This window comes from Chenopodium album, chromosome 2 (assembly GCF_948465745.1).
Source record: "Chenopodium album chromosome 2, dcCheAlbu1.1, whole genome shotgun sequence".
NCBI lineage: Eukaryota > Viridiplantae > Streptophyta > Magnoliopsida > Caryophyllales > Amaranthaceae > Chenopodium > Chenopodium album.
In genome coordinates, this window is record NC_137835.1 from 73,759,564 (window position 1) to 73,831,652 (window position 72,089).

The 72,089-nt window shown below is 34.9% G+C and overlaps 4 protein-coding genes and 1 non-coding gene across 8 annotated transcripts; all 5 read left to right on the top strand.

The window, feature by feature from the left end:
* Positions 1-11,336: 11,336 nt before the first annotated feature.
* Positions 11,337-11,443, top strand: LOC145607632 (small nucleolar RNA R71). Its single transcript, XR_014105595.1, has one exon. It is a non-coding gene; the product is annotated as a small nucleolar RNA R71 (small nucleolar RNA).
* A 6,269-nt stretch (positions 11,444-17,712) lies between these two features.
* Positions 17,713-21,776, top strand: LOC145600576 (APO protein 3, mitochondrial-like). 4 transcript variants are annotated; one of them, XM_081656478.1, is made up of 5 exons: positions 17,770-17,833; positions 17,969-17,987; positions 18,226-18,650; positions 19,731-20,961; positions 21,264-21,776. In XM_081656478.1, exons 3-4 carry the CDS (start codon positions 18,247-18,249, stop codon positions 20,620-20,622), a joined length of 1,296 nt encoding a protein of 431 aa, XP_081512604.1. In that variant the 5' UTR covers positions 17,770-17,833; positions 17,969-17,987; positions 18,226-18,246; the 3' UTR covers positions 20,623-20,961; positions 21,264-21,776. The 4 variants fall into 4 exon arrangements, with proteins under 4 accessions (XP_081512588.1, XP_081512595.1, XP_081512604.1 ...); XM_081656462.1 differs by lacking the exon at positions 17,969-17,987 and having other exon boundaries at positions 17,713-17,833; positions 21,264-21,775; XM_081656469.1 differs by having other exon boundaries at positions 17,765-17,833; positions 17,969-18,650.
* Positions 21,777-30,988: 9,212 nt separating this feature from the next.
* On the top strand, positions 30,989-37,920 carry LOC145587403 (uncharacterized). Its single transcript, XM_081644145.1, has 7 exons — positions 30,989-31,371; positions 32,586-33,057; positions 33,171-33,327; positions 34,015-34,059; positions 35,280-35,442; positions 35,557-35,927; positions 37,278-37,920. The coding sequence occupies exons 1-7, from the start codon at positions 31,102-31,104 to the stop codon at positions 37,591-37,593; spliced, it is 1,794 nt and encodes a 597-aa protein (XP_081500271.1). The 5' UTR covers positions 30,989-31,101; the 3' UTR covers positions 37,594-37,920.
* A 6,229-nt stretch (positions 37,921-44,149) lies between these two features.
* LOC145587412 (protein BONZAI 1-like) lies at positions 44,150-57,015 on the top strand. The gene is made up of 16 exons (XM_081644155.1): positions 44,150-44,527; positions 48,237-48,284; positions 49,025-49,173; positions 49,267-49,315; positions 50,600-50,656; positions 51,115-51,303; positions 51,395-51,529; positions 51,739-51,800; positions 51,880-51,982; positions 52,069-52,183; positions 54,442-54,518; positions 54,599-54,736; positions 54,855-55,019; positions 56,316-56,429; positions 56,671-56,767; positions 56,841-57,015. The coding sequence occupies exons 1-16, from the start codon at positions 44,360-44,362 to the stop codon at positions 56,942-56,944; spliced, it is 1,770 nt and encodes a 589-aa protein (XP_081500281.1). The 5' UTR covers positions 44,150-44,359; the 3' UTR covers positions 56,945-57,015.
* A 7,537-nt stretch (positions 57,016-64,552) lies between these two features.
* Positions 64,553-67,190, top strand: LOC145575487 (uncharacterized). The gene is made up of 2 exons (XM_081633356.1): positions 64,553-64,859; positions 66,536-67,190. The coding sequence occupies exons 1-2, from the start codon at positions 64,553-64,555 to the stop codon at positions 67,150-67,152; spliced, it is 924 nt and encodes a 307-aa protein (XP_081489482.1). The 3' UTR covers positions 67,153-67,190.
* Positions 67,191-72,089: the final 4,899 nt, after the last annotated feature.

Consider the following 72,089-nt stretch of genomic DNA (forward strand, 5'->3'; position numbering starts at 1 on the left):
AAGGTATTCATCACTAGGTTTGGTTTTGGGGAGACACATTTAGGTGCCTACACAGATTCATGGAAGCAAAACAAGAAAGGCGTTGAACAACCTTATCACTAGTAGAAAAATACAAAAAGGCAACCCCCAAATGGCACCGGTTCAGGCCAAATCGATGGCAAAAACCTCCCTAAAAATGGGCGAGATTTTAGACCAATAGCAATGGCACCGGTTCAGTTCAAACCGGTGCCAAAAATACAAAGGGCACCGGTTTGAACCGGTGCCACTGAACCGGTGCAGCATTAAAAAAAAAACTGATTCATTTATACCCTAAACCCCTAATAACTTGCTTCTCTCTCCGCCTCCATTCCCCATTTCCTCTGATTTCCTTGTCTCTCCTCTTCCTTCTCTCTCCTCTCTCTCTCTCCTCTCTCTCTCTTCGTTCTTCTTTCATCTCCCTTCGATCTCCTCTCTCTCTCTCTTCGTTCTTCTTTCATCTCCCTTCGATCTCCTCTCTCTCTCTCTTCGTTCTTCTTTCATATCCCTTCGATCTCCTCTCCCCTTAGATCTGCAGCAACCAAAGCCTCCACCGCAACAACAGCCGCCACCACCACCACAAAGTTCGAGCACCGCCGCAATTCCCACCGGCATCAACATCAACAACAATTTCTGGGTATAATTTATACGAGGTTAGGGTTTAATTTATGGATTTAATTCGATTTTAATCGATTTTATTAGATTTAATTTAGGGTTTAAGTAATCGATTTTGGATTTTATCGATTTTCTGGGTTTATTTAATCAATTTTTGGATTTTAATTCGATTTTTGTGGGTATAATTATTCGAATTTAATGGGTTTTGTATTTTAATTCGATTTTTCTCGTTTTTTCTGGGTTTAACATGCATTTGTATTTTTTTTATTTTGAGTTTACTGGGTAATTTTTTTTTTATTTTTTTCGGGGATTTTGTCTTTTTTTCAATTTTTTTATAATTTTGTGTTTTCTGGGTATAATTATCTGAATTTAATCAGTTTTGTTTTTTTTTTCAATTTTCAATTCATGAGTCATCGTCGGAGGAGAAAATTGATGGGCGATACTCTGCTTCTGCAATTCAGCTACTGAGCTCGTCGAATCCATTTGTTAATTTTTTTTTTTGGCAAGTGTAAAACTACTGAATTACTGATTATGAATTCCAATTATATTATGTATTAACATTTTGGTGATTATCAGATTATGAATTTCAATTAAATTTGGTGTAGCATTTGGTGTGTTATTAATGATTATGAATTATTGGTGTTGTATCAGTTTTCTACTAATTTTTAAGTGAACAAAGACACAAAGAACAAAAAAAATATACATATATTTTTTTGGACATTTTTGGCACCGGTTAACTGGTGCCAAAAGGAGGGATAATATTTTTTGGGGTATTTTTGGCACCAGTTCAAACCGGTGCCTTAAGCCGGGTTTGAATCAGTGCCCTTTGCTATTTTTCTACTAGTGTATCCAGTAGGAACTGAAAGGCTTTACATTTACTGCGACCTAAATCAACAGGAAGTCCTAAATAATCTCCAATAGACGACCGCGCTTCCATTCTGAGGGTAGAAGACAAGTAATCACGGTAATCACTAGGAGTATTAGCACTGAATCTCACAAAGGACTTCTGTAAATTTATTATTTGACCAGAAACTAAACAAAACTCATTCGTAACCGAAAGGATCTGGTCACAAGCTGACGGAGAAACACGGAAGAAACCTGTGCATGGTTTGACAATAACAATATCACCTTTTGATTATTACAAGGCAATCTCACCTTTATATGAGATCTTCTTTTGATAGATCTTGACCTGTTGGTGACCGAGTTTAGTAGGTTGTACGCCACGTGTCAAATCTTATTTAGAAATGAGAAAAAAAAAACCTAGCCACCAACCCTTTCCAGCCACCTTGAAACCCTTACCAACTAGCAACCTTGACCATGGCCACCACCAAAAATCGGTCGTCCGCCATCCTTAATCTCCAAAAATGGTCGGCTGGCACCCACCAAGAGGTGGTGTGTTTTTAGGGTGTTTAAGGGGGGTTTTCAAGAGGCTGGGATCCTAGCGGTTTTCGAAAGCTAAAGGGGTTTGTTAATTGAGGTTGGGATGGAGGTTTTCGGCCGTTTTATTGCGAAGGTTAAAAGGATTAATCGCGGTTAGGATGGAGGTTTTTAGTGGTTTTCGAAGGTTATAGGGGTTTTTCAAAGCTGGCTTATGATTAAGGGTGGTGGTTACGATGGTTTTGAGGGTAGGATTTGGGTCAGGGGGTGATTTTGAAGGTGGACTAAGATCAGCGGAGTGGTTGTTGGTATTGGGGGGGTTTAGAGAGGCGACCAGCCTTTTAGGTGGGCCTAGGGTACGGGTTAAGGTTTCACGGTGGCTTGGGGGGTGGCTGGTGGCTGGTGGTGTTTTCTTTTTACATATTTTTGTTTTAAACTTTTTTTATTTGGACCAATTATTGAGCGAAACGTGGCTTCAAAAAAATAAAAAAAAAACAAAATATTTTAACTTGTTTAACACATTGTAAGTAAAAAGGTTCATTAAAAGAAGATGGCATACAAAGGTGGGATTGCTTCGTAAAAATCAAAAGGTGGGATTGCTATTGTTAGACCACGCAAAGGTGGGATTATTTATTTCCATTTTCCTATAAAATTTCAGGCAATCACACATTACACCATTTAGTTAAGCTTATCTATATTACGGAGTACTATACTAAAGAGTAAATAATAAACCTATTTTTCCCTAGAAAAATGAAAATTAATAATCACACCTTTAGTGGGTCTTCCAAAAACAATCTCATCTTTTAAATTACAGAAACAATCTCACCTTTAATGTTGATCTTCCACTAACAGTCCCTGATCGGTTGGATGGTTTTGGTACATGTAGACATCTACTTTTGGCCTCCTGTCTAGATAGGAAGTGCTATGACAATAAATAAAACCATCTTTGTGTTGGATCAATGTGAAGAATGCTTATGGACAATTGATTGAGTCATAAGAATGAAAAATGACTAGCCTAACCCAAAACAAAATGAATTAAGGTCCAAATTAATTAAGCCCGATCATAATTAGGCTTAAGCTTGAGGTTAAAACCTAATTTTGACGGATTTAGAGGCGCCTAGGTTAAAAATCAATGCTGCTACAAAAAATCCGCGCGCATCTCAATGAGTCGCGCTGGTCTGGTGCGCGCGACACCCAGCGCAAGCTCAAGTGATGCGCTCGCGGAAGATTCAGAATTTCATAAAAAATATATAATCGAATCTTTACCATAGTACCGCGCGCAAGACATTCGGTTGCGCTGCCCTTAGCAGCGCATCTAAATCACTTGCGCTGGGCAGTCGCGCGCAACCCATTCAGATGCGCACGACACCTGCTGCGGCAGAACACTCGAAACCCTAAACGCACCTATTCCCTATAAATAGAGGATTAATACGAGGCTTAAACATACAGAAATTAACCCGAAACTCTGGCAGAAACTTTGTGAACTTGTGTACTCTAAACCATCTTGTCCTAAACACTCACCCCTTTATTACTTTTTACTACGGTGGAGGTTCCCAAACAAGAAGGAGTCCATAAGTGTTCTAAACGAAGATCTAGTAAGGAGAAGTGGTAAATTCCTGAGCACTTAGATCAATCATCTTTTCTTTTTTTTTACACAAACCTTTAATTGATTAATTAGTGTTGTTTGTCCACTTTAAACAAACTTTTATTTAATTAATTTCACATAGTATATTGCATTAAATAAATAATAGAATTGAATAATTAATTATTGTTTGATTACTTAAGACAAGACAAATATTGTTTAATTATTCGAATATTGATTAAATAAGAATAACGACTTTTACAATGTAATTCCTACGTGATTAATGTTTGTAAATAAAATCAACTTAGTTTCTAGGTATCTCCTTTCATATATTTTTTGGTGATGAAATTGTGAAAAAAGGAAGAGCTAGTTGAGGCCGCACTAGGGCTAGGATAGAGATTACCCCCTAAAGAGAACGTTATTTTAGTACCCTCGCTCCCGAACTCATTTCTGATACACGTAGACCAATTTGGGCCTGGGTAAACTTACAATTCGTGCTAAATATCCCTTGAACTCTACTTGGGAGAAAGGCATGAACGAGGTTTATGAGTTTTCCTATAACTCATTGGCGACTCCTTACTTGTTTCTTATAAAAAAAAAAAGCGTAATGATAAGATTAACTCTAATTCAAGGTCCCCCAAGCAGTCAGGAATTCAAATTCTAATACACCATAACAAGTGTAAAATCCTAAGCTTTTAAAGGGCCATGGGCACTGTAGGGAATATTTCAAGCATCCAACACTTGAGCCCCACTGTGATCATACACTTAAGCATCGTGGCGTCCAAAGGGAAGGAAGCTAGAGCAAATGAGTCGCCAACAAGTTTTAGGAACTTGTAAACCGTTCATAGGGTGAAGGTTACACCCCTTCCCGATCCATGAGATCGCTAACTCCATAGTGGTCTGGAACCATGACTGGATATTCGGGGATGAAGGTACAAATCCAACCTAAAAGAGATTGAACATGCCCTAATAATATGCATCTACTTTTAGTGTTAAAAATCAATCCTAATAACTTGAGGAATATTAATGAATGGACCCTCCACTATATCATTGGGCCATAATAAAACCATTTCAGGCCCAACTTAGTATTTTGACCATAACATCTTCATCGGAATTGGGCTTATAATATATCGTTGGAAAGATCCTTTCGAGCCCAACCCAACTACACTATTATAGGACCCTTATTATAGACCAAACTAAATTGGACTGGACATTTTATAAATAGAGTACACTTTTAAAACAGAAAGAAAGAATTATTTTATTAAAACAACCTTGACTTTAACTTTCTTGGGAAAAGTTTAAGTCTAGAGTTGAACAACAAAACCTTGTCACCCTCTTTGAACTCTCTCGGAAGGATCATCTTGTCGTTCCATCTCTTGGTCTTCTCCTTGAAGACACGTGCAATATCATAGGCTGTCAACCTAAACTCATCTAGTTGATTAAGTTGAAGTAGCCTCTTTTCTCCCGCTATCTTAGCGTTCAAATTGAGCTCCTTAATAGCTCAATAGGCCTTGTACTCCAATTCCACCGAGAGGTGACATGCTTTACCATACACCAGCCTATAGGGAGTAGTACCAATCGGGGTCTTAAATTCAGTTCTGTACGCCTAAAGGGTGCCATCCAACTTATCACTCCAATCTTTCCTTGATTTTGCTACCACCCTCTCTAGAATGACCTTGATCTCACGGCTAGAAACTTCAACTTGGCCACTCGTTTGGGGATGGTAAGCTAGACCTGTCCTATGGTATACACCATACTTTTTGAGGAGGGTGACTAACTTTTTCTCATGAAAGTGAGATCCTCCATCACTGATTATAGCTCTAAGCACTTCAAATCATGGAAACATGGTTTTCTTGAAGAGTTTATGGACCACCTTAGCATCATTGGTAGGAGTGACAATGGCTTCAACACACTTAGATACATAATCAACGACGACAAGTATATAACGATTCCCTCTTGAAGAAGGAAACGGTCCCATGTAATCAACACCCCAAACATCAAGAATTTCAACTTCCAATATTCCAGTTTAAGGCATCTCATGCTGACGCGAGATGTTACTAGTCCTTTGGCAAGAATCACAAGCCTGCACAAAAGTGTTAGCATCCTCAAACATAGTGGGCCAATAAAAACCTGACTCATTGATCTTGGCCACCGTTTTGGTGGGACCATGATGTCCTCCATAAGGTGAGTTGTGGCAACTAATGAGAATGTCGTTAACTTCCCATTCGGGAACACACCTGCAAAATAATCCATCTGCACACTCACGAAACAAAAAAGGATCATCCCAAAAATAATGTTTAACATCATAAAGGAACTTCTTCTTCTGTTGGTAGACAAGTCAGGAGGTGGAGTACCACCCACCAAATAATTAGCATAATCGGCATACCAAGGGTGTTGCTCTACAACTGCATACAAGTGGTCATCAGGTAAAGAATCATTTATAGGAAGAGAATCCTTACCTTCATCATACCTGATACCTGACAAGTGGTCTACCACAACGTTTTCTGCACCTTTCTTGTCCTTAATCTCCACATCAAAGTCTTGGAGCAAGAGAACCGAACGGAGGAGCCTTGGCTATCAAGTACTTCAAAGCTGCATGGTCACTTGGTCAGTAAAAACAATAACTTTAGAACCAACTAGATATGATCTATAATTTTCTAAAGCATAAATCACAGCAAGAAAATCCTCCGTAGTGGCGTAATTGACTTGGGCTTCATCCAAAGTTTTACTTGCATAATAAATAGCATGAAAAACTTTGTTTTTTTTTGTCCTAACACGGCTCCCAATGCAAAATCACTTGCATCCCAAATGATCTCGAAAGGAAGATTCTAATCGGGTGCACATATGATGGGTGTCGATATCAAAGCCTACTTAATCCTGTTAAAAGCCTTAAGACACTCGTCAGTAAAATCAAATGGGGCATCCTTGAATAAAAGCTGAGTTAGTGGTTTAACAGTTTTAGAAAAATCTTTAATAAAGCGACGATAAAACCCCGCATGACCTAAGAAACTTCTAACCCCCTTAACATTAACTGGAGGAGGCAACTGCTCAATCACAGAAATCTTAGCCTTATCTACCTGTATACCCTTATCAGATACAATATGACCAAGAGCTACTCTCTCTGTCACCATAAAGTAACACTTCTTCCAATTTAAAACCAAGTTGCATTTTTCACATCTTTTCAAAATTTTAGCGATATTTACAAGGCATGCATCAAATGAAGACCCATACACACTAAAATCATCCATAAAGACTTCCATGATAGACCCTATGAAATAAAAAAAAATACTCATCATGCAACGTTGAAAGGTAGCGGGGGCATTACATAAACCAAAGGGCATTATACGATATGTAAAAGTACCATAAGGACATGTAAATGTAGTCTTTTCCTAATCTTAAGGGTGAATTAGATTTTGGAAAAATCCCGAATACCCATTGTAGGGAATATTTCAAGCGTTAATCCCTAGCTTGAACCCCACTGTGATCGTACACTAAAGTACGGTGGCGTCCAAAGGGAAAGAAGATAGAGCAAAAAAGTCGCCAACAAGTTTTTTAGGAACTTGTAAACCGTTCACGAGGTGAAGGTTACACCCCTTAACGATCCAAGAGATCGTCAACTCCATAAGGTCTTGAACCAAATAGGGTTCGGGGATGAAGGTACAAATCCAACCTAAAAGAGATTGAACCTGCCCTAATAATAGGCCTCTACTTTATTCTGATCGTATTCATGTGCGCTTTCTGACTAACATACAATCAATAGGATTAACCCTAAACCTGTTTATCTATGTTGGTTGAATTTTAATGCACAAATAAATCTATGATTGGCGATCACTTGAATTATAATCATAATTAACCCTAAACAATATTATTAATTATCTTATTAAGCGTGATTACAAGTACCAATTCCCTCTAAACATGCAATAAAAGGTGTGATCAAGCAATAACAATAATATAAATCCAGCAACATAATAAATAATCAAAATAATAATAAAAATAATCATGAATCATGTAAAAGCATAATATAAATAGCAAGATCCTAGGCATGATACTAACAAGATTAATAACAAACCCTAGCATGTCACTAAACAATAAAAATCAAAGCTTTAACCCTAACATGATACTAACACGAATATTAGGAAGAGTAGGAAGCATCGCAGGAATCATAATAAGCATATTTGATATTATAACCTTTTCCCTAAACATGATACTAAGAATCATTGTTGTCATTCAAAACATCAAATTAAGAAAAACATCCTAACATGATAGTAGGAATCAAAATAACAACCTAGACATGATTTCTATATCATAATAACAATAAGTCAATTAAAGTACTTACTTGGATGCTTTGTACCTCTTTCTAATAACAAAATACACACGTTAGTAACTTCAAGGAAAATAATAAATCAAACAATTAAATTAAATAATTGAAATAGAGATTTGGGACCAAACCCTCAGAAATTAAACCTTTCACATCTAGGGCGAAGGCAACTTCGAATTATGCTAGGTGTTTCTAAATCTAATGAATGCGGAAATTTTATATTTGTGAGAAGGCTAGTTTAGAAAAGAGAGAGAGAGTAATCAAGAAAATCTTGATGAGAGTTGGTGAGAATTGGTCAAAACTGATGAATGAAAACGGGGTTTTTAAGAAGCTATTTATAAAGAAAATCAGCCAAAAAGATAGAAAATCAAAACGGAGTTCTGACGTGAATAAAACTTGATTAGCGCCAACGCTGGCAATTAGCGCCAGGCGCCAAGCGTAGCGTCAGACGCTAATGCTTGCGTTTGGCGCTGACTAAGATTTTGACGCGTTTTCTAAAATCAGATAAAAATTGTCGTACAGAAGGATTAAATCGTATTTTCCTCAAAAATGTTCTTTTATTCTGATTAAAACTCTAAAAAGTCAACAAAAGTCAATTTATCAATGCTAATTGAATTAGGAATGAAAAGAACCTTCTAGAAGAATCTAGAAGACTAAAACCATTCCTAAATGCATTAGGAATGATAAATCTATATTAGGCCCTCCTCTAGATCATTGGGCCGCATATGAGGCTCAAACCGGGCCCAGTTCAGTAATTTGGCCATAACTTCCTCAATATTCATCGGAATTGGGCTTATAATATATCGTTGGAAAGGTCTATTCAAGCCCTATCCAACTACACTATTATTGGACCCATATCATGGACCAACCAAACTGGATTGGCTGTTTTCTTAAAATAGGTTTTTAAAAACAAAGAGAAGAGAAAAGAAATTAAAACTATCCGCAACACTAAACTTTCCACACTTTCACTTCATTCAATTATGATTCGACGTGAAAAGTACTCATCACTGGGTTTGGTTTTGGGGAGACACGAATGGGTGTCTACACCCATCCAAATAGCAAAAAAACTTATGATTAGCTAACCTCTCAAGCATTTGACCAATAAAAGGGAAGGGAAGTGGTCCTTTTTAGTGGCGATATTTAATCTATGATAGTCAATGCACATACGCCACCCTGTAACAGTTCTAGTGGGAATCAATTCATTTTATCATTTTTAATCACAGTCATCCCGCCCTTTTTAGGAACCACCTGAACAGGCTTACCCACTTTGAGTCAGAAATAGGATAGATAATACCTTTTTTCAAGTAATTTCATAACCTCTTTCTTAACTACTTCCTGCATATTAGGATTCAACCTCCTCTGGGGTTGAATACATGGCTTGTAATTGTCCTCTAGATGTATCATGTGCATACAAAAATCAAGGCTAATACCCTTGATATCATCAATATTGTACCCTATTGCCCTTTTATGGGTTCGAAGAACCTCCAGGAGTGGGGAAGTTTGTGGGTCATCAAGTGCAGTACTAATGATCACAGGCTAGGGTATAGTTCCTGCTCATCAAGAAAAACATATTTTAAATGAGAAATGAGGGGTTTTAGTTCAGGTTTCTTAATCTCTGCAGGTTTTGATTCCTGAACTAATTTAACTACCTTCATACTCTCTTTGGGATCAAGTTCTTCTATGGCAAGAGCTTTTTCTATAGCATCCACCTCGTTTCTCCAAATACTTGCATCACCTGCAATCAAATCTCCACAAAGAACTTCCTCCAAGGGATCCCTTGAAAGAACCTGTGGTAAGCTTTCATCACAAATATCATCCATTATATCAATAACACCGATCAAACAACAATTTTCCTCTAGCATAGGTCCTTTCAAACTTTTCCCTAAATTAAAAGTGATATTATCATCTCCAACAGAAAGGGTTAGTTTTCTATTTTTCACATCAATTATGGCTCCTGGAGTGTGGAGAAAAGGCATACCTAATATAATGAGAATTTTTGTATCCTCATCCATGTCTAAAACAACAAAATCTACAGGGATAAAAAATTTACCAACACTGACAAGAACATCCTGTAGAATACATAAGGGGTATTTAATAGAACGGTCTTCCATCTATAAAGTAATGTTAGTAACTTTCAACACTCATATTAAGTTTAGAACACACAGACGATAGCATAACACTAACACTAGCACCCAAAATCACATAATGCTTTATCTATGAAGACATTACCAATATGACAAGGGATAGAAAAACTACTAGGACCCTTTAATTTAGGAGGGGATTTATTTTGCAATAAAGCACTACATTCCTCTGTAAAAGCTACAGTTTCTACCTCATCAAAGGCCTTTTCCTAGTCAAGATAACTTTCATAAATTTAGCATATGCAGGAACCAGAGTGATTAAATCAATAAAAGGAATTGTTACCTGCAATTTTTTCACAACCTCCCAGAACTTACCAAATTGCTTATCAAACTTACTCTTGTCTTGAGATTCACCCTGCAAAGAAACATTAGAAGGATTAGTTTTCTCTTGTAGCCCTGCAGGGTTAGTAACATTAGCACTTGGTACAAGGGAATCAGGATTTGCAATAGGGTCATCGTCCTTGGGCATAGGAGGCCCATCATAGTGTGAACCACTCCTTTGAATAATTGCATTAGCATGATCCATAGGGTGGATTGGTTGCGATGGTAGGGCTCCCTGCTGACGGGTTTGTAGGGTAGATGAAATCTGCGCAATTTGATTGTCCATAATTTTATTATAAGCTATAATCAAATCAATTTGTGCATCCCTACTCTCCATGTGCTTTTGCATACTTGATAACATCGCTCTAATTTCTGACAAAGCAGGGTCAGAAGATGAGGAGGGTTGTGATTGGGTTTTCTGGCCAGAGTTAGGATGGTAATATTTTTGTTGTGGTGGTGGTTGTTGTGGAGGTGGAGGATTTTGTGCATTGGTAATTTGGTAGGAAAGATATGGATGGTTCCGGAGGTCAGGATTATAAGTGTTGGAGTATGGGTTATTTTGCCTATAGGTTTGGAAGACATTAACTTGCTCCATGGAACTCCTACAATCTTGCTCCTAATTTCCTACAATTCCACAATTTTCACAAAAAGCTTCATTAGTATTATTGACAGCAGAAACATTAGCTACAGAATTAGGAATAGCAGTAAGATAATCTAGTTTTTGGCAAATAGAGGATAACTGAGCCTGCAAAAAGGATATGGAATCAACATTATGTTTTCCTTTGTTAACAAACCCTCTAAGATTCCCATATTGGGAATTATGAATTGACATATCTTCGATAACTTGACATGCATTATCAACATTGAGATTCATAAACCTCCCAGGCCACTAGCTGTAGAATCTAGAATTGTTCTAGATGTGTTTCCAAGCCCATTGTAAAAATCTTGAATCAACTGTCATTGTGCTAAATTATGGTGGGGGCATTCTCTCTGCAGATCCTTGAACCTTTCCCAAGCCTCATATAGAGTTTCATCTAGCTCTTGGGCAAAGTTTTAAATTGCACTCCTTAGTAAAGTTGTTCTTTTTGCAGGGTAATATTTATTATAAAAATTTAAAGCAAGAGTTTCACAGTCAATAATACCAAGTGCAGTTTTATTCAAACCATTAAACCGCGGTTTAGCTTTTCCACATATTAGCTTTTCCACATAAAGAAAAGGGAAAAAGAATCTCCCTGATTTGGTCTTGCATGACCCCAACTTGCCTAATGGTATTGCAATACTGACAGAAATCTGCAATGTGAAGATTAGGATCTTCACCCTTAGCTCCACTAAATTGCTTTCTTTCAATCATCATGATAAATTGGGGCTTGATCATGAATTGCACTCCATCAAGAGCCGGAGTAGGAGTAAGATGTGGAAAATCCGTCAGTGACGGCTGTGAATAATCGCTAAGCTTTCGAGCTGGAGGAGGTGGTGGTGCCATCATATTTGATTTAGGTTCTGAAGAAACTTCCGAATCGCTAGAATTAGATGGGGGTTCCAAAGGTGGATTACCTTCAGTGTCTCGAACCTGTCTGAAAAGATTCTTCTGTCTATGAAAAGATCGTTCGATTTCAGGATTAAATGTAATGTAGTCTGATCTAGTATAGAACTCCTGGGCATAAACACAGAACTAAACAACACAAATATGAGAAATTTGTCTCAAATAACTTGCGTTCTCTGAGACTGTAGAAAATAATTTAGACTACAAAAACAATCAAAAATAAAAATAAATTGTTTCCTGGCAATTGCGCCAAATTTTGACAGGATAAAGTCGTATCTCCTAATCAAAAGAATTACCTAAGTCCTCTAACTAAAGTAGATAGGGAAGTACGGTCGAACCACAAGGAAACAAGTCAATTTTTTCCTAATTAATTAAAATAATCTAAATTATTAAGTAACCAAATTATTATTGTAAAAAGAATTATACTAAGGAGATAAAAGTAAGGAGAAATCAATTAAAAAAGACCTAGGGTACGATATAGGTTCACCAATAAATAATATTCCAGTGTAAAACCTAATAATCAATCATAATTGCATCAATTAACCAAATCATAAAGGGCTTTCGCTACGTATTAAAATCACAGAGTTGATCTACTAGTATTAAATCGCATCTCTCGAATCTTGACTTAACCGTTTATAAATTAATCCACCTATTGAAACTAAGCCTAAACATCAATTATCATCTCTCGAATCTTGAATCAATATTACAAAACTCATATAGTTAAACCTGGCATAATCTACTTGCATAGCATTAAATCAATCAATAGGAAATTAATCAAGCATTGACAATCAACAATAATAAATTACCCCTTCATATTATTTATGGATCCCCACAACCCTAGAAAGAAAAATACTCTCACATAATTAAATCTAAACTAATGAATTAAGGAACAAAGTTGTAGAGAGAGAAACAAGACATAATGAATTAAGGAACAAAGTTGTAGAGAGAGAAACAAGAAAGAAGTTTAAGCTTAAGAGAAGATTAAACTAATGAAAGAGAGGTAATTGTATCAAAAGCAACTAAAACGTATTTATACAAAACACCAAAATCCTAATTAAAATCTAAGTAAAAATCCCTGGAATTAACTTCAAGACACGCGCCCGGTCGGGCGAAGCACCGCCGACCGGGCCTGCCTTTTTCATCAGGGACGCTTCTCTCGCGTCTGGTCGGGCGCAAGCTCGGGCGCAGGGCTGCTTGTTCCTTCTACCGCCCCGCCCGGTCGGGCGCGCCTCAAGGCGAGGATGCCTGACCGGGCAAGGCCACTTGGGCACTTCTTTGGACTTTGATTGGGCCTTAATATACTCAACCCAATCCGAATTTCCTCTAAGGGCTTGAATACTCGGTGTCCAATGCTTCGGATTCTCATATGTCGATCCCTTAATCACCACTTTGATGATTCTAACCAGCCTTGGGCTACGAAAGATGGTCGTGCTCTTCCAATGCTCGTAGTTGCTCCTAATAATTCCGGGAAAATGCTCCAAGTGTGCAATTTGCTACAAAACTACGAAAACTCTAGAAAACACAAATTAGTAATAAAAGTGGCTCTAAAGAGCCAAAAACACTACTAATTATGACCAAGGGACGGGGGTAAATTACTATATAAAATAGACATATCAATGTGCAGTGCGTATTATGCGTGTCGCTTAGAAGGGGTACGGTGTAGGTATAGGTGCATAGTCTTGGGTCTAGGGAGAAACTATTAAATGTCTCCATACTACTATTTCATGATTAAATAAACTACATGCACCAAAAAAAATGAGTTAAGGTAAAAATACAGTTCTTAAACTTTTGTATTTGTAGTATTTTAGTCCCTTAACTTTCAAATGAAGCAAATGGTCCCTCAACTACTAATGACTCACTTTTCAGGTACAAATTAGCTAACTAAGCATAGTTTAGGGACCTTGGTGCACATGTGGCAACAAATTTAATGATTTAAAATGCAAATTTTAGGGACCTTCAGGTGATGAGTTGACATTAATTAAATAGAAATGAAAGTTTAGGGACAGGTATTTATAGGGTGATGTGGCTAATGTAATAATTATAGGCCAAAGTTTAGGGACCTATAGGGACACATGGTGCTCCATACAAGAGTGATTATAAGTTTTAACCCATAAGTGTAATTTAGTTCAATTAAACTAATTTAATTTCAACTAAACCAATTTAATTTTAGTAAAAATTATTTGCTTTATAAATATATATATAAGTGAGATAATTTAAGCTAACTATGAATTTATGGTCACACATTTAGTTAATAATCTAAGGCAATTATGTTATCCTAGAAATTAACATAAGAATAAAGAAAAAGAGGGGGGGGGGAGGAAAAGGAAAACCCTTAAAATTGTCTCACGTAAAACCCAAAAATATTGAAAATTATTTGAACACATAATACATAGAAAAACCTTGAAATTGACACACAACAAACCAGGCCAAAAAATTGAAAACCTTTTAGGACATAAACTCATAAAAAATAACTTATCGATTATGAGAAAAGTGGGGTGGTATTAATTTTATTCTAGTTTCATAATTTTATTTAGTTTTATATTATAGAGTTTTGATTAGTCTTAATCACTTAGAAAACACTTTAATTTTTTGGTTTGATTTATTTTTATTTAAATTTATTTTGGTGTGTGAAATATATAAGGGGTTAGGGGTTAGGAGTTACGATTTGAGGATATGTGGTTAATGAGTTTAGTTGGGAAATATTGTAAAAAAAAATTGATTACCAAAAAAATATAAATTATATCATGGTTATCAAATTTTATGAGCAATTTTTATTCTTGCCAACTCACTTGATAAATATTTGGTTAAAAAAACACTCACTTTATAAATCCCTAACCTTTTGTTTATAATTAATTTAATTAATTGACTTGTGATTTAACAAGTCCCTAAACTTTTGTTTGAAAAAAACAAGTGCAGTCCCTAAACTTTTGTTGACTCATCGCTGGAAGTCCCTGAACTTTGGCTTAGTTGGCATTGACATCCCTAAACTTTGCTGACTAGGAAGTTCCTCCACCAGAAATGGTGAGGCAAGGGTGGTTAAAGGATATTTTTGCCTCATTTCAAAGATGAGGGACCAAATGTGCTACTAATGGCAAAGTTGAGGGACCGTATTTTAGCTTAACTAAAAAAATACCAATAACAAGCATGTACATCGTTCGGGCCAAAAGACTAGTTACATTCAATTTTCGTCCCTTCATCTATTTTTTAAACTATTCATCTATATATTAACCTATACTAAAAGCAAATCTTTCCATGACACTATTACCTTGTGAAAAATTTTTCCTTTTTTGCTTTTTCCTTATTTTATTTTATTTATTTATTTTTATTTTTGCAAAATCTTTAAGTAAACTATTTATTCCTTATGTATTTTCTTTCTAGTTTGACAATCATATTCCATATATACCCAAATGAAATATTTTTTAATATCTTTTGTATACTTTATATTTTGTAATATTATTGTCAAAAGTATTTAACAACCATGCATAAATGCATTGCATGAGATTTTAACCTAGTTTTCCTATAAAAACATATTATAAAATAAAAAATTACTTTATCTGTTTTTTTAGTTGACACCTTTCTATTATCACGATCGCCAACGCATGTTTTTAACGATTAGTACCTCTAATTATCAACATTATAAGATTATAAAAAGTGGATATTAATAAAATATACATTGAAACGATTCAAACAAAATTTCACATGAATATGTTTTATCGTATCTATAAACCATAAAAGCGAGTCTAAGCGTGTTGTGTGAATAATGTAAAAGTCAAACGGTGTCAAGTAAAATAAAGAATGATTTACAAAAACATGGTTACTTTAAAACTTCTTTACACTTTTGCGTCGGAATGAAACTTATTTACAGAACTACTGTCCACGTAGGCTCGGATAAGTTTATTTTTGGTTTATTTTTTATTTTTTAGAGTAAAACTGCTACCTCAAGTAGCAGTTTTAGTACATTAAGAGGTTTTACCCTTCATAAATTGTTACATTGTATCTTTATTTGGAGTACTAAACACAAACCGCTACTTAAGAAAAAATTACCCCTAAACGTATTACTGAGTCTACGTGGATTGTATTTTCGTAATTAAGTTTCATTCCTGCGGAAAACCGTTAATAAGTTTTTTAAAAGTTACTCCCTCCGTTTCATAATGTTAATTCCATATGAAATCAATCACATAAAATAAGAAAACAAATATATTTGGAATCTAACATTAAACTACAACAGATTTCATAATTAGTTTACCTTATTTAACTTTTTTTATTTTTCATTAGGAAAGCACAAGTCATAATTGCATAATTTAAGGTAAAAATTTCCTTACTTAGAGCAAGTTTAGCGCCAAGACTTGGGGTGACATCATCATTTTGAGTTTTAAGACATATGCTTAAGATTTTTTCCTTTTTTCTTCAAAAATCTCAAGCAAGTATCATATTAAGTCTTGAAATTCCAAAACTCAACTTAAGATTTGAGATTGTGATCCACTTCACCCTCCTCACTTTTATTTTTATTATCCCTTTTTTTTTTTTTTTTTTTTTTTTTTTTACATACAATATGTCAAATATTTAAATCTTAGGGCTAAAGTGATAAATTTGTTTAAGTCTTAGTGAGTCTTAACAAGAATTTAATGACATCATTTTCAATGGGAACCACCAAACATGATGTCACAATCAAGTTTTAAGACTTGAGGCTAAACTTGCTCTTAAGTCATGTCATCAATACACAATCAATTAATTCCAAAAAAAATCAAGTTATAAATGAAATATATTCAATATGGGTATATCTTTTTTAAACTCCCAAAATAGTACTTCATATATGTGACTAACATTATGAAACGGAGGAAGTATATTTTTTTGTAAATCTTCAAAAAAAAAAAAAAAAAAAGGAAATTCTCATTGGTACATCCGTGGTTCTGACTTTTCCCATTGATACACTCTTAAATTTTTGACTTCCCATCGGTACACCCATGGTTTGGTCTTTTTCCCAACCGTGACTAACACCGTTAAAAAGTATTTCACTAAGTTAAAATAATTAAGGAAAAGACTATAATACCCCTTTTAAACATCTAATGTCTCGATTTGCGTGTTGAAAATTGTTCGGTTAAAGTTTTGGGAGTCATGTTAGTCCATAATGATCCAAATTATCCACAAATTAGCAAAAAAAAAACGTAAATGTCTCATATGCGTGTTAAAAAATGTCTCGATTTACGTGTCGTTACTTTTTTGTGATAGTAATTGTTCGGTTAAGGTTTTAGGGGTCATTTTGAACCTTTATGGAACTAAATCGAACTCGAAATTGTTAAAAAGTTAGCGAAAATGTCTCATTTTGCGTGTCATGACAAAAAAAATACGGATCAGTAAGAAATATTGTGACATGCTATGAGATACTTTCGTTAATTTTTTGACAATTTCGAGTTCGGTTTAGATTCATAAAGAGTCAAAATGACCCCTAAAACCTTAATCGAATAATAATTATCACAAAAAAGTAACGACACGCAAATCGAGACATTTTTTGACACGCATATGAGACATTTGCGTTATTTTTTTGCTAATTTCGAGGTTAATTTGGTTCCTTAAGATATAATATGACTCCCAAAACTTATTATAATATTTTCCTTAATTATTTTAACTTAATGAAATACTTTTAACGGTGTTAGTCACGGTTGGGAAAAAGATCAAACCATGGGTGTACCGATGGGAAGGCAAAAATTTAGGAGTGCATTAATGGGAAAAGTCAGAACAAGGTGTACCAATGGAAATTTCCAAAAAAAAAAAAAAAAAAAAAAAAGAAGAAGAAGTATATTGTAATTGAAGTTAAAAACTTAAAACCAAATACCGTACTTCGTATAATTAAAGTTCACCCCGCTGCATCTCTCCTCCATTAAAGCGGCTTGTGAGTTGTGAGCATTGAGTTAGCTTCTGAGGTAACTTTTTTTGTATTTATTTTTTCAATTATCGAATATCAATTTCAAAATCTAGCGTTAATCGTTAATTTAATTCAATTTAGGTAAAGTGAATTGATTATTGAACTATTGTTATAAATTCTTACTATGTTGCAGGCGTTGGTGTTTATAACTTGTGAGTTTTAACTTTCAGTTTCATTGATTTGGGTGTTGTTTTCTTGCTTCTACTGGTTTAATTATTTTGTGGGTTTAGTATGTGGGTCATTTTTAGATTATGAGAATATTTTTAGTGTGTAGTTTATGACATGTATTTCTTAGTTGTGTTGTCTTTTGAGGATGGGTTTAATTTCGAATTAATAAGATGGGTTTTTTATAAGATTGATTTTTGATGTAAAACGAGCTTGGATTTTCAGCTTAAATATGTGAAAATTGTCATGAGTTTGGTGAAGAAAATCAAGTTACATCAATACATTCGCTGTTACCTTTATTGTGTAAGCCGACATTGTCATGGAGGCAGCGGTGTTGATGGGGAGGATGTAAGGGTGATTCCCTTTGGAGCAGAAGTTGATGATCCATTGTATTTAGATTTACCGGGGCCTCCTCGATGCAAATCGGAGAGGAAGCCGTATGTAACTCCCATGAAAACCCTTATAAAGAGAGCTAAGGAGGAAAGGGAATTGATGAGATTGAATCCTTGTCGAGTCCTTGAGCATCCCCCTGATAATGGCCTTCTTGTTCCTGAGCTTGTGGAAGTGTCTAGACGAGTTTATTGGGCACGAGAGTCACTTCTCATTGGCGTCTCAAAGCTCCTTTCCTTCATACCTGTTCTCCGATGCAGGTTAGATTTGTATATTGCGTTATTTTTCAATAAGTTGTTCTCCAGTAACTACACCATTGTGTAGAAAGATTGGTTCTTGAACTTGGAAAGTTGTTTTCACTAGTATTTCTCGGTTACTTAATATAAATTTATCTGTTGAATTTTTCTGAGTCATTTATGATTGTTACTATTTATAGTGTGTTTGGATTTAAGGAAATGGAGGGAAAGGAATGGAAGGGAAATGGAGGGTGGGAGTTTCTTTCATTTGGATAAAAAAAATTAGGGAGAAGGGAATTGGAGGGGAGAGAAATAAAGGGATTAAATTCTAAGAAAACAATCCCTCCAATAGTGAAGAAATTTGGAAGGAAAACTCATCCGTCTTCCTTCCCCTCCCTCCCTTTCTTTTCCTTCCCTTAACATTACCCAAACAAACCGTTAGTAATCATTAGCCAAAGAAAGTTATTTGTTGTTCTATCAACTTGTCATTTGTTTTTAAAATCAGGGTGCTTCAAGCTATATCCAATACCATGTTTTACATGTAGGATTTTTTTATGAACAGACCTTGTAATTTATTGAAAAAAAAAAGTCTTAGTTGACATAGTAGTAAGAATGGTACTCCAACTTATTGTGTATTGATGGTAATTTCTGTGAAAATGGTTTTAACTTCTGCCATGATGGATAGCAAAATCGACTCAATGCATCATCTGTGACTGTTTTACTGACTCAGTTGATAACAGCTACTGTATTGTTTAGAGCATTACATTCATACAACTGGACAGCTGCTATGACTGTTTGTCTCATGTTTGGCATCCAAGAAACATAAAACATAAGAGTAGATAAAGACTATCTAGAGACAACAAAGAAAAAAAAAAACCTTAAGTTTGATATATATATATATATATATATATATATATATATATATATATATATATATATGTATATAAAATAAAAAAATTAAAAAAAAATCAGTAATTGAAACTCTTAGATGGTGCATCAACAGAATAACCATTATTTGGACTTGTCGGCTTAGCCTAAGCTTCTCTAAACGATGTGACAGTATTTTTAATTGTGAGTTGTAGAGATGACTTTGGTTTGTTTCAGGTTCTGCTCAGAAATTCATATTGGCCATGTTGGGCATGAAATACGTACATGTACTGGACCTGGGAGTGGTTTCCGCCGTGCTATGCATGATTGGAAAAAAGGACGCTTAACTGATGTAATCTACTTTCCCAAATGCTTGCACCTTAATGACCGCGTTGGGAAACCAAGAGTTGTCCATAATGAGAGATTTGATGTCCATCGCATCTCTGCAATATTGGAACTCTGTATACAAGCTGGTGTTAATCTAGAACAGTATCCTGTGAGGAGGAGAACAAAACCTGTCTACTGCATTGAAGGAAGAATCATAGACTTTGATCCTGAAATGGGTGAGAGTAATGCAAATCACGATAAAGGTCATAGTAATGATAATCTCAAAATAGATTCTGGTTTCATGACAGAAGTAGAAGATATTAAAGGTGATTCTATAAAAGACCTTATTCATCCATTGGTACGACTGAATCCTGAGAAGGGCGGAAGCTTAAAAGAATTGAGTATTGGGACAATGGCATCTTGGTTTGAGATGATATCAGGTGCACGAAAGATCATGGAGAAATACTCAGTATGGACGTGTGGTTACTGCCCTGAGGTTCAGGTGGGTCCCAAAGGACACAAGCTGAGGATGTGCAAAGCCAGTAGGCACCAGTCTCGTGATGGTTTGCATGCGTGGCAAGAGGCAACCATAGATGATCTTGTGGGCCCCAACTATGTCTGGCATGTTCGAGATCCTTCTGGCCCACCCTTATGCCACAATTTAAAAAGATACTATGGCAAGGCTCCAGCTGTGGTAGAGCTGTGTATGCAGGCAGGTGCGCCTGTTCCAGAACAATACCAAAGCATGTTGAGATTAGATGTGGTTCCTCCTGATATTGATGAGGTGGATCTTGTTGTATGATGCTTGTTACAAGTAAAATGTTCATTGATATGTGATGGTGAAACCTTTCTCGTAGTGAGCAAGTGGACAGAACAATGAAAATTTAGTGATACCTTACTCATTGCATCGATGAACTCACATGGATCAAATTAAAAATGAAAAGCAGAGAACTATTACTAATGAGTTTGTTCCCTTGCTCTTATCGTCATGATGTTCATGACATTGCGTCAAGCCATCAACATGGCTAGCTAGCCCAAGGATTCCGGCTTGGTGTGCTTCAATGCTACAAACTTTGAATATTCGCATACGATGGTCTATTGTCATTTCTTAATAAAGAAGCTGATCAAGCATTGAAGCCTGGTTAAGTTTATTTATTCATTTATTTTTTCCTTACATTTGGTATCAAATATATTTCCCTTTCATGTTATGCTGCTTTCCCTCTCTCCTAGCAGACAAAGAAAAAGTAACCATTCATCATCGCCTCTGCTAGTGAGTCTGCAGAAACTGTCCATTTAATCAACTCCTCAACATTTCTCAAGCCATGCATTGGTTTTGTCTGATCTTTAATGTGGCTTGCACAATATTGAGTTTGAATAGTGGCTGTGCTGAAGTCGCTCGTGCATAACAAAATTAGGCTAAGTGTTCACCTTGTCACATTTCAGGAGCTAACTCCAATGGCGTACGAGTTATAACAATAGACAAACATCGCTCACTCAGCTGAAAACCCTTGCTGCTGGAAGGATCACTTGGTTTCTTAATGAAGCTGTTTTTGTAGGAGGGCCATGAGATAATGAGATGCAGAAACAAGTATGTTCTTGAAGTTTTGCGCTCATCAAACTGCTCTTTGAACTTATAACTGCTAATGTTTGTAGCCTATACCTACACAGTATTCAATTGTGGAGTGCTTTGAGGAAGCACTTTTTGAAGCTCCCATGACCCGAAATTTTTATCAATCCTGTAAATTAGCCATTGTCTGAGCTAGCTTTATAAAGACTAATGGGTGTAAATTAATAATTATCCTCTTGAGTTTTGTTTTGGACTTTAATAACAAATTAATACGTAGTAGTTATTATTATTAACAATTTTTAGATTGTAGAAAAACTTGTGAGAATATGATGAAAAGATGATAATAAGTGCCAAAAGTTGATGAAGGAAGAGTTAATCTCAAGGTTCTCAACTTTTGTTAGTTTTGTATAAGATTCAGTACTTCTATGCAGGTACCTTGGATCAGAGGAAGCATTGTTTGATGCAATTGGGTCAAGTCCGTTGAATCCACAAATTATTATTATTATTATTTTTGAATAGAAATCCACAAATTATTTATAAGTGAAGGTCCTTAATGTTGCCAAAGGAGAATGAATTGCAAATTGTGCAATTATGTGTTGAGCTTATTGATGATGGCCTGATGGGTAGTCGAGAACTCGTTATCATTCCTGTTTTTGACGGTAGATTGGTTTGTAAACATTAAGTTTGCTAGCCTAATACAGTAATACTTGTATTTGTAACCCTTACCAAACCTTAGATGTGATCATATTTCAATGATAAAGGAAAGATGATGTTACACCTATGGATTGCTCGCCGCCACGATCTCCTTCTCCCGATCATGATTCGGCTCGAGCAGCTCCGGTAATGGGTCAAGATTCTTCTCAGGCGACAGTTTCTTGTAGAGCTTCTCCGATGAATTCTTCTACTCGCAAAGCTAAGAACATGGGAAGAAGGAGTTGGCAATGGGTAGCCAGTAAGTGCCCAGCTAAGAGGGTTGGTGGCGACATATCACCTTCGGCTCCACCCATGTCACTCCTGCAGGATGCTAAGACAGGTGCTCAGCGTTGTTTTCCGTGTTTACTCCCTTATAAGAAACGTAAGGGAAGCGTGGTTTCTGATGATTCATCTTCTGAGGGCTCGGTGGTCTCCCGGACTAGACCACCTTCTCCGGGATGAAGATAGCTGCTTGGAATTGTAGGGGCTTAGGATAGGCGGACTCCCCTAAAATTCCGTATATTTTGTCTCTAGTCCGCTCTTGTGCTTTGGACGTTGTGTTTCTTATGGAAACCATGCTATCTGTAGATAATGTAGTACATAAGCTGGCTTCTATTCCGTTTTTGGGTAGTTGTGGGATAGATGTTGTAGGGCTTAGCGGAGGGTTGTTTGTATTTTGGCTAGCTCCCTTTCAGTTGGTTCCAATGTATATTTCTCAAAATGTTATCCTTTGTAAATTGGTGATGGGTAATGAAATAAAACATATCATGTTTGTGTATGGAGCTCCTCAAATCATAGATAGAGCTGGAGTGTGGAATACGATTTCTAGTATACTGGCAACTGTTTCAAACGTTGTTCTAATAGGCGATTTTAATCAGGTGGAATATATTTCTGACAAGGTAGGGGGTAGTAATTGTATTCCGGGGAGGTATGATTTTATTCAATGGCGACTGGATAATGAATTAGTGGATATTCCTTTTTCGGGGCCACACTTCACTTGGACAAACAATAGAATTGAGTCGGACCCGATTTTTGAACGTTTAGACAAGGCCTATGCTTCCCCCTCTTGGATACTAGATTACCCTAAAACGAAGGTCGTTCATCAACCAATTTTATTTTCGGATCATGCAGCTATTATCCTTTCAGACAAGGCTAGAGTGAATACTTCCTCTCGTCCTTATCGAATTGAGAATTGGTGCCTTACATCTTCAGAGGTCTGTTCCATTATTGCTGAGTCGTTTCAGCAATTTACTGCTGGATCACCTATGTACTCTCTCTCTCGTAAGCTAGATGTTCTTAAAGGTCGTTTGTTAGCATGGTGTGTTACTCATAAACAAATTTGGGGTATCAATTGGAAGGCTCTAGCTTCGGAAATTGGAAATTGTGTATCAGATTTGCAGTTCAGATCGGATCGTCGTCTTTTTCTTAACATGAGAAATGAAAACATAGCTGCTTCTCACGTAGCCTACTCTTATTGGTGTCAGCGTGCTAAGGTGCGTTTGGATGCCTTGGGTGATCGTCATTCTAAGTTTTTGTTTTCGATGGTCCAAGCTCGGCGTCGTCGAAATGGTATTCATTGTTTAAAGGATTCGTCGGGTAATTGGGTCTCGACTCTAACTGGGATTCGAGATATAATTTCCTCCTTCTACTCTGCTCTTTATACCCCTTCCTCAGCAGTCCCATTACCCGAGTCATCTTGGTGGGATCAGTTATGCCTTCCATCCTTATCTCAGGACCATAAGGATTTTTTACTTCGTCCATTCTCTGATTCAGAGATTAGGTTGGCGATGTTTCACATTGACGATAACAAGTCTCCGGGACCGGATGGTTATACTTCGGCTTTTTTCAAGCATCACTGGGACAAAGTTGGCCCTCTTCTTACAAATGCAGTCCAATATTTCTTCGCTCATGGCTATATGTTAAAGGAATGGAATCGTACCTTTTTGGTTCTTCTTTCGAAAGTTGATCGGCCTGAATCAATCTCTCAATATCGCCCGATCGGATTATGTAATGTTGTGTATAAATGTATAGCCAAGTGCCTTACGAGTCGTCTTCGCATCGTGCTGCCTCATTTGGTTTCTCCGTTTCAGAATGCCTTTGTTCCTAGCAGACTTCTTTCCGATAATGGACTAATTGCTCACGAGATGCTTGATTATATGAATCGTTCCAAGGCTCGGAAAACTTTTTACGCTGCTTTAAAATTAGATATGAACAAGGCCTATGATAGGATCCGGTGGGATTTTCTGGTTAGGTTTTTACAAGCCTTCGGGTTCCCTCCTTACTGGATTCATATAATTCATCAGTGTATTTCTACTGTTTCATATCAGGTTCTAGTTAATGGAGATCCATCGCCAGCTTTTCGTCCTCTTTGTGGTCTTCGTCAGGGAGATCCTCTTTCTTCCTACCTATTTGTGTTATGTATGGAGGTTCTGTCCGCTATGCTTCGCAGAGCCGAGAATCTTTCCCTAATCCAGGGTATTCGGATTTCCCCTGGAGCTCCCTCCGTTTCCCATCTCTTCTTTGCGGATGACTCTCTTTTGTTCTTCAGGGTTTCCTCAGTCGCCTGTGATCGGATTATGTCTCTTCTTAAGGATTTCAGTGATATGTCGGGAGAGATGATAAATCTTCAAAAGTCGTTTGCTAAGTTTAGTCCTAATACTCCGTCAGACTTTCGGGACTCTTTAGCAAATAGTATGCGACTTCAATGTCAGGAGTCTTTGGGATCCTATCTTAGTCTTCCTGTAGACATGGGGCGTAACAAAATTACTGCTTTTGGGCACCTTCTGGATTCGGTAGCCAAGCGACTCTCGGACTTTGCTTCTTTGCGACTCTCAGCCGCGACAAAGTTAGTGATCATTAACTCGGTTCTAGTGGCCTCGTTTAATCACATTCTGTCTGTCTTTAAGATTCCAGCTTCTATTAATAACCGAATAGATGGTCTGTTAGCTCGCTTTTGGTGGCAATCTTCATCTACGTCAAAAGGCTTAGCCTTCCGTTCTACTGCGCTTTTGCATCTTCCTAAGGGTATGGACGGCCTAGGTCTTCGAAGTGTTTCTTTTTTAAACTCTGCGTTGTTGGCTAAGCAATATTGGCGTATTCAGCATCACCCTCAACTTTTGGTTTCAAGAGTTTTATCCTCCAAGTACCCTCGTCAGAGTCTGTATCAGCATAGAGGTATCTCTAGGTCATCCTGGGGATATCGTGGCCTCATGGAGGGCAAGTCAGCCTTGTCTTTAGGTCTCGCCTGGAAAGTAGGTTCTGGTTCGACGGTGCGTATTTTGGAGGATGACTGGGTTCCGGGTGGCCCAGTTAATTTTAGAGCTCGGAGTGGTGAGTCGTCTTTACCGACTCATGTTTCTTCTATTATCAATCCGCGTACTAACGCGTGGGATACTTCCTTGATACATCGTTTGTTTGAGTCCTCTTCAGCTCAGCGGATCCTTTCTTTGGAGAGACCTCTCAGCATTATGGACGACTTTGTCTACTGGAAGTTCACTAGAGACGGGAGTTTCTCTACAAAGACTGATTATGCTTCGCTAGTTCGGAATTCTGTTTCTTCTATAGCTAGCGTTCCAGCTCCTGACATATGGTGGAAGCAGTTTTGGGGCTTTTCTCTTCTTCCAAAATTGAAGATTTTTATTTGGAAGCTATTACATGACGCTCTTCCTCTCAAAACTCATCTTTCCCAGCGTGGCCTCCCTATTTCCCCTGTTTGTGCTCTTTGTCATCAGGATTATGAATCAACTTCTCACCTGTTTAGGGATTGTAGGTTAGTTTCGGACTTACTGGTTAACGGCCATTTGCTTCTATCCAGGGATTCGTTGGAAGATAAGCCTTTTAAGGTCTGGTTTACAGATATGGTCGTTGCTTTTAAGGCTGCTAAGAATTGGTCAGGCCTCTCTTATTTTGTTTCCTTGTTATGGGTTGTTTGGATCTCCCGTAATCACAAGATTTTTCAACATGCTGTGGTCTCCCCCTCTTTAATTCTGCACCTAGCTGAAGATTGGGTTTCTAGCGGAAAGGAAGCTTCTGAGGTTTCCCGGGTTAAGTCTTCTTCGGTCTCTTTCCATTCAAACTCCCATCTTCCTGTAGAGACGGGTTGGATTAAAGGATCATCAGCTGATACTCTGGATTGTTGTCTTTTGATTGATGGGGCCTGGAATTCTAAGGATAATACCGCTGGGATCGGTTGGGTTTTCAGAGATCGTCTTTCAGACCAGGTCCTTGGTGGTGGCTTACGTGCCACCAGAGCGAGTTCGGCTTTTCAAGCAGAACTTCAGGCTTGCTTATGGGCGTTTAGGGCAGCCAGTCGAAAGCGGTTATTTCGTTTACAGGTTTATACGGATTGTGCTCGGGTTGTTTCTCTTCTTAGAGGGATGTCTGAGGATGATATTTCGTGTGTTTGGTTACTTGAAGCTATCAGGGAGGATATTAAATCCCTTACAGCCTGTAAGATTCAGAAAGTTCCTCGCTGTTGGGTTTTACCTGCTCATTGGCTTGCTGCTCAAGCTCGTCGTCGCCTTTCTATTTCTTGGTCTTTTTGATTTTCTTTCTCTGTAATGTTAGTTTCTAGTTCCCTTTGTCCAAAAAAAAGAAAAAAAAAAAAAAAAAAAAGATAAAGGAAAGATGAGAAATCCAATTCTCTTCCAGTGGTTAGGTATAAGTATAGAAGGGCACTCTTGACTATTGGCGTAAAAATGAGAATCTAGAATCAAACAAGACTTTGCTGCGCCAAATGAAAACTTAAGAATTAGGATGCACAATTTGAAGGCCGGGAATCTCTAATTGAGATGCCACAACACATGTTAATTGCCGATTGGTTGTTGATGTAGTGGTGATTGGGACTTTGGGACTGCACTTGGACACTTGATAGGAAGAATCGTGTGTTTGATCCCCTGAAATAATAATTAGGAGAGAATTGGAACATAACCGTCCAGAACTGATCCCGAATCTAGATTAACCCAAAGGGTAAAACTGGTGGAACAAAAAAAAACATATGTTAGTTTCATATTGCAGAATACTATAGCAATTAGCTTTAGAATTTAATCTATCTATAACTAATACTAAAATAGCAACCGTTGATGACATATTTTTTCAAAGTTGTACATGTGGCGCTATTTTATGAAAAGATTTCCCGCTCAAATGCTAATTATTATTATTTTTTAAAACAAAATGCTAATTAATTTTAAACATATGTAGCTATTATTTAGATAATTAATTTAAAATAGGTACCTATTATTTTGGTAATGTATTTTGATTTTTTTTTTTTTTTTCTAAATGAGGAACAAGTTCGAGCAAAAACAGACAATTTATGTTGATATTAGGTTGTTGGAGTCTTTATAAGAGTTATAAGTTGTTAGCATAGTTGAGGTCAATTAATTTATCTTTGAATATATATATATATATATATATTCAAAGATAAATTACTGGTAAATCCGTGCATCGCACGAGTGCTAACCTAGTATATATTGTTAGCTACTCCAAAGTCTAGATAGAATCTATAGAGACTCATTGGTGAATTAACTTTGTTTTAAGTATAGATTTAAATAAGGAAAATTCTCAACAGTAGCCTTCTACTATTGCTTATTTTCGATAGTAGCCATTTTTTTTTTTTTTTGGATTCTCAATGGTAGCATCCTACTTTTTAAAAGTTGCAACCGTAACTTTAATTATGTATTTCAGTTAAATTTCTGTCAAAATTACCTTATTTTAATGAGACTAGGGTAACGATGATGACTTGTGAAGCATTTGAAAGTTACCCTAATCTCTTCACAAGTCATCATCGTTAGACAATTTCACAATATTTCTCTTTCTAAAATGAATAACAATCCGTCTATAAAATCCATTTTTATACAAGTAAACATGCCATATAGATCACCGTCCTTTGAGACTTTGATGAGCTTGTCCTAATGGAGTTTTGTTACGCATAGAGAAATGCAGACAAAGGGCAAGGGTATAATTACACGTAATGCATATTATGAATTTAGAGTAGTACTATTGGGTGATTATTACTACCATTGGATGATCAAAGAGTACCATTGAACATTCAGTGGTACAATGTTTGCATGTAATGGTACTATATTTGCATTCAGTGGTACTAAGTATATGTAGAAACAGTTGTTGACACCGAAATTTTGTTAATTATTAGGTGTCAGATATTTGTAAATAAGGAGATAATATCAAAGATATTATCTTCAAGATCTCGTAGAATATTTGATAGATATCTTGTTTACTACTCTATGACACTATATAAATAGGGTCGTTTTTAGGGTTTAATTGAGGTTCAAATGGAACAAGTCACAAAGACCCCATCTCCTCCCTACTACCAAATATTATAGGTGCATAGTATGGATTAAACCGACAAGGCCCTGTACTATAAACAAATATCAAAACCCTATCCCTTTGGAGAAAGGAATCATCTACGAGAGTTGTAACCTACAAATTATCATTAAAATTATTGTTCCCGTATATTTTCACAATAATGTTTTCATTCAAAATTGTTTTGTTTAGAAAACATTTTCCATATAAAATATTTTCATCCAAACAAGTGGAGCCTACATCTTTGATTTACCATTCAAAAAAAGAAATTTTTGTTACTAAACAATGGATATATACAAGACATAGGGTATATAACTTTGTATTTGATTAAACTAATGGCAAAACAATCATAAAGAACACACAAATTAGTATAGAACAAATCACAAATTTCAAGAGAATTAGCAAGAGAATTATTATTATTATTATTATTATTATTATTATTATTATTATTATTATAAAATTTCAAAAAACCTACAAAGTCAATCAATTTACAAGAGATTGGTGGGAAGCCGAGATACAATCTGGGCCCCCACCCTTCTAGCTATAGCGAACCCGATCCCGCTGAAGATGTGAGCAGCTGCACGAGCACCAATATCCTGAGTCTTAGCGAACGCTTGAACCCGCTTCAGCAACGCAATATCATCCTTCTCTAATTCCCCCCCCCCCCCAATGAAGAAAAGGAGAAAGGAAGAAAACCATAGCCAATAGCCCTGCAACACACCCCATACTTGTCCCGCTTCCGCTGAGCCGCCGCCGACACAACACGGCCAGGGACGAAGTCAGACAACCCTGATTGCGTTAAAGGTGAAGACCCAGTCAAGTCAACACATACATCAAGGCCTCTATCCCAGGAATAAAGCAACACAACTACTGGTCGAATAGCCCCGTCGTTCCCTTCAGTCAACCCAACGTTAACCTCCTTTCGAGCAGAAATCCCAGACCGAAAACAAATATCAACAAGGGTGTCACGAACAACGTTGTGCAGATGTTTAATACCCACCATCCCACCACAAGACACTGCATGATCCCCATAAATATCTCCGTAAAAAACCCTTGAGCTAGCTGAACACGGTGTTGAAACGGAGAACAAAGGAACACCCAACCGGTAGCAAAGAACACTACGGTAAGTCTTACCATTCATAGTTTGACCCAAACCCGATATCGGGACCGTCCACAACCAGGCCGAAGAGTGATCCCCCTACCGGACTTTCATAAGGCTACCTGACGCGGAGTTAAGGAGAAAGTGGAATCCGCAGATGCAGTGACCTTCGTGAAATATATATCTGCCAACTTTTTCATGAGTATAGGGGCAGCGATCTCACTAGGGTTACTTATAAGGTCAGTCTCCACAGCTCTGTTAAAAAGTCTAAGAGCACCATCGAAGGTCGGTCCTGGATCAACAATACCATAATGGCAAAGAAGCTTAGCCTGAAGACCAGAAGATTGCAGACGCGAGGCAAGGAAAGCATAATGTCGAACACCACCCGTCGAATAGACACCCAAACCACCATAAGAAAAAGGTAAGGTGGCAAGCAAAAAATTATTATTATTATTATTATTATTATTATTATTATTATTATTATTATTATTATTATTATTATCACTTTTTTTTTAAGACATTATCACATATTCTGATATTCACATGAATCTCTATATTTTTTTTTCCTTCCAATTGACACTCACAAACAAATTTTGGCTTTGTTTGGCAAATGGCTGTTGGCGGTTGGCTGTTGGCTGGTTCACTTGGCTTGTTTGACCAGCTAGAATGTTTGGCTGTTTATAATGGCTTTTGAAATTGCCTGTTTAAGCTGACTGTTTATAAAAGTGTTTGGTAAATTAATTGTTGGTTGTTGGCTGTTTATTAGATAATTTGTGGGCCAACAAGCCAAAAGCCAACAAAAAAGCTACTCAAAGCAGCTTTTTCATTTTGGCTTAAAAGTCAGCTTTTTTCCTGACTAAAAAGCCAATTACCAAACACATTTTTTGGCTGTTTGACCACCTAAAAAAGCCAAAAGCCAAAAGCTAACAAAAAAGCCATTGAAAAGCCAATTACCAAACATGGCCTTTGTCTAAAAGTCCGCTCAAATTCATTTGTTGCAAATAATAGTATGAAACAAAGGTACTCGCAGTATATATTAAAAAGTAGTATAAAATCTAACAATGAAAATTCAAAGTAGAAGTCGGAAGTTGTTGATCATAAGTAATTTAACCTTTAAATATAGAGAAAATGTTTTTGTAACTTTTAACCACAAGTCTTCACATTCTACTTTTCATTTTGGCATAATTCTTTACAAATTAAGACAGGAAATTAAGACATATATCATGTTAAATTTCACATATTAACATAAGTAGTTGAGCATGATCTAATAAATAAAGTAATTTTTGATATTTTTCCAATTGCACCTAATGAGTACTCCGTAGAAGGTAACGACATAGAGGGTAATGATGGCTCAACCGGTTCATCATGGACGACCCATACATATTTATGAGTTACTCTTCAAAAATTTTGTTTTTAAAACTAAACGAGACTTTTATTTTGAGACGGTATCTTAAAACCCGTAATTTAATTTTAAATTTTAAAAAAACGTGAATGAATAAATAATACCTACACCCAAAAATGGACCGCCTTATATTTGAGTTTTCAGTTCAACTTTGTGGCAGCAGCAACCGCAACCACCAAGGAAGAGAAGAGGAGAGAGAAAAATGAGCGAAATGAACGGCGGAGGAATACTAAAGAAACCCAAAAGAGAGATTGATTCAGATGTTGAAGATGATAACAAAAATTTAACCATTAACAACTATAGTATTCCCAAAAATAATGATAATGATGTTGTTAATGATGATTCTGATGATGATGGAAGTGCTAGTACTAGCAGATATGATGAACAAGAAGAAGCCCTTGTTGCTCTTATTGAACATCGTACCAAAGAAGTTGAACATCTTAAAACTCGCATCGCTTATTACCAAACTCAGGTTTTCTTCAATTTTCATTTCTTGTTTAATTGTTTGAATTTACTGCATTATTTTGTATGAGAATTTAATGGGTTTTAGGATTTGTAATTCTTGTATTATTTTGATGTTTGGTGATGGGTTCTTGAATTTTTTATGGTTTGATGATTTGGGTTGTTGAATTTTGGTTTTTTTTTTTTTTTGTTCTTTATCATAATGGGTATGCAATATATGAATTAGGGTTGATTTAAATGAGTATGATTGTGTTTAAGTTTGTAAAAGGGATCAATTTGGAAATATTTTGTCAGAAATTTACAATTGGAAAAGAGAAAATTTTCCTTTTACAATGCTAAATGTTGTTGTTGTTTTGCTTTTGTTCATATGAAAGTTGTATATTGTAAAAAGTTGCTTGGGCATGGACCAATTGGCGACGAAAAGAAAGGAAGGGAGAAAAAGGAAGTGAAAAGATAGGGAAGAAATTATTGTTCTTGTTGTTAAACGTACTTAGGTTTAGTGATTAGGAAGAAAGGGGAATTTACTTTCTATTTTAAGGGTTTGGAGAGTTCAATGGTAAGGAAATGAAATGAACTCTTGTTAGCTTTCTCAATTTTCTCGAATTCCGGTTAATTTGGTGCAGAAATGAATTGAGACCATAAAAAAGGAGCTTTGGTATCAAATTATTTTCCCTTTTTACTTGGTTTTTTCTTTCTCCCAATCCATTATAATTAGACAAGAACTGTTAGAACTACAAACTTTTTTTTTCACATCTTTAAAGTAAAGAAATACTCCATACTAATAATTATCATATTGGGAAATGACATAGAATACAGACTTTAAGTTTGAAACGGGAAAGGGAATTTTGTAGATGAGGAATATGGAACCTATAGTAGATACTAGATAGGCAATACTGTAGATTGTATTGCATATATCAGCAAAGGTGCTGAATGAGGCCTACGGATGTTGAGGTTGGAAAGTTGTCAAGAGTTCTTGAAGGGAATTTTTTATCTGTGCTTTATCTAGATGAGAGTGAGAAGCTTGGAACTAAAAGCATTCTGCCTAGAATTTATTTGGGTGGCCATTTACATCTTTTAGAAGCTATAACTTCTGACGAAACATACTGAAAATTTACCTTTGATCTCTTTTCATCGTTTGGGGTATATTTTGCTGATGATAACTTAGGATTTTGTTCAACAAATCTCGAAGAAACCACTGCCTAATTTTTTAGGAAAATTCTGCAGCTTAAACAAGCACAACAGAGATTAGATGATTCACAAAATAAGTTGGTTAATGTTCGGCGCAAAATAAGTGACATTAAGTGGAATATTCCGCTTGGTCTTAAAAAGGAGCATAGATCTAATCCAGTGAATGGAGGTTCCTCCCAGCGTCAGTTGCAATCCAAACCACAACTTTTGATTCCAGGTGCTAACCAAAAATCATCCCGGCCAATGACTGTGGCTGAAACTGGTCCAAAAGCTTCTCCCAGTCATCATGATAGTCCTGTGAAGGCAAGAGGAGATAGATCTCATGGTCCAAAAGCATCACCCAGTCGCCATGATAGTCCTGTGAAGGCAAGAGGAGATAAATCTCATGGTCCAAAAGCTTCACCCAGTCGTCATGATAGTCCTGTGAAGTCAAGAGGAGATAGATCTCATGGAACTCCTAGATCAGAAGATGCAAAGTCTCAGGTTGTAGGGGCAAAGAGGAAGCTTAGTAAGATATACCTGCCTACATCATGGAATTATTGGTTGTAGTAATAGTTTTTAGCTTCTTGGGTTCCCATGCTGAAAGTAATATGCTAATTCCTCACACAATGGTGTTTACAGAATGCAAAGAACATATTGAATTAACATCCAAAGTACGCAGCTCTTCTTCACCAACTATGATTCAGAGCTATGCAAGCACTCATATTTCAAGTCAGCATAAAAGGAAGCTCAGAAGTCTGACTATATGTCCTGTGATTGATAAGCTCTTCATTACCAGGTAGCGATCTAACTTGGTTTGCCTTACAGTTCTCGAATTTCCTTATTTACTTTTTTCAAAAAATTTAAATGTATTCTGGGCATCAGTTTTATTCTGTTGTGACAATTCATCAGTAGAGAAGATGTGAAATGAATCTCTAGTTTGCAAGTTTATGTGCTTAAGAGATTTGGAAATTGTAACAATCATTAGTGATACTGGAACTTGAAGATTTTTCATTGATCCTACCATAGTTTATTACATCACAAGTACCGTGTTTGTAAGGGTCCTCTGAAGTTTTTTCATTAATCTTTATAATAGTTTATTCCTTCACAAGTACCGTATTTGTAAGGTTTATCTTTAAGAAAGAGTAGAACATTTTAGTCAAAACTATGAAGTTCTCATCTCACCCTTCTGATCAAATGATACAAAATAACCAAGTGTGAACAGGTATCTATCCATTTAGAAAAGCTGTCATGGATGTTAACACTCTTGTTCAGGAGGACAGAGATAGATTGACTCAGCATTAGATATTAGCCCATCAGCATTGGCATAAAGGATGTGTCGATGTGCTAATTACTAATGGTGGCTCTAAAGTCTAAACATGCTGTTTCCTGTGATGGAAGGAATATTATCTGCATTTTCTTAAATGATTTTTTACCAAGTCACAAGCTGCTAAATTTGTCATTTTGTGTTGTTGATATGCTCCAGTGCACTTGATGGAATGGTGAATTTATGGCAAATCCAGGCTAAAGGGTATGTAATATCTGACTCTCTTATCTGTTTTTAAGATTGTTCTATGTATTGTACTTATTGTTGATTTCTGATGGGATCTTGAGTGAAATAATCTGTTATCACGAGGCAATTCAGATGTGGAATATTCAATGAAATAAAAAGCATCAGAAGTTCTGTACATTGGTGCATATATAAAAACATGTTTTATTTTTAAATGCTTTTTTCCCCATCGTGCCTCCTAGTCAAATTGTGATTCTTATCCTTTATGTGACTTGTGTCGTGTTCTTTCAATATTGTTAATGTTGTAAAGGTAGCTCTGATGTGTCTTTAGGAGTGGATGGGAGGATGAAATGTGCTTGATGAAACATAAAACTTGTCCTTTCTTCTTCTTTTTTTTTTTTTTATTTTTTTTTTTTATTTTTTATTTTTATATATATATATTTGCCTTTTTCCATTTTGTTTTGAGGCTGGAGTTCAATGAAATGAGTCTATGAGTGAGGCTATGCTTATGGTTAATATTTCATGTGGTGAAAGATGCAAACCCAAATTAGCGTTATGTCGTTTGCAACTTTGCATGAACACTAACAAAATAATTTGTATTAGGAAAACATTGTATATGTGAATGCAAGGGGCGTCTCAATCCCTTATCTTTGAATCACAAATGTGTTTAATTCTTTATCATGGAGTTTGATAGTTGAGGCATAAGTGAGCTTATATGGTTGCTCACTTGCTCTAGTGAAGTAGGACTTCTCCATGGAAACTAACTTGGTGTTAAATTGTTGATATCTTGATCAGTTTCAATTTAGTTTTTTTTTTTTTTTAAACAAAAACATTCAACTTTGTATAATTGCTTGGTTGAAACATGTTATGTGGAAGGATAACCATCTTTTTATCTAGATTTTAAGAGTTTGGCTAACTTGTAATTGTTTATTTGCATTTTTATGCCTATGAATGTCAGTATGTAAACTCTACTTCACCCAGTTCTTGTAATTATGATTACTTATTGATATGATATGATATGTAGATATATATATTTCTACAATATTGTTTGAACAGACATGTAAATGAACACAAAAGCATTAATCCAAGCTGCAATCAAGGATGGAGATATAAGGTGATTGAGTGTAGCTCAAAAAGCTCAGTGAAAGTGCTAGCATTACTTTGCTTTATCAGCTCCTTCTCCTAAGCTTACAGCTTTTAGGTGCTGATTGGTATTTGCATGTTTTTGTACTAAAATCTAGATCAGGTGCAACTCTTCTGAGCTCTACAGAATGTCTATCTCCAAAACAGAGGAGATGGCCTGAAGATATAGCTTGGCATCCGGAAGGGAATAGGCTAGTTGCCGTATATAGTGCCGATGGTGGGGATAACCAGATATCAGTGCTGAATTTGAACAAAAGCCAGGTACTGGACTACTTCTGTGTCTCACCCTCTTGTTATATTATTGTACCATAGATTGTTAATGTTTCTGTAAAATTTTGAGATTTGAGAGATGCCTGACTTTTATGACTTTGACAGAGAGCTCGCGTATCTTTCCTGGAGGAGAAGCCGCACATCAAGGGTATCATCAATAGTGTTGCATTCATGCCTTGGGATGATACTTGTTTTATGACAGGTGGTAGTGATCATGCTGTCATATCTTGGAATGAGAAAGATGGTGGTGATGTATGGAAACCAAAGACATTGCATAGGAATCTTCATTCATCTGCAGTCATGGGAGTTGCTGGGATGCGCCACAAGCAAATGGTAGTGTCTGCTGGTGCAGATAAGAGAATAATTGGATATGATGTGCTTGCTGGAAGGGCGGATTACAAACACCAAATAGATAGCAAATGCATGAGTGTGCTTCCTAATCCATGTGACTACCACCTTTTCATGGTTCAGACAGGGTAAATGGCATCCTTAATCATGCAATGATATTCTTCTACTACGTATATTGTTTGCATTTGGCCTCTATATTCTTTTATATTGAGGTGCTGCTTAGTATACAGTTTTAAATTCGAAGGGGGGGGGGGGGGGGGGGGGGGGGGGGGGGAGGATATGAGAATATGTGAAGTGGGTAGGAGGTAGTGATGTGCTTCACACTTTTACTTTTCCTTGCCTGCATTAGGAATCCATACTGTGTGAATCAGCCAATGTTGTGATACCTGGACAAGCTGGTGGTTGCAGGCCAATTAGCTGAACTATCACCTCATAAAGTGGCAATGAAAAGCTAATAGAGCAGTGAGGTATTTGAACTATGAGTATTGTTTGTTTTTGGAATTGATAGATGATTTCATTATTTGATAGACTTTAGGCATCTACAATTAACATTAAACTCAACCACACATGTATCTAACATGTCAAAATCAACTTCATTTCCAATAAAACTAATATATGACACTTTACACACCCTTTGTCTTCTCATTCCCCATGATGCAGCCTTCTTCTAGGGGTTCCAACCATCTTGGGGACTAGGGTTTTAGGGAGGAGAGAAAGAAAGGTAGAGATGGTATATTTACTGTATAGCATATCTGACTTTTAAAATATTTAATAGCTCAAGTGGTTAGAGCTTCCCTCCCGGTTCTAAGAGATCTTGGGATCGATTCTCACCCCCGCCCTTGTGGCTTGAATATCACAATTGAAAAATCATGCAAACAACTCTGCATATTGTTTCATTGCGCCGGCTCCAAGTTGCATCTTTTTTGCATTCTGTCTAAACCAGGCTTCGACTATATTAGAATTAATTCTCAAATGGAATTGTGTTTGAACTGATGGATTCAATTGGGTTTTCTCTTTTTCCCTTCAAAGCTTGAGCTTGTGTGGTGTACACACTTCTTAGAGTTCTAGGTAATTGAAAGTAACTATAAGAAGACCACTTATCAGAATGTTCTGTTATTCAAGCTTCTTATGCATTGCTGTAATCTGAACTTTTGCATCTTATAACCATATGAAATTCAGTGTTTTGAATTTATATTCTGAGTTCTCTGAGACAGGCCAACAGGGTTGAGATTAAATGAAATTATATGTTATCTTGTCCCTGGTCATTATTCATGAAGCTTGAAAGGTTTTTTTAGCTTGAAATTGTGGAAAACTAATGGAAATTAGAGTTGAATTTAGCACTGTTAGAGGAGATTGAAATCTTTATTGTTACGTAGTACTTTATCTGGTAATCTGATGATCCCAAAACTTGAAGCTGCCCTCGTCCCAAAATTCTAAGTATGTGTCTTGCTTCTTATGAGTTATGCATTATGTTACAGGACCCCAGAAAGGCAACTTCGACTGTTTGATATTAGGCTTCGGAACTCAGAACTTCATGCATTTGGGTGGAAGCAAGAAAGCAGTGAGTCTCAGTCAGCTTTGATTAATCAGGCATGGTCTCCTGATGGTTTGTACCTCACTTCAGGTTCAGCAGACCCAATGATCCATGTATTTGATATCAGATACAACTCTCACAAGCCTTCTCAATCTGTGAAAGCTCATCATAAACGGGTTTTTAAAGCTGAGTGGCACCCCACGTTGCCACTTCTCGTCTCTATATCTTCTGACTTGAACATTGGACTTCACAAGATTTGATGAAAGTCGAGGCTTGTCTATCTTCTGCTCCAAAGTTTTGGTTTTTCTTATTTCCCCCTAGGTTTTTGTCTTGAGGAATACCTCACTTCTTTTGGATTACAGCAAGGAATTGTATGCTATTGTCTTAGGAAGTAGGACAATGCTTAGGGATGCTGCACAAATGCTAAAGTGCGGCAGTTTTCCTGGGGTGGTTGATGGACATATCTGCCTTAGTTATACAAACATGATTTTGACCTGTAAGATAAGATTAGCAGTCCAATTGCTTTACAATTTTCTTTATAGTATATCAGCATCTGCTTGTATGTAAGCCCTCTGTTTTAAAGCTTTCGATAATGGTGTTCGTGTTTGGTTGAATGCTGCTGAATTACAGATCGAAAAAGTTTGGGATTTCTGTTCTACCTGACTGTTTGGTTCGACATTATCTCACCCATGTCTGATTCTGCACCAAATACTCCAATATCACAAACTCAGCAATCCCGAACCTGAATATTTTTCAATTGAACTAGAACTGATGTACAGTAAATCTGATTCAGCCTGTTCTTAAAATTACCCAATACGAAAGACTAATTGTTCTGTCCTTAAATAGTTATCATGTCGATGCAATCCTTTTCTTCGTAGGATGAAAGGATATACCGTACACAACCTTTTGTGTGCCCCGGGTGTACAGTAATTTATTGTACATCAGCAATTCTCACACGTGTGCCACTAATAAATTCATTATCCCCAATACTCTTTATTATTCTCTCTCCTCTCTCTCTTCCAACAATCTACCAAATTTACGACCACATTCAACCTCAAATTACAATAAGGTTGTTGTTAGGATGATCTCTCATAGAGTTTCGCTTCCTTTGATCTATATTTCTCAGTCTGCAATTGATTTTTCGTTTTATCAAATTTCGAACCCTAACATTCTTAAATTGTTTTTTTTTTGGTGCTACATTCTTAAATTGTGATATTTCGCTCTCAAATTTTTCTGATTTAGGTTTCTAATTGATATTCCGATCAAATTTCCGAGCCTTCATAACTTTGGATTTAGAGAACGAGTGAAGTATCAGTCGAAAAATCAGGTATTTTTTTCCATTTTAAAATCAAATTTTCATTTTTATGTATAAAAATTACCCTTTTTACCCACAAAAGTTACCCTTTTTATCTATAAAAGTTACCCTTTTTACCCACAAAAGTTACCCTTTTATGTATAAAAGTTACCCTTTTTATCTATAAAAGTTACCCTTTTTACCCACAAAAGTTGTCATTTTATTGCATAAAAGTTACCTTTTCTACCCACAAAAGTTACCCTTTTTACCCACAAAAGTTACCCTTTTTATCTATAAAAGTTACCTTTTTTACGCACAAAAGTTACCCTTTTTATGTATAAAAGTTACCCTTTTTATCTATAAAAGTTACCCTTTTTACCCACAAAAGTTACCCTTTTTATCTATAAAAGTTACCCTTTTTACGCACAAAAGTTACCCTTTTTATGTATAAAAGTTACCCTTTTTATCTATAAAAGTTACCCTTTTTACCCACAAAAGTTACCCTTTTCGTGCATAAAAGTTACCTTTTCTACCCACAAAAGATACCCTTTTTATACATAAAAGTTACCCTTTTACCCATGAAAGGTACCCTTTTCATGCATAAAAGTTACCCTTTTTTTCTTCTTCTGCTTCCTTTGCAACGTTTCTTCTTTCCTCAGCATCTTTCTTTTTCTTCTTTTTCTTTGCAATTGCAGCCTTTTTTCAATTGCATTAACATAATCAACATTTTGAAAAAATCATGAAAAAATTAATAAAACACACCTTCATCTTCTGACGACTTCTTTGTACTCTTCTTCTTCACCATTGTAGAACCAAATAAAAAACAAAGAACAAAAACAAAATAAAAAAACCTAAAAATCGAAAAATCAAAACAACTAAAACAAACAAAAATCTCATAAAATTAAGTAAACAAACTTAAATTTGCAAATAACAACTTCATAAGTGAAAGAGAAGAGAGATAATCGTTGTTGAAGAAACATAAACCAGGTTGAATAGAGATAGAATTGCCAATTGAGGAAGAAAGAAGAGAGAGAAAGAACTTTCTGAATGAATGAGAAAGAGAGAGAAAATATTGGTTTTTATTTGTAGGCAATGAAGCTTGGCATGTGTGAATCAAGATCGAAACAAAATTGTTTATGTTTAGAGAGCCGATTTACACTAAATTAGTGTAAATCGGATGTTATTAAACATTTGTTTATACCGTATTGGTAAAGCTATTAATTTTCTGTAAGAAAAATACTAAATTTAGACAACAACAAAAGGCATCATGACTATTAATTCCGAACAAAAGGAGTATACCACAATATATGTGCGCTTAAATGTATTTGACATTGTATATGTGCTCGACTTTGTTGATAGAGCCGGGTATGAGGTGACTTGTATGCTGATAGATGATGGGCCTGAAATGTCTTACGTTCATTCACCACCAACACCAAAGCTATACTATCCCATCACTTGTGGGCAATACCACAATATACTCGTTGACTGCCTCACCTCTGTTGATTTTTGTTTTATACAGAGTATATAAGAATAATGTGCACATACACACACGCCTTTCATCGATAACAAGTTTTCTTACTTTTTGATATGTTAAATTAAAGTTTTGAGAGAAGATATGTCTAATCCTAATGTTATTTTGTACTCCGTACTTCCTTTACAAAAAAATACTACAAAGTACGGAATAATAAATTATGTAAATCAATTATGTACAGGAGTACAGCCAAACCAGCTATATTGTACCTGGATTGCTTAATTAAAAAGGGAGATTAGAAACAGTGATTTAGAATAATTGTTTGTATTACTTTCAAAGACAAGTATAGCCTCATTTTAGGTCATAAGTCACGACTTATGCTACTTGTGTCCCTTCTTTTCTAGTCACAATAATATGTTGGATCTTGGGTTACGGCTACTTTTAATCCTAGTTAACTTTGTTTATTTCATGATTTTTATTAAACTGTGAGGCTTAATTTAGGGTTTTTTTTTTTTTTTTTTTTTTTTTTGGACAAGTGGGTTTTAGACTATGATCAAAGTTTCAAAGTGACTTTTGTTTTTATCCATTAATAATTTTAATCTTGGTTTCATTTTTTTCCCTCTTATTTTTGACAGAACTTAATCTTCATTTCAAAAAATAAATTACAGTGACATGGTGCATGAATGATTTGTGTTTTTATAAACTAGATATAGATGCATATAAGGTATTATATGGGTTGATTTAAAAACAAGTGACCATATATATTTTAAAATCATTATAATTTTGAAAAATTGAAAACTGATAACACAATAGTAAAAAACTTACTCTATTTTCTTCTTCTTCTTCTTCTTTTTTTTTTTTTTTTTAAACGATCATAAACAAGCCATAATAAGATAGTTAACTTCCCATGTTTTGTGGCGTTGTCTTAATTCAACAGGTTAAGGTTAAGATAAGAGGGGGCATTGAAAAGATTATTTTTGATGTTAAGTATAAAAAGCCTTTTGTGCGTGGGTGGAAAATTCAGCCATGGACTGAAAGACCGTGACGATCTTAAACAAGCCCTACAATAACCACAAAAAACGATCATAAACAAGCCTTAAGATAAACATAGTACATAATGTCTTTCCTAAAAAATAGTCCATATGTCACAAATTATGCTAAGTTAGGACACACTTGAAGATGACACGTATCATTGCCGGTGTGTCTTTTTGTTATTGATTATTGATAATTAAACCGTTATTATTACCATGTGTTTGGTTAAAAGGCTCGTTTTCACCCATTTGTTACCTCTCTAAAGCTAAGATAACAATTAATTACTCTAACCCTACTCAAACAAAAACTAAAGAGAATTAGGTTTAGGTAATTCATTTCCATGTTTAAACCAAATAAATGAAAAGGATAATGGTTAAATAATTCATTTTCTTTCCATTCCATTTCCGATATTCATAAAAATTTCCTTTTAGATTTCCATATCAAACAAACAAGTCCTAAACATATCCTACTGTTATTTAGGGCCTGTTTCTATTTATTATTTTTTTTTGAAACAAAATTGATTCATAAATAAGTCATACGACAGCTACAAAGAGATTTAGATCTAACAAATACATGATAATTGAATCAAATAAAAACATTCTGTAATCAAAGCTACGATCGTTGTTGCAAATCATACATTCTTCATACCCTCTTTCATATCGCTGTGATTTACAACCTTCTTCGGCGAGGGGGTCTATCGATCTGTTGTAGCCGTGCAGAAAATTTCCGTCTGATTCGTTCGATGGTTGTTGAAATATTAATCTCTTTTTCAATACCGCAGAAAATTTTACCCATGAAACAACTCTATAGCAATCCATGAAATAAAAAAGCAAATCCTCCCTCAAAAGAAAGAAGAAAAACCCGGTATTTCGAAGGAGCAAAATCCTCCTAAAGAGGAAGTAAAACCCTGTCTTTCGAGGGAGAAATATTCCTCCTAGAAGAGGAAGAATTATTATAAACCTAAAGCAAGAGAAAAGGCACAAAAGAAACAACGATTGGGGCTTTCCACCGGTAAATCCGATGGAAGCCCCTTCAAAATTAACAATGGAGGCTGGGGTTTTAGAGAGAGAAGAGAGGAAAGAGATGCTACGAATGAATGATATTTATTATAAACAACTAAAGTGAACTGAACTGATTGGAGTTGAATAGAAATATTTGACTATGAATTAATGATTTTTAACTACGGATTAGTAATGATATTAATCTACTAATAATTATGAAAAATAAAATGAAGTTCAAAATTAATCCATTAATATATTATTTTTTAATTTTTTATTTTCATGTTGATTATTGTCTGTGATTTTCTACTGTAATAGTTTGGCTTCTAAAAAATGAAACAAAAACAATTTCCAAATATATCATTAGACATAGGGCCTATTTTGATTTACTGAACTGAGATGAACTGAACTGAACTGAACTGATTAGAGCTAAACTGAACTGAACTGAACTAAGCTAAAATGAATTGTTAATGAGAGAAAAAAAAAATTAGGAAGTGAATTGAATTGAGCTGAATTGAAATTAAGCTTAAGAGAACAGACCCATAAAGATGAACTTGAAAAGATCGACCTAAAGTCATGCCTAGCTTAAGTAAATTCTTATTAACAATATCATTAGCTAAATCATATAAAATAAATAAATTAACAAAAGAACTGAAGTGAGCTAAACTGAAGTGAACCGGACTGAAATTAAGCTGAACAAAACAAACCGTTATAGACTAGGGATGACAAGGGGGTATTACAATGCGGGGCCCACGACACCGCATCCGCCCCAGTCGGAGCAGATATGGGTCTAACTTTGGCGGGTAAGTAGGCGGGAATGGGTACAAAAGTCATACCCACTATGGGTAGCGTGTGGGTGGTGGATTTGATGCCATAGCTTCCTATTACCCGTCTACCTGCCAGATACCTACCTACCCACCTAGTTACCCGCCTAGTTATCCGCCAACTTATTACTACTTTTATTATTATTTTTTTTTTATCACAAATTGATTGCTACTTTGTATAATATGCTATTAAATTATGTATTTACAACAATTTAGATATGGAAAAATGACATATTTATAGAAAATTTATTAAGCAAATGTTGTTAGGTTGGCATGTAAAAAGCGGGTGGTGGATATCCACATGGGTGGTAAATCTAGGTTTCTACTCGCTTAGGCGGATATGGGTATTAAAATTTTACCCGCCACGAGTAGGTGGTGATGATGAGTATAAACTTTTTTAGCAGGTGCGGGTATGGGAGAGGGGGGGTACTCGCACCCACACCGCCAAATTGCCATCCCTATTAGAGACGAAGAGAATAATACGAAGTACTCTTTTTTTTTTTTTTATTAAATACTTGCTTCATTTCTCTTGGGTACGCATGCCAATGCTAATTTTTATCAATTATATATTTAATTATCAATAAATATAAATTCTAACAACTGAAATTTAATAATTTATTCATTGAGACGATTCCAATAAGTACTCACAAGATAATATTTATTCTTATATAAAAATTACAAACATTAATTAGGGCTTGTTCTCATTGACTGAACTGAGCTGAACTGAACTGAACTGAACTGAGCTGAACTGAGCTGAACTGAACTGAAATGAATATTTTATAAGAGAAGAAAATTAGGAGCTGAACTAAACTGAACTGCAATGAGTATTTTATAAGAGAAGAAAATTAGGAGCTGAACTGAATTGAACTGAACTGAACTGAACTGAATTTCAACGTAAGAGAACAAACCCTTAAAGTGGGATAAATGAATTATACAAAAAATAGAAATTGAGCAAGTATTTAAAAACAGAGAGAGTAAGGGTTTGTTCTCTTCAGCTTAATTTCAGTTTAGTTTAGTTCAGTTTAGCTCTAATCACTTTAGTTCAGTTTTTAATTTCCTTCTCTCATAAACAATTCAGTTGAGCTCACTCTAACCCCATTCACTTTAGTTCACCTCAGCTAAATTCAGTAAAACAGAACATGCCGTAAGTATCTAAATCTAAAAATTGAAGAAGGGTAGATCTTTATTATACTGGTATCTAAAATCAAAAATCCAAAATCCAAAAAGGGAGGAGAGAGAGAAAGGCGTTGGTCAGAGAGCAGACTAACAAAGGGACCCACTCTGATTGCTCTACTCTCTTTGCCTACACATCTTCCTTGTCCTTTCATGTCTCCTTCCTAATTTCCTCCATCTTTTTTTTTTACCAAATTTTAATTTTTTTTCCACAATAATTTTTCTCCAAAGATAATGGGTAATGGCTGCTGCTTCGGCGACGCCGGCGGTAGAACGGCGGTTGGCGGCGGTGGTGGCGGCGGCGGCGGCGGTCAGTATAAGCATCACAACGACGGTCCAAACGATGCCGTTAGTCTCTTCCTTAAGGCTCATGGTTACCATGGTCTATTCTCTCAGATCGAGGTTTGTTTTTGTTTCTCTCTCCTTTGACTGTTTTTGGAGTTTGACTGTGCTTTATTTATGTGGGAATTCTGTAATTTGTACACTATTTCTATTATTAGTAAGATTAGTTGCTGTATTTATTCTTCCAGTTTTGGAATTCTATGTGCAATCTTATTCTTGTTGTGATATTCAGCAATTGCTAAAATTGAAGTTTAATTTTGATTTGTAATGTGATTGTTGGAGGTTGTAATACTATCTTGGCTTTGGTTGGTATAAGGGGGTTGTTTAATTTGAGTGGTGATTGTGTATTGCATTATTTGGAGCGCGTTTGCCAGTGCAATTCCAGTCAATTAAGCAATTTGTCGCGAAGATATGGAATCTCTTCATGTATGCTTTGGAGGGAAAGGGAGAATGGGGGCAATCGTTTTATTGGAATAAGTAGAGAAATTGGATGTGTTTGCTCAAAGGGGTGCTGGATGCATAATGATGGATACATAGCCCTTTGTTTAGTTGGTCTATGAGTATCAATTTTGTACCAACTCGACGAGCTAGGACTGTAGCAATTTGTTAATGAGAGTGATAAGGGGTTATTTTTTATAGAGGCACGTTGGATGGAATAATGCCGGTCATTTAGAGGAGTTATAGGCCAAGGGATGGTTTCGATTTGAGTTTTTGTTGTAGAATGGATAGGGAAGATAATGAGTACAAGTGTACAACTGTCAAAGTAAGTGAAAAATTGGTCATCATTAAACCAAGGATTATAGCCTATTTTTGGTAGCGGTACTCACTCTAAAAGACAAAAAATAAATTTTTCTCTTATAGCAGCCATGTTAGAACTCGTGGTAGATTTCAGTGGAACATTCTGAGTAGGACTTGTGGTAAGGTTGTTTGCATCTCTGCTCAATACGTCTGTTGTAGTTTCTAGTGACATTATCAATGCACAAGGCGCCAACAGTGGTCTGTATTTGTCCATAACCGCAACCATTGTCTGCTTGATTATATTCTTTCTACAGTACAGGACAAATTTAATCCTAAAACCATTTTTTATTTCTTTTATCTTTTTAAGGTAAGGAGAAAGACCCTCCTGAATTGGTTCCTCTCATAAGGCAATACTATCCAACTTTGAATGTCTAATCATCTAATGCATATGACGACTATTTTATGGATGGAAGAATTTAAGAAAGGGCCACCTATTTGCATCAATGGCAAAGTGGGGGGGGGGGGGGGGGGGGAGGATAAGGGGATCCCCACCCCAAAGAGCCCTTAGGGGATTTGATTTGATCCTATGTTGTACAAGTCATGAGACCAAAAGTTAAATAGTTTATAATGTTGTTTCTAGAGGCATTATTTATCAATCAACTACCTTAGTCTTTCAAAATTGATTCTTGGTGTGCAAATCATGTCAGTGAACAAACCAAAAGAAGTCCTTAAGGTATCCTTAGTAAACAATCATAACAGATCATTTATCTAAGGTAAATTGGACTTTTAGGGTTCTTGTTTTTCTTTTCCAAATGATTTTTTTGTGTATCGGACCTTTTTTTGTCCTTTTCTCGTACGATTCATTATGACGATTCATGTTAGCCGACCCTAAATCATCTTGGGACTAAGGCTTTGTTGTTGTTGGACCTTTTTTGGAAATTTGATGCTCCACCCATCATTAATTTGTATACACAAGCAAATGATACAATTCTAAGTTGAGAGGAAAAGTGGAGATAGAAAATGGGTGGTGGGTGGATAACTTCGTATGGACCCAATTCTAGGTGGTATGCTACTGTTGCTACCTAATATATCCGCTGTGATAAGCTCACATCCCATACAATGTGGTCGCAATAGGGTGAGGTGGCCAAGATAACTTGGTATGGACCCAATTCTAGGTGGTATGCTATAACTTATCGTGGGCTAATATATCCAATTCTAGGTGGTATGCTACTGTTGCGACCTAATATATCTGCTGTGATAAGCTCAAATCCCATACAATGTGGTCGCGATATGGTGAGGTGGCCAAGATTTAATACCATGGGTGGGTGGAAGAAAAGATAAATAAAGTACTACTTTGTGAGTGATAAGGTGTAAATATTGTTAAGGGGTAAGATGGTAAAAATTGTTTGCCAAAAACATAGTGATAAGAACTTTTTGTAACGGATGAATACTGAAATTGTTAAATCATTAAGAAATGTAGGTAGTATATCATTTATGTGGGGACACATGTTTGGTAGATTTACCTGTTAATATGGGCGGAGGAAGTAGAATTTCTAATCTAAGATTCATAAGACATCAGCTATTCTGACTAAAACTTATTGTGCTTTAGACAATGGTTGTCAAGGTATTCGTAATTTGTTTCAGGATGTTTAATAGGTGGCAATGTGTACAGATGCTATGAAAGTTTGCGTTAATTTAGCAAATTGCATAAAATACTTTTATTAAATTAATGGTAAAGATTTTTTTATAGTATGTAATAAAACAAGTGCATAATAGATATTAATGGTCAAAATTAATTGTAAAATGTAAATATCAATTGCAGTCCAGTAGCTTGTAATGAAGAGGGAATTATGGTATACAACATGACTATTCTGTTGATTTATATCCTCCAAACAGCAGAGCTACCTGGATTTTTATTGCACTTGTGTAATTTTCATGTTAGTTTCTGTGGAAAAATTAATATTATACTCACGACTTTGTCTGCAAAGGGAGCCCTACACTGTGTTTCAGCATTGCTATGCCTTTCTTAGGCCAAAGAACTCCCCCCCCCCCAACACCCACCCACCCAAAAAAAAAACCCCAATGATCCTCCCACAACCAGTTTTGGGTTTAACCTGGGGCCCAATTGATGTCCATCCTCTGTTCAGATTCTCTTTTGTGAGAATTACAGAGGGTGTACACTGTGGCTGACCCAGCGTTGTTCACGCTGGGTCATGTTTCCAGGAAATTGAAAAGGTTTAAACAAAAAAGAAAAGCAATATGTTCCATATACCTCTTTGTGGTTCAGTGGTCAAGTTGTTGAAGTGAAATACTTTCCTAATTGGCATGGGAATGCGGGGTCAAATCTCATACCAAACTTTTTATTTAGCCTTTTTGCTAGTTGCCTTTTATTTATGTCTTTTATTTTACTGATATCATGTACTAGACTGGTAGGTTTTTTATTTTATTATTTTATTTTATTTTATTTTTATTTACTGATTTTATATGCTAGCCTAGTAGCCTTTCAGACTTTACTAACTTACTATGTTTTGTTTTTCGTTTGTTCATTTGATTTGTATTATTGTTTGTAATTTAAATTATCGGAAAAAAGAGAACTCCAGGAGTCCGAACCCCTAAGCGAGAATTTCTGAATCTTCCACGGCCAATCCTAGCTATTTAGTCCATATTAGTAACCTATATTCATTATATGAGTACTCTCAGTTAATCTAATTGAAATTGTAACTTAATTTTTAGAATGAAAAGGAAAAAACATGTGATGTAACAAGTTTCTTTTATTCCAAAATTCATCTTTCTCCACAAAATCATCCTTCACAAAATCAACCTATTAGATCGATGGGTGACGGTGACCCAACACCCATAAAATCCTAGATCTGCCATTGGCTGAACATCAAATTTATGTTTGAACCTCAGACACAAAAATGGCTACAACCAATCCTGCACTCCTGCAGTAGTATAGGTTCTAGGCATAGTGGTACCTGATGATTAGGTCTTGCTAGTAATTGCTCTCTCTTTCTCTGGTGCTATTTTGCAGCTGTCACTGTCAGCTTCAAGCTTACGGGATCGGGATGTGCTTTCAAAGGTTTGTATAATCTAAATCTTATGTGTTATGCTAATCCGCAATTGCTATAGTTTAGCCTGTTTAATTTTTGTTTAAATCTGACATTGTTAACTGCTGGTATTAAACCGTTCAAAATGATTGAAACTATTTCCATTCAAAGTTGCAGACTTCTAATTTTTACCTCTTTACATTCCATAGAGTACACGTCTCATTGTTCTTCATGCTTTGCATTAGTATTTAAACTATAATTACTTTGTGAACATATAATTTCTCTATGTTTTTATGCCTCTTATGTTAAATCAGCAACATTGCAAAGATTATGCATAACTCAAGCATGAAACATTTGCTTTTTAAATCTGTTCTTGGTCTTTTATCAAGGTGTAATTCACAAGTATGCTCAGCAAGGAATTCAAGTTAGGAAGTAAAAGCACTTTGATTGGTAGAAAGACTGTCTGAGTTTTGGTTATGATTATGCATCATTTAAGCATGAAGCATCTGTTTTTTAAATGTGCTGGTAGTATATTATGGGTGTAGAACATACAAAAATGTTCCTTACTCAAATCAGCAGGTAAAACTTTTGAGATTGGTAGAAAGAGAGTGATTGTTCAAATATGGAATTCGCTAATCTAACTGCATATCTTCTTACTATTTGCATTTCTTAGGGAATATTGCATATATGGCCATCTTGACTGGAGCTCGTTTGTTGCCCAAGCATTTGTTTATAGGTTTTTTCTTTCCTTATGTTTCATTTATGCTTGTAGAGTGATCCAATGGCAGTAATTTATATAAGAGGAAGAAATGGTAGACTTGAAGAACTTGGACGGACAGAAGTTGTATCAAATTCACTAGATCCTACATGGATTACAAAGGTCAATGTAACATATCATTTTGAAATTGTGCAGACACTAGTGTAAGCTCCCATGTTCTCTCCTGACCTTCTGGTGTATATATTAAAATTTTACTTGTTTTGCCTGATTATGATGCCTAAAATTTATGTTTGTAGGTTTCGTGTTTTTGATGTTGATACTCAATTCCACAACGTAGATGTACAGGTACATTCAAGGCTCCTAGTCTTCTCAGCAGTTATAAAATTTCAATGTATTTCTTTATTGTTTTTTATAATGATTGTTGTTATTGTGAAATTCTTGTTTACATTTAGGGACTTTTAATATGATTAAGGTTTGCATAGTCCTTGAAAAATGAGGATTTCAAGGCAAATTGCATACTATATGTATTTATTTACTTGAGAAAAAAAAGCTAAGATGTTGCCTTATACGAGTTGTGAATGTGGTTCTTACTTCATACATCTTGCTATATGTGGGAATACATATTTGAGATTTAGAGCCTTTTGATTTTTGCGCATCAACATTTATGAAATGGATAATGTTCCATACTCAATTTTATATTGGTAAATTTGTTTGCTGGAAACTCTTTTTATTCATATTCGATCTTGTAAATTGATGAAATAATTTTCTTTCCAAAAGAAATATGATTAAAAAAATGACGAAAATCAATGTCCAATTTGGCACTCCTTGTTTGTTTAGGCTTCTTAGAACACACGTGGAAAATTAATATTAGGACTTCTCATTGAATGAAAATATTTGTACTGGTCATCTTGTTTCTTTCTTTTTTCCATTTTCCTATAATCTTGTTCAAAAACAATATGAGAACCCTTTAGGTGTCTTTGTTATATTCAGTTTAATATAGTCCTTTTTTTTAATTCTCATGAATACTAGAACAATTTCATTGTTGGGGCCTATATTTGTGGCCAAGTTTTCAGCAAAAAGTTTTGTGTGGGGAGAGAGTATGACCTCTTTCCAAATTATTGGAACAAAAGACTACCATATTTGAGGACTGATGAGTGAGGAAAGACTGAGAAGTAGCTAAAAGCTTAATTTTATCTTGCGTTCTATTGCTACAGGGACTTACTCTGCTGTATGAATAAACACCTGATATCTAAGGATATACAAGGCAATAGGAAATTTCATGGCCTATTCTTGAAGTTGGGGATAGCATTTTCATGGCTAATTCTGAAACTCTTAATTTCTAGTGGAACTTTGATGCAAACTTGTTGACGCTTTGCAATTGTACTGATGGATATTGCATGAATAGTAAAAGTTACTTTCTCTGTTTTCTAACATGACTACATTTTTTCTTAACTATAAATCAGCATAGGCAGTCAAAGTGAATAATATGAATAGTGTTCCAGTCAAAGTGTTGCGTGTAAAAAAAACGGAGGAAGTACGTTAGTACCCATACTAGTTTTTCTAAGGTTACTTTTGTAAACTCAAGCAGAAGACATCATTTTATATGACAAGACCTTTTTGCTCCTGCAGATGCTTAAACTGGATGAGCAGCAATTTCTAGGCGAGGCTTCATGTGCGTTGTCTGAGGTATACCTATACCATTGACATGGATTCACATACAGAGTATTTTCTAATTTAAAATTTGGTGTCATATCTTATATTTCTGCTTTTGAAATCTAACCCTGCTTCTAAGAGATATTTATGTTTTTGTGGTTGAGGGGGTTGGCATGGTTGTAAATAATCTGTAACCCCCATGATAAGAAGTTTAAGTAGATCCTTAAATTCATCATCATCCAATTTAATTATGATATTGCTGAATAATGACTGATGTATTTTGTTACATACTGAATGATAGTTTTCATAGTATCTATTTTATGTTATCTATCTTATATTATTTCCTGATTATTAATAAACTCCATGTTTTTTTTTTTACTAATGAGCTTTTTCTAAACAAAGTCAACAAACCATCAATTGCATGTGTACACTTGCTTGTCATATCTGATGCTAGAATTTTCTGTTGCCATCCTTGTGATATGAGAATGCAGATAGTGACCAGATCAAATGGATTATTGACTCTAGACCTTGCGCATCGTGAAGAAAACTTGAAAGCAGCCCATTCAGGAAGCTATGGGAAGCTTACAGTTCATGCTGAAGAATCTATGAACTCTAAGATCACAACTGAAATGCTACTAAGGTGTTCAGATTTGGAAAATAAGGATCTCTTCTCTAAAAGTGTATGGGATTAGTTATTTACAAATTTTTACTGTCGATCCTGCGCTGTATGATATTCTTTTTAAGCATGCATTGTCCAAATTTATTTTGCAGGATCCCTTCTTAGTGATATCTAAAATTGCAGAGGGTGGTATACCTATTCCAATTTGCAAAACGGAAGTTGCCAAGGATAATTTGGATCCAGCTTGGAATCCTGTGTCCTTAAATATTCAGCAAGTTGGAAGTAAGGTATGAAGAACCTATTTGAATACTTGTTTGCATGAAAATATTGATCTCAGTCATTATTCTATTAATTTGTTAATTTTATTTTTCCCGAATCTGTGATGCTGCAAGCTTTATCAGAAACATGTCAATTTATTATTATACTGCAGATCAAGTTATAAATTCAAACAATTCTTGGCCTCTTTGAGTGATACTGCTCATCTTTTGTGATGCAGGACAGTCCTTTAACTATCGAGTGCTTTAACTTTAACAGCAATGGGAAGCATGATTTGATTGGGTAATGAGACATCATATCCTTTATAATCAGTCAATATGTTAAAGTTATTTTGCTGACTTTATCTCCATATATTATTCAGGAAAATTGATAAATCACTAGTTGATTTGGAAAAAATTCATATGAGTCAGAGTGGTGCAAATCTATATCTACCCGCTCCAACTGGACATGACTATAACAATAAGGTTTTAACATAATGACTTAATTGTAATTATAGTTTTACATTGGCAACCCTCTATTTTGTATGATGAGTTTGGCAGTGTTGGCCCAGGTCTTGAAAAGTCAACTCTTTGTGGACAAGTTCTCAGAGAGTGTCCAATACACTTTCCTTGATTACCTAGCTGGTGGATGTGAGTTGAATTTTATGGTGGCCATTGATTTTACAGGTGAGTTCTTACGCACTCTAGGATATAGGCTTCTTTTTTAATTCTTATGGAGATTATACTTTATATTTTCTGACGAACTTTGGGACATGGTTTGTTTTCTCTAGTTCCCTTCAGAGATGATTTTATTGAAATATTCTTTCACTCCTTTTCATTTTATTGGTTTATCATGTATTGATGTGTGTGAAAAAGTCAGAAAGAGTTTTTGCAAATTGCAAGAAGAGAGGCAACAGAATATTGTAATGAACTGACTTAAGGGAAGGGTATCACGGGTAGTTTAGTTTGTTAATAGTGATCAAATGTAGTACATAAGAAGGGTAAATAGGCAATGCACTAAGATTCCACCTGTGCACACGAGACAAAAGAAATCAGTCTAGAATCATCCTAGGGAGGGAGAATGTAAGTATAAAAAAGGGAAGAGAGAAATTGAGAAACTAGGCAGAACTTTGGTGAGAACCTTTTGGAGATTTAGGAAAATTTGTTCAAAAGGACCACTTAAGTGGTCTCTTTTATTCAGAAGGACCTATTAAGCAAAAAGTTGTTTAAAAGGACCACATAACACGGTTTGGGTTGGTGAGGGGGACCAAGGCTATTTTTCAGGCAAGTCAACGCCGAAGTTCGGCGTTGACCGTCATGTGCCAAGCACGTGACTCTTTAAGTTGACCCAATTTTTTCTCTCTCTTTTTTTTCCCCACGATTTCCCCATTACGAGTGGCATTAATTACCCCCAAATTTCCCCTTTCTTCTTCTTTCTCTCTCCTAAAATCGCTGTTCATTCATGGCATTTAATGTGGTCTGCCATTGTTAGTGAGATCAGAGCAGCGATTTAATAGGGTATTAAAGGTAAAGTCTTTCTTTTGCTCTCTCTCTTATCATTTTCTTTACTTTATTTGGAGTGCTTCCTCACCATTTTTGTTTTTTTTTTTTTTTTTTTTTTTTTTTTTTTTTTTTTTTTTGACCTTATCAATGGTGAAGGAAACTAAGGGAAAGCACGAGGCAAAGGCAAAAAAAAAGCGCACAATTCTCACAACTTCTAAATTGTCTTCCTTGGTTGTCATGGGTCTAAGATGTCCTTTGCACCAATGGAATCCCACAATTTCACTTAGTTCTCTTCATGACTGCTGGATTCATTTTGGTACAAATCCAGTTTTCACAAAATACAAAAATGAAGAACGTCAACCAAAATTCCCTAAATTCGACAAAATCAAAACAAATTCACAATGCTTACCTTGTGCGAAATGTCATCAATTGCACTATGGATGAATTTGTTAGGAGAAAAAGGGCGCAATTGGAGGTTGCATTCAATCTAGGGTTTATGCTTCAAGGAGAGAGAAAGAAGAAGAAAGGGAAAAAAAATTTGGGAATAAAGGGGAAATTTGGGAGATTTCGTGGAAAGAAAGAAAAAAATGATTTTTTTTTTTGCTCAACTTAATGAGTCACGTGCCTGGCACGTGACGGTCAACGCTAGAGTCCGGTGTTGACTTGCCAAAAATGGACTTTGGTCCCTCTCACTAACCCAAACCGACTTTTGTGGTCCTTTTAAACAACTTTTTACTTAAATAGGTCCTTCTGAACAAAAGTGACCACTTAAGTAGTCCTTTTGAACAAATTTTCCGGAGATTTATGGCCTAAAGCCATTTTGGAGTTGTGAGCTAAACTCACTTGGAGCTTGATAGGCTAAGCATAGCTCTTGTGTAATTCGTGTTCTGTTAATTAAAGTATCAATCTTTCCTCTCTATCTCATAGTTCTATGTTCTGTTAATTAAAGCCATTTTGGTGAGAACCTTTTGGAGAGTTATGGCCTAAAGCCATTTTTGAGTGTTGTGAGCTAAACTCACTTAGAGCTTGATAGGCTAAACCTATCTTTTGTGTAATTCGTGTTCTGTTAAGTAAAGTATCATTCTTTCTTCTCTATCTTATAGTTCTATAGTGTCCCTCCATTGTTACTGTATAAATTCTTGGCAGTCATCAAAAGCTTTAACCTTTCTCTTTATTTGGTTCTGTTTTTTAGTCTTATTAGTCTGTTGTGGGTTGCTGCTAGCAGTCCATTACAAATATTAGATAAGTCTAGTGGGCTACTCTTATTGCAAACTGGTAATAAGATGGAAGCTCATTTGAACTTGTGTCCTATCAATCTACCACTCCTCCCTACATGCACATGTAGGCTTTTGTGGAAAGGCAGAGAGTTGAAAATTTACCAGTGATTTTTTATGAATGGAAAGCACATTGGTAAGTTCTGACTCAGGTATCTTTTTTATCAGCTTCAAATGGGAATCCACGTCTTCCTGATTCCCTACATTACATTGATCCATCAGGTCGCCCAAATGCTTACCAGAAAGTAAGAAAATGATAATTTTTTTTAGATTAATTGGGATCTGAATACACTTAATGTAGATAACAGTGAGCTATTTTTTGTAGGCAATTTTGGAGATTGGGGGATTACTGCAATTTTATGATTCAGACAAGCGCTTTCCTGCCTGGGGATTTGGAGCACGTCCAATTGATGGGCCAGTCTCTCATTGCTTCAACTTAAATGGAAGCAAAAACTACTGTGAGGTGTGGTATTCAACAATACTTCTCATTCGGAGCTGATTCACTACCTTCCGTCAAAAAAAAAAAAGCTGATTCACTACCTTCTTTGGTTGTTGAACCTCATGTGTTTTACTGTTTTCAGGTTGAAGGGATTCAAGGAATAATGACAGCATATACAAGTGCTCTATACAATGTTTCACTTGCGGGACCAACCCTTTTTGGCCGTGTTGTTACTGTTGCAGCTGATATTGCCAGTAAGGCTCTTGCAGAAGGACAACAAAAATATTATGTTTTGCTAATAATCACGGTAAGATATATTAAATGCAGAATGTATTTCTGTAAAGAATATTAGAATTCATGCATGGTTTGTAAGTCATGCGTTTTGATCTCCTTGACCAGTGATGCCTGAGTTCCATCAAGTCATTTTGTCAACTGAAACTCTAAATGTTTTTCCAAACCATTTGATGCTGTGACTGATATTTCCTTCAATAGTATGACTAGGTCCATATTTTTATGGTCCAATTCTGTCAGACATCCTAAAAGCCTTTTTAAACTAGGTGGCTGGAAATCGAGATTGACAGGGCCTTGTTGAGAAATACTCCCTCCGTCCCATAATATAGTTCTTGTTTGTGTTTTTTCACAGTATTTAAGAAATAGGAGGAAAAAATGGATAAAGTACATTAATAAAAGTGAAAAGTACAATCATAGACAAAAGTTAGAGAGAGAAAGTGGAAAAAAATACAAAGCATGTACAAAATTCAAGGGTAAATTAGGAAGTGCAATGAATAAAGCTAAAAAAGTAAGGGTATAATGGTCTTTATATACTATCCAAAAATAGAAACAGGAACAACATTTTGGAACTCCAAAATAGGAAAACAGGAACTATATTATGGGACGGAGGGAGTGTGAGAAATTTAGAAGGATGAGAGTTAGGAGAAGAGAGAACTCAGGAAGCACGAGTGAGATACTGAAAATTTATAGGAAATTTAAATGGTGGATTTCTGAGGGCTATCCTTCATGAAGTGTCAGTGGCTCTATTCTCTGGATAAATTCTGTTTACAATCCTAACAGCTCATTTGGTTGATCTGATATTGTGATGTAATAATGTATGTTCATTTCCTGTTAATGAAATGTTATGTATGGACTTCCCTATAGCAAATGTTTTTTACCGTCATCTTTTTTGTTATCGCTCACAACTTCATCTGTAAATAAATTTCACATGATTATGACACTACTTTGTTGAAAGAAATCTCTCAATAATGCTTCTGATTTTTAGAATTTTATTAATCAGGCTGAAGGAACTATAAGATAACTCTGAAAAATCAGACAAAAAGTATTGAATTTAAGTGCTTTATGATTGCAATTATGCAATTTGTTAACATTGGGCTTCCTTCTGTAGTTCTAACTTCTAGTGTTGGAATAGTTACTTATATTCTTGTAAGCTTCTCTGTGATCACTTTGTATTTCTCCTTTTCTGTTGCCTTGAAAGGTATTTCCCCCTTTGAAAACTGCTTTAAACTGGTTATTCTCTCTCATGCTCTTTTTTGGAGTGAAATTGTGCGTGATTGATATGCATTCTAGATCTGATTTGACTTGTTTTCAGGATGGAGTGATAACAGATCTTCAGGAGACAAAAGATGCTATTGTAAAGGCATCTGATCTTCCATTGTCAATACTCATTGTTGGAGTTGGAGGAGCCGACTTTAAAGAGATGGAGGTACGTATATGCTACAAAGTGCAATTCTTATGTAATACCATCCAACACAAATTTTACTGAGACATTATTTACGAACTTATTGCCAAATACACTTAATAAGTCACCCATATAATCAGAATAAATCACCCGTCTATTATTGTGAAATTGTCTCATTCTTCTATACAAGACTTGCCTACTACATATCAGTACATATGCTCATTATTCCTGTCTCAGCACTAAACCTTTAATATTCTTCATGCAGTTTTTAGATGGAGACAAAGGGGAGAGACTTGAGAGTACAACCGGGCGTGTCTCATCTCGTGATATAGTGCAATTTGTGCCATTCCGGGATATTCAGGGTCAGTGTATAATCTTCAAGCTTGCTAATAAGCATCTGGTGTAGGTTACTGAGTTCTGTTTCTTTTATTGCAGGTGAAGAAGTCTCTGTTGCTCAGACACTTTTAGCAGAATTACCCACACAATTTTTAACATACATGAGGACAAGAGACATTAAACCCAAAAGCATGATTTTGTGATAAATTGTACATATTTATTTATATTTGGTTTTTATATTTGCTTTCGGTGGTTAATCGAGTCAAAATTATCAGCTCGGTGCCTAATTTTTCATTATTTTGTTTTTATAATGTTTCTTTCTTTTTTGTTTAATCCCTTTTTTTTATGTAATTTTTGTTTTCTCCTTTAAAAGGGAGCAGAAGAGAAAGGTGAACCCTTGTGTCTTAGGCAGAAACAATATTTCAATGTAATACAAAGCAATGTTTGTTCTTTACATTGCAAGGTGCATATATTCTGTTTTTTTACCCCAAAGTTGTTCTAGTGTTTGGGGGAATTAGGAGACACAATGGCCCATCTATGCACATATAAAAATGAACACATGTTTATTTTTGGATATTTTATTTAATACAAAGATGTGGTTATTATATTAAAGCTGTCATTTGTAGACAATGTACATTGTTCGTATTAGTTAACAATTAAGGATGTTGATTATGGTATTATTATTCGTTTAGTAGGAGATCAATTCTTAATTGTAGGTAAGCACCATATTGCTTGCCTATCCTTTGTTCTGCAAGAATGACTTTCTCTAATAGCCCGGGGCGCAACTGCCTCATTACCCGGCCTCACAGGAGTTGGGGTGTTCTTGCTATTGAACAACTTGAGTTAATCATGGAATTCATAGTACTTTGTATTACTAAGTAAGATTTCACATATTTATACTTTTTTTCTCGAGTATAAATCACAAAATATGCTTAAAATATAGTACTCATATGAATATTATAGAAGTTCAAATGGTCTAAGTTAAAAAGAACGAAGGAAGTATTATAGAAATGGATCGAACGCGGGCTAACTAATTACAAGTTCACATCATAATTGAGGGGACGTTGGTTTTAGTCTTTGTATATCCCTTAAATTAGCTTGTTTTTCCATAAGTCAAACTGATCGGATTATAGTAATGTGTGTCTTGTTGACTTGTTGGTGAACACATGCTAACTGATGTTACTCACTACTTCACTAGTCACTATACACACTAACAACAGCCACTTTGGTGTAATCATAAATATATTTTTTTTATTACTGCCTCTTGTTAAATATTAATTGCAATTTTGAAATATTTTATATTTCATAAATAATATCTAAAATTGCAACTAAAACTTAACGGAAGTAGTAGTTAAGCTTATATCTTTCGTTCGTTACATAGCACCTTTTGGTTTTCAAAGTGAAGGAGGATTTACTAGTTTGTTTTTACAAAAGCTTCAATGAACTGAAAATTAATACTAGTATGTATATTACGAATTTCGTGAAAAAATTCATCCGGATTTATGAATATGTATGTTATGTAATATGTATGTCTTTGTCCGATTGTAGACGATATATATTATGCTATGCATTGTTGCTAACTTAATTGTTAATTAACTAGATCTTTTAGTATCACTTTTAACTCACGATTTTAATATTTAAAGTTATGATCTAGGTATATACATGAAATGAGAACTCAATAGATATCAAAAGTCAATGATCATAAGTGAAGATGATGAATAGTATTAATAGTTAATGGAACAACTAATATGACATAGTTCAAGTCAATGATCATATGAATAGTGTTAAAAGTCAATGGAACAACTAATATGACAAAATTCAATGGAGAAAGTGTATTATTATTGTCGTCTAAAATAATGTACCAGTAGGAAATGTAATTTGAACTAACAATGTAACAACTCAAGTACACTACTTTATAAAAGCCTTTATAAAATACCTATTTGGTGCAACATGACTTAGCTAGGCATGGCACATTATGGGTCATGCATCAATGCATGTGCCTGATTGCCTGAATTAAAACAATCTTGGTAAGGAAATACTTTTACTTAGCTCATTTCAAGCATGTCCTGCTAAAACACAATGCAACGTAGACTTTCACAATCTAACTCTTGTCTAATTTTACTAGTTTCGTTTCTCTCTCTTTTTCCCTCGTTCCCTTTGTGTGGGATAATACCTGCACCAATATGGATCAGGTAATCAAGTCAGATTTTTGCATATGGATCATAACCAATACTGGCCCATTACTATATCAACGTATTACACCATCTATGTGAAAACCTGCTTCCGGCCACGTGGACACCCAAAGCCCACTTAACAAGACACCCACGCGAACTGACACGTGGCACTTGCTTGGGGATTTCTATTAATACCCCAACATATCTTACTTTTAAGTTATAATTTTCTTAACCTAAGCACTCTCAAATCACAATTCTACTCAAATCATTTCATTACTGACTTTAGCATCGGAGCGGTAATGCTCTGACAAATTAATCCTGGGGCAGCTAACCTACATTGACTGTGCAGGAATCCAATTAGACGATAAACCACTATCAGATATATATCAAAGCTCACCAAGAACACCCTTTTTTCCTTAACTGCTATCCAAACATAGTGTTAACTGTTAAGCGGTTAATTAATACCGAAAAGATAATTTGAAATTGAAAAAAAAAGTGACGCGGTTTGGGAGACATGCAATTCATTAGCAAGCATGCTCACAAAGTAAGAAACAGTAGTAGTAGTATGGTATGGAGTACTCGTTAATAGTTAGTGGGAAGGTTACGTTGTGGATCATATCACAATTCACGAGATGGCGTAAAGAATTTATGGTTCACACCATATTTCTTATTAAAAGTGTAGGCAACAAAATCAAGTAGTCGGTTATTTTTTCATACTAAGAGATCCTTATTAAATGATGGCTTCCAATGAAACTATATACATTTTTCTTGCTCTTAATCATCAACTTTTAAGTGTTCATGCGGCGAACGTTCGATAAATTGAGATAGGGTCGGCCAACTAGCAGGAGGTAACTTCACTTTAATCATGATATTTTTAAATAAAGTAGTGTAAGAAATGGAAATGAAATACTTCCTAAATAGATGTTCGTTTCATGCGTCCAAAATTAGTTGTCATATTGTCACAACTTTCGTGACTATACAATATAATGAAGTGATTTATGCATTTTGCTTAACTTGATCTCAAATTACTTGCTCATTTTTATTTTGGGATGTTTCATTTACATTATTGATTGATCTCATGCTCTTTACCGTAAGACTATAAGAGTATTAGTTAGGCCTGTTCTCATACGTTGAAATTCAGTTCAGTTCAGCTCGGCTCGGTTGAGTTCAATTCAGTTCAACTCCTAATTTCCTTCTCTTATAAAATATTCAGTTCAGTTCATTTCATTTCAGCTGAGTTCAGTCAATGAGAACAGCTCTTAGTTAGTTAGTAGTTACTTCTTTGAATGTTAAACAAAGGATTGGCATGGACCTGTTTCGAGCTAACATCAGGGCCGTTCAGGCTAATTAATAATGACGGGTTTGGTAAAGCTTCATTCCATCATAAATAACTTAGTACTAAAAGGGAAATCGATCAATGATCACAGTTGTCATCTATTGGTTGAAAATTTTCCCTCTACCTTTCTTTATTTTATTTTTGTCTATCCTTCATAAAAAGTATATATATTCATTTTCCACTTTGACGAATATATTTTTTCTATACACATTCAAGTGAAATATTTTTATATGTATATATATTACATTAAGTATTTTTTTTTAATATATAAAAATGAGCATAAACAAATTGTATATTAGGATATAATTCGTGTTTTAGTATACAATTATTAAATTAAAATTATATTTCGCTATATAATTACGTAAAATATGTGCAATGCATGAGACTTTATTACTTTAACTAGCATAGATTATAAGCCTGTAAATTCGAAGGCTCTTTTTTTTTTATTTTTTTGTTTGCTCGGGCTTTTCGTGCCAAAATTGGGTAGCTCTAGCTCTACTCTAGCATCATCTTCTTATCAATCACTTATGTAATGACATTCTAGGAAAAAAATAAACATAAATGAATCATGTCGTGGGTAATTATTGAAAATTTTTGAATTATATTCAATACCGTGTGTACATTACTTAAGTTATATTATTTGATTGATTTTTTTTTTTACATGAATTAATAGTTTAATTTTTAAAATAAAATTGTTTTTTCATATATTTTTTTTTGCAGTATCATTAGTAAAATATTAATCGGCAGAGCAAAACATTAGAGACCGTACAAAAATGGAAAAAAATTATTATGAAACAAGGGTTAACAGTTTTTTTTTATTTATTTTTTATCCTTTTCCTCAAAAAAAAAAAAAAAAAACTTTTGGTCATAACAGTTGTTATATACTTGTATGCATCAGCCTGTTTTGTGTGTGGCTAACCACACCACGTGACCACTTGTAAAAGAACAAAAAATAACCCTTGTATTATTCATCAAGTAATCCTTGTAATATTCATCGAGTAATCCTTTTAACACTAATCGGGTAATCCTTATAACACTGACGACATAACCCTTGAAACACTGATAAAGTAATCCTTATCATGACTTGCTACACAGTGTGATCAGCCACATATAAAAAATTTATGCTTTTTATACTGTTGATTATCTCCTTCAAATAATTGGCTAGTTAATTTTTAAAATAATAATTAGAATGTCACGTCTTACTCCTACCAAGTCTCTAGTACTTAATTGGCTGAGCTAGCTAGTTAATTATGTTCTCTAGGGGTAGGCCATTCTTTCCTTTTTTTTTTTTTTTTTTTTTTTTTTTTTTTTTTTTGATAATCATTGCAACATACTCCGTAATATACTTTTGCCAAGAGCGACTAATTATAATAACACGGTTTTGTCTATCTGATTGCACTCACGATATCCTGCAATCGGATTAGCAATACTGCCAATACATGTACGTAATAAGTAACCACTTATTGTATGAATGTCGACTATATTATTTGGTTAAAGTATTAGGAATGATATTTTATTTGCATGTCTTTTGTAGCTCTTGATCACTACAAGTACATACACGAAGTAAAGATCAATTTAAGGCTTGTTCTGATTTACTGAACTGAGTTAAATTGAACTGAATTGAACTGATTGGAACTAAAATGAACTGAACTGAATTGAATTAAGTTGAATAGAACAGGCGGCCCTTATTTCACATACAGCGGGGTACACATACAACTATATATTATGAAACAAATTTTTAAAACGGGACATACAAACTAATATTAATTGAGTTGGTAAAAAAAATAAAAACCAAAGCAATGATACATTAATCAACAACAAAAGGAATAACTTGTGGAAAATTAGATACGTACATGAGAATTATTGTACCACCTGATGCACATAAGGATTATATTGATTATAGAAATTAGACTTAATAAATAAACTTATGTTAATGTCCTCACTTGGTCAGTTGGTCAGTAAGTAGTTAATTAAGTATGCTGTCATATTCACCTTCACGTATGAATATATGTACATGAAGTGAGTATTAAAACAAACAATAATTGTCAACCTAATTTAATGCTTGTTCAAAGTCCAACTGCCGCTAATCAAACTTTGATGAAGAAGGGCTTCAAAGCCCCACAATGTATACTAAGGGTCTGTTCTTTTCAAATTATTTTCAGTTCAGTTCAGTTCAGTTCTTAATTTTCTTCTCTTATAAAATATTCAGTTCAGCTCAATTCAGTCAATGAGAACATGCCCTAACTATTCTCATTATAATTGTAAGTTATACTCTATTTTTTTTTTTTTTTTTTTGTGATGCGATTTATTTTATACTTTCACTTTCTCCATTTTGGTTTTTAATATCACAACGTTTGGAATTTTATACTACTTGAGCTCACACATTCTCCATCATATTGTATGTAATAAGACAAATATAAAATAATTAGTAATATTAGTTAGACATTTAACATTGGTTAGCTAATTACAAGTTACAACTACAATGATACATGATTCATACTCTATTTGCAGCATGTTACAATGCTTGGAATTCTCACATGTGTCAAACGATCTAAGAATATTTTATCTTTATTTCTCAATTTTTGAATTATTTTCTGAAACTATTTACCTTTGAATGAGTTTGTTTATGTTTGTTACAGATTGACTAGTGGCATTTTTTTGTTTAGCATATTCCCTTTGTTTCATATTGTTCTTCATTCTCAATTAAAGTAACTTTTTGACACAAAATTAATCAAAGTGGGAATTACAATATATAAAAGTATAAAACTGATTTGGGGGGAGTGGTACAAGATTAATGATTTTTTTTTTTTTTTCTTTTTTTTTTAATGTATTTTACATAACTAAGCTAATTGATGATCTAATGTTTTGATTGTCTTTCACTCTTTCCTAAGAGTTTGTACTTCAAAACTACAATTCACACTTCTTTCATCTTCAAATAATTGTCTTGTATACTATTCAGATAAGTCCTCGATTAATTTTATATGTATCTTAAATGAGAAATTCAACTCACCTACCTCATTCATCCATGTAATGTGGACTCTTACCACTATTATCTCACTTTCAGTACTTTCAGAACATATACTACTTCGTTAAATATTAGTTATAACTTTAAAATATTTTATGTCTCACAAATAATACCCCAAAGTTGCAACTAATACTTAACGGATATATAGTACAATACTCTGTATTAAATTTACCAACTTTTCAAAAAAAAAAAAAAAAAAAAAAACAATATACTCCCTCCGCATTCAATTATCTGCAACATTTTCCATAACTGGGTGCTACCTATTATATGCAACAAATGTTTTTATTTCTATTTCAAGTAAAATTTATAGTGTAAAAAGACATCCTTACCCTTACTTTTTTGTTTTAAATTTGTTTAACTTATCTTAATTATACACAAAGGGGACCACCTTTTCTCTCCTTTTTCCCACTCAAATGTACCCACATGCAAAATTAAGTCACATGCACCACTTTCTCTCTCCTATTTCTCTCCTTTTTTCCAACTTAATTAAACATCCTAACTTGTCATTAAATTTCCCTAAAAGTTTTGCATAGGAGTCCGTAAAAGTTGTCTTTGTTGCAAATAATTGAAACCGGAGGGAGTATATATATATATATATATATATATATATATATATATATATATATATATATATACGATCTTGCTAACGAGCGCCCCGGGGCGTTAGATAAGGATAAATTATATTGGTTGAAATGGTATTAAGTTAGGAATTCATGACAAAATCACGCGTCGTCCGGTGTAATTAATGTTAATTTTACTCTAATATTTGCACTTTAATTCTCTTATCTAACGCCCCGGGGGCGCTCATTAGCTTTTGCCATATATATATATATATATATATATATATATATATATATATATATATATATATAGAGTTAGAGTAAAGTTAAAGAAAATGGATTTTTTTTTTTTTTTTTTTTTTTTTTTGGGGTGGTATAAAAGGGTTGTAAGTCCTAACCCATGCAAACCATAAACAATAGTGGACAAGAAAGTCTTGACTGTCTCACTGTCACTTAAAGACTAATTTGTTTATCTAGAAAACGTTCACACCCTAGTCAAAATTTCTTCATAGCATGCTCAATAAAAAAACCCTAAACAATCTTCCAATCTAAGCTCCTCGCTTCTTTATTCTACTACTTAATCCTTGAATTCTATCATCTATTCATCACACTTTACCTCAATAGATCAACATTTACATACACAATTCCATTCATAGCCGTCATCGCGAATTTATTCAATCAAAGTGGATCGTCCAAGGCAAGGAAAGAGGCCTCTTATGGCATCCGAAGACAACAATGAAAATTACAATAAAATTGAAACAAATAATTACCAACACCACCAAGGTCATGGTGGTAGTCATCATGGTGTTGATGATGGTAGTCTTGTTAACTTCCCGGTGTACTCAGCTCGATCTCAACATGACATGTCTGCCATGGTTCAAGCCCTTTCTCAAGTCATTAGCAATAATAATAGTACTGCCTCCTCTCAAGCTCATCAAGATCATGGTGCTATTATCCCTACTCAAATTTTTCATGCTAACCAACCACAAAATATTAATTTTCAGCCCCTTGAAGCTAATCAAGGTAATTAATTAAAGCTAAAGTAATTTTTGATTTTTTTTTTATTATTACCTTGCTTGATTGACCTCTTAATTATTACAATGTTTATTTTCGACTCATTTATAATGTATAATTTTGTTGTTTGGTGTTGCACTCAAGTAGATTAAATAATTCTATTCAAAAAAAAAAAAAAGTAGATTAAATAATTGGTTAGTTGCTTAGTTAATGAAAACTAGATCTCTTAATTCTCTTAATTACCATGTTTAGCATGTGCTTAAATTAAAACTAATTGCTACAATTGGACTATCAAATCATAAATCTAATTTTTATGGAAGCAAACTATATAATATACATATATGTGTTTCGTTGTTGGTATTGGACCTAAGTATATGTATGTAATATGGCACTACATACAAATTTTAGTTTCAACAAAATCTGCGGGCTTTATATTCACATTCAAAGATCCGTGTTATAGATAAACTTCTTATCCTTCGAATCATCTAGCTAGTCAAATTGTTCACACTATGAATTTAAGCTATTTAATATGTTTATATTCATATATTTTGGTGATTTGGTAATGTTTTTTTGTGTATGTGTGTGTGTTTGGAGTTGGAGTTGATAGTGTGGCTATTTTAGGACAAAAGAAGATAGGCAATTATATGCAAATGTTCCATGTAACCTTAAATCTTCCCGGTGTACGTATATATAATTCATTTATCTTTTTTGGTTTTATAATAGCATTCTACTCCGTATAATACAAACATATACTGCATTTTTAGGTATTCTTGAAGCATTATATGTACTCTTTTTCTTGCAAAAAAAAATTTGTATAAACAAACAAATGTATCTTATTAAGGAGTATAGTGTATGTACAATGCATGCACCTAAGTACCTAATGATTATCAGTAGTGTGTTTTATGACATTTCCCAAAAAAAAAAAAAAAAAATTTTGGTTATAGTTTTTTTAAAGATGAGTGCATTATACTTGCCCCTTTTATGTTTTCATATCATTAATAAGAAAGTTCATCTATTATTGTGCCCTTGATTATAGCCCTATCTAGTTCGCCGTTTTTTATTGATCAATCTTTCACTTTTTTCATCATTGCTTAATTAGTATAATCTAGAAATTGCATTTTATTGTGATGATAAGCTAGGATATTGGATATGTTTCATTGAACTTGGATGTACATGCCTTGTAACTAGATCACAATCTAGTGCTAGCTACTTGTGCACGGTGTAATAAGTTGTGTGTGTGGGTGCGCGCGCGGTAATTGGACAAATTATCATAAGTCCATTGCCCCTAATTGGCTAAATATATACAAATCTTAGATACTTCATACTTGCTTGAATTGGTTCTTCTATAAATGGTTTTTCTAACATAGTTCAATATTTTCAAATAGAAATGCACCTTGCAAGCATATGATTTCATACATTATTTTGATAGGTTTGCGAGGATGCCCCAATTTCTCATAGTGAGAAACAACTCAAATGCATGGCATTTTTGTAAATAAACCAACTATATTCAACTTTATTCAATTGTGAAGCCCACTGTAATGAAAAAGTTGTTGATTTATTCACGAAAATGCCCCAATGAGAAACAAATTTCGTTTCTCAAATGAGAAACAGGGAATTTCCCTATATAAATAGCTATAACCATGCATTTTCTTACATGAAGCTTCGATATGTATTGATGTATGAAGGTGATGTGAGGAAAAGACACTATAGAGGAGTTAGACAAAGGCCATGGGGGAAATGGGCAGCAGAAATACGCGATCCAAAGAAAGCAGCACGCGTGTGGCTTGGAACATTCGACACAGCTGAAGCTGCAGCCCTTGCCTATGATGAAGCTGCTCTTAAGTTCAAAGGTAATAAGGCCAAGTTAAACTTCCCTGAAAGAGTTCAAGGCAAGTTAAGTGACTCGGGTTTCTACATGTCATCCTCCTCGGCTACTCTTCAACAACAACCACCACTACAACAACAAAACCACCAAATGTTTATTAATCAAGTTGCTAACTATCCATTTCCTAACCATCATCAAGCAACTAATAGCTACAACTATATGATGGCTTCGCCGAGTTTTCCTCCTCATGGAGATAATCAAGCATCAACATTTGCACAACATCCAAACTTTCATTATAATTCTCAACAATATGAGGCAACTCCTAGCTATAATGTATCCGAATCATCGGTTTCTTATGGAGAGGATCATAGCTTTGCTTCTCATCCTTCTTTTTCGTCTATAAAGATGGAAACCCTCAATCCTGAAGATTTACAAGAACATGAACACATGTTTTTTTCAAGTTCATCACTAAAATGATTAGTGATCACCATTATGCATTTCTCTTAAGCAAGTAGAGCTAGTGCAACTTTATTTCTTGTCAATTTGCTTTCTTTTCTTGTATTATGCTTGTGTCTTATAAGTATAGCAAAGTTTGTTTTTCTTGATTGTCAAATGGAGGTTAACTGATATATCTTAGAGAAGTTGATCCCTCCATCCGGAATCAATTGTCACATTGTGCCTAGCAAATATCTCGAAGTTAGAGATAAAATATGGTATTATAACAATATTCTCTATAAAAATTGTGCTATTTATTCTCATTCTTCTTCTTTAACTAATCACATATATATTAGGAAATACAATCACGTTTATTAGATAAAATATTACTTTTTTTTGTTTATATAATTGTATTTCTTTTACGTGTACGTATGTAGGGATTTGTGATGTAAACTTAAATTTTGAAAGAAAAGTTGCAAAAACTAAACAAAAAATACCTACATACTAAAGTTTTTGGAAATGGTATACAATATACAACAATCGCGATGGATAGTGTTTAAAACTTGTTTTTCATCATTAGCTTTTGTAATCATCAATATATGGATCAAAAAAGTTTCAAAAAAAGCCAAGGAAATGATCAATTTTTGGAAACAACACGGCTAATAACCAAAAGTTTATGTTTAAGGGATCCACATGCAATGATATAAATTGTTACACGAGCAAAAATTGAAAAAGTTAAGCATCTAAATGTGGAAGTACTATGTAAAAAGAACCAAGTGAACTTAATTTGGACGTATTCAATCAAAAGCATAAATTAATTAAAGAAACAAAATGACATAGTTTGCTTTACTTTGTTACCAAAAGTAAGCTTAGAAGTACTATTATGTAAAAAGTTAGTTGACGGCTTTCTGCGTTCAACTAGTAATTTAAGCAAAGTATATTACCATGTATTTAGTAAAGTTAATAAGAAATACTTTGTCTAGAACTTAGAATTTAGAAAGGGACATAGTTTTAAAAGTAGTGGGCACTACTAAAATGGGAAAGGTAGACACAAACTATATAGTCGTGGGTCCTTTATTCCCTTCTATGAACGTACGTACTCTTAACTAATTCGTTAAAGAAGCTTAATTAATACTTCCTCCGTTTTAAATATATTGTAGAGTGATTTAGGTATGGAAATTAAGAAAGTTAAAGTATTAGAGAAGAACCATTAAATTATTGTAAATAATATAAATCTTACATAATGTTAATAAGACCATGTCGCTTCTGAGTAGACCATAGTATATTTCAGTATAGCATAGCAGGTATCGATAGAGCAGGGCTCAGCAAAACAAAACAGATTTCAGCGGACCATAGCAGACCACAACAACTCAAAAAAACAGGGGTCTAAGTGTATCTATCTAACATTTGACCTCAAGATAGACCCTAGGGAGGCTTAAAAGAAGATAAGTATTGTTCTCATAGCTTTCACGACCACTTGCTTCATGATTAACGTTTGCTTACTTATTCTTAGTTGAAAATATTGATCTGAAAAGAATATGGTCAAGGCTAAATTTCGAATATAAGTATTGGTCTATTACCTACAATATCTAAGTGTTTTAGTTGGTGCAAACATGCAAATACTAAGTGATTGAATGTATAGAGTTGACTGACCCCATATTCATATAGTTTAGTCTAATTCGTTGCCTAGTAACAACGTCAGAATGTAATATTGTCCTATATGAGACTACATGAGAAGTCCAATTCAATTATTTTAGAGGATCATCGATTTGATATCAAGTTCTTTAGGATTACATATATATTATCCAAGTATAGTAGAATAGTAAGCTTAACTCGATTAAAGTTTTTTTTTTACAACCAATCGATTAAAGTTAGTATAGTCTCTTGAGTCTTGACAAGTGTTATATAGGCAAATAAGGCTCTATTCTTTTCACCTTAAAAAAATAATATTTAATAAAATAGTTTCAAAGTTAAGTTAAATTCTGTATACTAAAAATTAGTAACTTTAAAGAATAAATAATAGGAAATCAGTAGAAATTATTCACTTTATTTAAGCTAATTTCGATTCAGTACAAATAAGTTAAATTTAGCAAAAATGATTTCAATTCAGTAAAAATAATTCCAGTTCAGTAAAAATAAAAATAAAGTGAACATGGGCCAAAATGAGGAAAATGCAAAATTTTATCAAGAAAGATTAATTCCTACCTTTAAGAAGGGTGGTTAGGTTATTATTAAGGTTTTTTTAATATTATTATTTACTTGTTCGTTTATCTTTTTTAATCTTTTTTTTTTAAAAAAATTACTTAATAAGAATATAAAACATAGGCCGCATTGCCTTATTAGTAAAAAGAAATAGAAAAATAGAGAAAGTATATACGCATAACCTATCCCTAGAAGCCACCTAGGTCTTTATGTGATCGACTAGTGGGCGTATATGGTTCTAAACGTCATTTTAAGATTTTAGGTTACATCCCCCACTAGCACTTAATTATTCATCATCAAGTCTCAAAATCTTCAAAAATGGTCTGATCTTGTTTGTTATAGTCTTTATATTTAGCTTCTGAGAACGGTTTAGGGTCGGAACCGTGAAGGTCACAGGCAATGAAATGTTTCCCAAAGGTTGCCTAAGGACTTTGCCATGGGTGATCCATTCGGGGTCCGAAAACATCTAATATATACCTTAGCTTGGCCCATAACTTTGCTCGGTTGTTAGTTTCACTCCTAATCATGCTATAACTATGTTGTCTTGCCTTGCATTGCCTTGTCTTAGTTCATTGTCTTGCTCTTGCTCTTGCTCTTGCTCTTGTTTGCACGGGCATGGCCATACCGTTGCTCTTGCTCTTGCACGGCCATACCATTGTTGTACTTTTTGTTTGTTTTGAAGGTATAGCGCCAATGGTCCTTTATTGGCTTTACTGACTATTATAAAGAGTCTTTGTTGATTTTAACATTAAATGAAAGTATTAACTGTTTTAATGTATGTTAGTTGTTATATAAAGTAAATATAATTTTTATTTTATTATAATTAGAGAAATTAATGGTTGAACTTGTGTATCGACAAACATGAAAAAAAAAAAGAAAAAAGAATAACGAAATAATTACAATATTGATTATTTTAAGGAGTAGTTTTAGCAAGACCATACCTTGGATACCTAGCTTCTACACATTTCTTTAACGTGAAGGGTACGAGGTGAAGTTAAAAAGGTGGAAGACCCTTCCATTTCAAAGAGTTCAAGTCGTGGAAATCGGCTACAAAGTTCATGCTTAAAATGATGAAACTTGCAAATTAGCCAATTTTAATTTGTTTCTTAACTTACCACTTTAATTGTTTTTTTTAATTAATTTCTTCTTTGCTTACCTTTTTATTCAAGTATTAATTAATTAGATGTACGTATTATATCAAATCATAAGTAAAAAGTCCAAATATTACACATGTAATGAAGGAGATTAAGAGGTTTATTATTCTCTATGATTAATTTTGAAAACATTAAAGTTTAGGCGTATGAAATATTGCAAGAACAATATGTCGGCTGCCGTGTCAATGTTTGCGGCAATGACCTACCAATAAACAACCGTCCCATCTCCAATTTCTGCTTATTGTCGTTGACTTTAGTTTGGCTTCCGATCTCTTTGATTTCATGGGGTATATCGTATTTGGAACTAATTAAGTTTTATACTATTTGGAAGGTCTCTTTCTTATGGCTATAATCGAGCTCAAGTGACCCACTTATACTATAAGTTACACACGTATACAACCTAGAATCATCAAAGATTCAAAGATTATGACTTAGGCTTTCTTCAATGATGAGGTCCCAATTTTGATTATGACGATGACACTAACTTAGGTTGGACCGATTCGTCTGACTAGGTCATCACCCAGTGTGACACTAAGTGTGTTAAGTTGTGGGTTTTGTTTGTGGATTGCTAAACACTGTCATCAAAATTGATCACCACCGTCAACATTTGATGTGAATGAACAACATGCCTTTTACTAATTTACTACCTCTTATTCTCCTCAGCGACCATCACCACCACCCTGATCGGCGACCCACCACATCCACCTCAATGACGACCCACCACCTTCCCTCATCGGCGGAAAAGTGGTGGGTTTTTTTTATTTCCGACAACCGCACCAATCGGATCTGGAAACCTGTTAACGGGCACGGTAACTGGAGCCCAAAACTGATCAGTTACTGTGGTACAGTAGTCGGAGTCCAAAATAGGTTACCGTGCCCGATGACCGGTTTCCAACTCCGATTGGTGCAGTTGTCGGAAGTTAAAAAAAAAACTACCACATTCCCGTCGGCAAGTGAATGTGGTGGATCGTCATTGAGCGGGATGTGGTGGGTCCCCGGTCAGGGTAGTGGTGGTTGTTGGCTTGTCGTCGATCAGGGTGGTGATGGTGGTGGTCGCCGCCGATCAAGGTGGTGGTTGTCGCTGGTCCGGGTAGTGGTGGTCGTCGCTTATTAGCTAGAGTGGTGTCAAGGTGTTAGTGATTGGTGGGAAGATAGTGGTGAATTACTAGGATCATGGCTGGCTATTTACACTAAATGTTGGCGGTTTTCATTATTTTTAATAGTATTTAACACCCCCTATTATTTGTGTCTTTTTTTTTGGCTAGTTGGCATGGTTTTACTACGAGTCGAATTGACATGAATTTGGGCAATTGTATAGCCCACGGGCATCAAAAGCACAACCTTAATCTGAATATAATTTTCCGTTCGCTTATTTTTGTTTGCTACACTTAACTTTTTGTAGTAACTTTGATGATATTTTGTGTGAATATATATTGTTTTTGTCCCAGTTTAGATTATACTATCTTCAAGTTATTTTTAAAAAAAGTTCAACAAACCATAAATAAGTTCAGATTAAAAAAGAAAAAATGTATATTAGGTAAAATTAAATTAAATTCAACTAAAAAAAATTGCAACAAAAGGAAGAAAAAAAGACTTGATACAAATAATATAACCTTCACCTTA

Coding starts and splice junctions, on each gene's coding strand:
- LOC145575487 (XM_081633356.1), top strand. CDS start 64,553: ATGGCATCCGAAGACAACAATGAAAATTACAATAAAATTGAAACAAAT. Junction 64,860..66,535: donor GCCCCTTGAAGCTAATCAAG/GTAATTAATTAA, acceptor TGATGTATGAAG/GTGATGTGAGGAAAAGACAC.
- LOC145600576 (XM_081656462.1), top strand. CDS start 18,247: ATGAGTTTGGTGAAGAAAATCAAGTTACATCAATACATTCGCTGTTAC. Junction 18,651..19,730: donor ATACCTGTTCTCCGATGCAG/GTTAGATTTGTA, acceptor GGTTTGTTTCAG/GTTCTGCTCAGAAATTCATA.
- LOC145587403 (XM_081644145.1), top strand. CDS start 31,102: ATGAGCGAAATGAACGGCGGAGGAATACTAAAGAAACCCAAAAGAGAG. Junction 31,372..32,585: donor TCGCTTATTACCAAACTCAG/GTTTTCTTCAAT, acceptor AAAATTCTGCAG/CTTAAACAAGCACAACAGAG. Junction 35,928..37,277: donor CTTTTCATGGTTCAGACAGG/GTAAATGGCATC, acceptor ATTATGTTACAG/GACCCCAGAAAGGCAACTTC.
- LOC145587412 (XM_081644155.1), top strand. CDS start 44,360: ATGGGTAATGGCTGCTGCTTCGGCGACGCCGGCGGTAGAACGGCGGTT. Junction 51,983..52,068: donor GACATGACTATAACAATAAG/GTTTTAACATAA, acceptor GTGTTGGCCCAG/GTCTTGAAAAGTCAACTCTT. Junction 54,737..54,854: donor GAAGCAAAAACTACTGTGAG/GTGTGGTATTCA, acceptor TACTGTTTTCAG/GTTGAAGGGATTCAAGGAAT.